Source organism: Lactuca serriola, chromosome 4 (assembly GCF_051521515.1).
Source record: "Lactuca serriola cultivar US96UC23 chromosome 4, Lser_US96UC23_V15, whole genome shotgun sequence".
In the NCBI taxonomy this organism is placed as follows: domain Eukaryota; kingdom Viridiplantae; phylum Streptophyta; class Magnoliopsida; order Asterales; family Asteraceae; genus Lactuca; species Lactuca serriola.
This window is the reverse complement of record NC_136411.1, coordinates 271,088,509-271,160,597: the sequence shown is the minus strand read 5'-3', so window position 1 is coordinate 271,160,597 and position 72,089 is coordinate 271,088,509. Positions and strand designations below refer to the sequence as shown.

The 72,089-nt window shown below is 38.5% G+C and overlaps 1 protein-coding gene and 1 pseudogene across 1 annotated transcript; both read right to left on the bottom strand.

The window, feature by feature from the left end:
* Positions 1-18,337: 18,337 nt before the first annotated feature.
* Positions 18,338-19,812, bottom strand: LOC145099351 (uncharacterized). Its single transcript, XM_079036936.1, has 3 exons — positions 19,614-19,812; positions 18,803-19,463; positions 18,338-18,695 (listed from the first exon to the last, which is right to left on the bottom strand). The coding sequence occupies exons 1-3, from the start codon at positions 19,810-19,812 to the stop codon at positions 18,338-18,340; spliced, it is 1,218 nt and encodes a 405-aa protein (XP_078893062.1).
* A 20,137-nt stretch (positions 19,813-39,949) lies between these two features.
* On the bottom strand, positions 39,950-53,194 carry LOC145099350 (uncharacterized; annotated as a pseudogene).
* Between the last annotated feature and the right edge of the window lie 18,895 nt (positions 53,195-72,089).

Here is a 72,089-nt window from a genome sequence, read left to right as displayed (position 1 = left end):
TCTTCACTCCTAGAAAAGCCAAATTCCTTGACCTTTTCATCAAAGCAAAGATTCCATCTGTGAGGTGCTTGCTTCAATCCATAAATGGATTTCTCAAGCTTACACACTCTATTAGGGTACTCGTTGCTGACAAAACCCTCTGGCTGACTCATGTAAACATCTTCAGCCAACTTTCCATTAAGGAAAGCGGTTTTGACATCCATCTGCCATATTTCATAGTCATGAAATGCAGCTATGGCTAACAGAACCCGAATAGACTTAATCTTGGCTACCGGGGAAAAGGTCTCATCATAATCCACTCCAGGAATTTGAGAGAAGCCCTTTGCAACCAGTCTAGCCTTATAAGTGTGTACTTTACCATCCATGTCGGTCTTCTTCTTGAAGACCCATTTGCACCCTACTGTCTTACGACCTGGTACATTTTCAACCAAGTTCCAAACTTGATTGTCATACATGGATTGTATCTCGCTATCCATAGCCTCCTTCCATTTAGCAGACTCGGGGCCTGCCATGGCTTCCTCGTAGCTGTTAGGGTCATCTTGACTTACTAGTGTTTCATCACTAATAAGTGTCTCACCTTCTGCAGTAATATGAAATCCATAGTAATGCTCAGGTGCACTCCTAACTCTCGTGGAACGTCTCAGAGGTACAGATTTGTCAAATGGCTCAACAGGAGTTTCCTCCTCAGGTTGAGGGCTAGAGTTTGAAGTTCCTTCACCGCTTGATTCTTGAATTTCTTCAAGATCAATTTGCCTCCCACTGTCTCCTTGGCTTATAAATTCTCTCTCTCGAAAGACTCCTCTTCTTGCTACAAAGACCACATTGTCACTAGGTCTGTAGAAGAGGTAACCAAAGGATTGCTGCGGGTAACCGATGAAAATACACCTCTCGCTTCGAGGTTCGAGCTTATCATGAGTCTCGCGTCTCACGAAAGCCTCGCAACCCCAAATCTTGATGTGGTCTAGTTTAGGTACTTTACCAGTCCACATCTCGTGAGGAATTTTGGCAACTTTCTTTGTAGGGACTAGATTAAGAATATGGGCGGCAGTCTCTAAGGCATACCCCCAAAATGAGATTGGTAGCGTAGCTCGACTCATCATGGAACGAACCATATCTAACAAGGTTCGATTACGCCTCTCAGCCACACCATTCAACTGTGGTGTCCTGGGAGGTGTCAATTGTGAGACTATCCCACATTCCCTTAGATAGTCGAGGAACTCTGAACTAAGATACTCACCACCACGATCGGATCGAAGCATCTTAATGTTCCTGCCCAATTGATTCTCGACTTCCTGTTTAAATTCCTTAAACCTCTCGAAAGTCTCTGACTTATGCTTGATCAAGTAGACATATCCATATCTACTATAATCATCAGTAAAAGTCAAATAATAACGATTAGCATCCCTTGTGGCATGTTTGAATGGCCCACACACATCCGTGTGTATAAGGTCCAACAAACCTTCACCCCTCTCACACGAACCTGTGAAGGGTGACTTTGTCATTTTTCCAAGTAAGCATGATTCGCAACTATCATCTGACTTTAGGTCAAACGACACCAAGACTCCATTCTTTTGGAGTTGGCCTATGCGCTTCTTGCTTATATGTCCAAGACGACAATGCCATAATGATGCTTTATCCAAGTTATTATTAGTAGAATCAATACACAAAACATTATTTCCTAAGTTATCAACAACAGATACAGCTTCATACACACCATCACAAGGTAATGCTTTAAAATAAAGAATATTATTAAAGAAAGCATCAATAGAACCAACTTCATTATTAAATGAAAAGGTAAACCCTTGTTTGTACAAAGCATGGAAGGAAATAATATTTCTTGCCATTCCTGGCGAATAACAACACTTATTCAGATCTAAACTAAACCCACTACTTAGCGATAAAGTATAAACTCCAATCTTGGTAACAGGTATAGCTTTCCTATTCCCCATGATCAAGTTTATCCTTCCTTGCTCCACATCCTCACTTCTTCTTAGTCCCTGCAAGTCACAACAAATGTGAATACCACACCCGGTATCAAGGACCCAAGAATTAGAATGGGGTGAGTTATTAGAAATGATAGTGTAAATACCTGCATGGTTGGGTTTAACTTTCCCATCCTTCACATCTTGCTGGTATTTTGGGCAGTTCCGCTTCCAATGAGCTTTTTCATGGCAATAGAAGCATTCAGCCTCTTTTGGGTCAGAAGAAGGAGTAATGAAACCTTTCTTGGTTCCACTTGAAGAAGAGCCATCAAGGGTCCGAGCCTTGGTACCCTTAGAAGAGCTCTTTCTCTTCCTCCCTCGACTTTTCCCGATTGCCAAAACCGGAGTAGAGTTTTGAGTAGGAGTGATAGCAACCGACTTCCCCTTAAGACCTGATTCTGCGGTCTTGAGAAGTCCATGAAGTTTGCTGAGGGTGACTTCTTCCTTGTTCATGTGATATGTCATGCGGAATGGATCATAGCACGATGGTAAGGAATGCAAAATAATATCTATTGCAAGATCCTCCGGGAAGTTCACATTAAGCTTCAGCAAACGATCCACATACCTTTGCATTTTCTGCATGTGGCTCGTGACGGATTCCCCGTCCTTCATCATGGTTGTTATCATGGAGCAGATGATTTCATACCTCTCTTGTCGTTCACTTTGATGGTATCTTTCCATCAAATCTTGGTGCATGTCATAAGGGTAGAAATCCTCATAAGACTTTTGGAGTTCCGCTGTCATCGTGGCCATCATGATGCAAGCCACTTTCGTAGCATCCCTTTCATGTGCCCGAAATTCAGCGATCTCCTGAGGAGTTGCAGTGGACTCATCAATCTCCTTAAGCTCCTTGTCAAGGACATATTCTTTGTCCTCGTAGCGGGTAATCATCCTGATGTTTCTGATCCACTCATTGAAGTTGGACCCATCAAAGGTGACTTTCCCACACAAGTTCATAAGGGTAAAGGAGCCATTAGGATTAGAGCCAGAAGCATTGTTGAAAGACATCTGAAGGAAAGAGGACAAGATTAGTTTAGATATAAGAGAGTCCTTAATAAAACACCCAAATGTAATATTAAGGCTAGGATCCAATCACAATATAATATAACTTAGAAGAGGTATGCCGTAATCTAAGCTATATCATATTTGAAAGGTAGGTGAATGACGATTCACCAATTTCCACCACGAAAACCGCAATATTTTAGTATTAGGTTTTGAATGGTTCTTAGAAATTCCTAGATTCTTTGAGATTCAATGAACTTTTCAAAGGCATGTTTCAATCTCGAGTGTGCCCTCCAAGTTTTGTGACTGGGATACCGAGGATCACAAAACGAGGTGTGAAGTAACCATGCAAATCACTTGGTACCCTTAAAGTTTATCACTCAATCGATGTGCCGGTTAACCACACACGCTCCATCGATACTATAATAAACCCTAAGTCACCCTTTACCTACCTTGTTAAGTCCAAGTTAGTGTGCCGGTTAACCACACACGCTCCACCAACGACTTAATCAAAGTGTAAAGTGTAATTTCATGGAATAGCACCTTATTCACATTTTTCCTAAAGTAACTAAGATTGGGAATTTAATAAAACATTTAGTTACTTTATAATATTCATCATACTTTGAATGAGAATTAATAAGTCCTTGTCTTACCCGTTCGGCTAACGACCCTCCACCGGTCAAGCAAGCGGTGGGTGAGAGTGGACACCCATTAAGTCACCATTTTATAGGCAACAACCTTATACCCACCTTATAGACCGGCTTCGTGAATGAGGCGTACTAGCGGTAAGACGACTTTGTTCTTATACATATATATAATTATTAAATCATAATAATATAAGTATAAGGGTTGAATTTTAACTTTTAAAATTCTAGGGGTTGGAACTAAAGTTTTAACTTAACTTTACTTGTTCGAAAACTTGAGGGCAAGTTTTGTAAACTTTCAAAACTTTTCATTTCTTGTAACTTATGAGTTTAATAGAGTAATAAAATGAGGACTTTTCATTTTTCCTAACTCTTGTGTTCTTTTAATGGTTTTTAATCCAAGAGACTTTTGGTTTTCCATAACTTGAGGACAAGTTATGGACTCCATTAAAACACATTATGATCATGAATTAATCTACCACATAGGTTACAAATAATTCCTATGATCATCTAAACATCATAAGAACAAGAATATGAATATGAACACTTTCAAGAATCAAAATCACATTTAATCTTTGTAATTTTGATAACTAGTTGTTGTAAATGAGTTAGAAAAGACATTACACCTTCTAAAACAAGTTTTCAAGTACCAAAACATTTTAGGGTAATGATTCTAATCCATTTCCAGCAACTCAAGTCGAAATTCTGCACTCTGTCGACCCTACTCGCCGAGTGCATAAACCTACTCGCCGAGTAGGTTGAAGATACACATGAACTCGACGAGTCCTCCCCATGGACTCGCCGAGTCCATCAGTCAGACAGCAGAATTCTTGACTTTCCGCTAAAACATCCAGCGAGAGCCCGAGTACAAAAAGGAGAGAATCACATGTGTATACCTTCGACAAGTAATCCGTTTTCATGGGATACCTGTACTCATTGCCTCCGACTGGGTTAGTAAGTTTACATCGAGCGCTTAGCAACATACTGATGGGTTTTGAGCATTCTAACACTTCCTAAGTGTACATGCAACCCTAATAACCTTGGATCTATGTTTGTCTAATTATCATGCAAAGTTGAATTCCAAGGTTATATTCCTATCTAGTATACATGGGGAACAATTTTAACTTGAATCATAGATAGAATAACTTACCTTGTTGTTGCTTGTGTTCCTTGAAACCTTGTGAGCCTAGCACCCCAAGTGTGATGCCTCAAATGCTTCACACAGCACCAAATGCTCTTGGAAAGACTCTTGAGATAACACACACTTCTCAAAATCGGCCAAGCCCTCTTGTTTCTTATTCCTTAGCCAATTTTGGTGGAGAATGGGATCCTTATATAGTGTTGGCACATCCATGGTTACACCATGTAAACCCTAATGTGTCATGACTCTTCATTTCCATGACCCATGGGTTTGTAACTCCCATGGAGCATCCATGGAGCATCCTATGGGTAGAACCCAACTTGATAATCCATGGAGCCTTTTAGCCCACTATACAAGATATGGATGATTTACTTAATCAACCCATATATTTAATTAGTTATCCTTTGATCACTTAATTAATTCCAAATTAATTCTTTGATCAACTAATTAAATAATATTATTAATATATTAGAACTTATAATATATTAATAATCTCCAAGTGTTATTTCTCTCATTTAGTCTATCCAATTGCATGGTGCCATGCAACCCAAATGGACCATGCCGGGTCGGGTCAAGTACAAGCCCGAAATAGTTATGGACTTAGACACCTTATCCAACACATACATCTCGTCTTTCACATGTCAAACCTAAATAAGTGCCTGTCCGAAGAGACACTTGCGATTCCCTCGACAATATCGAGTTAAACGAGAGTCTACACTGCATGTAGGAATCATTTGAACTCATGGACTAGGAGATCCAGCGCACGAGACGAACGTTGTATTAAGACAATGAAGGTTCACTAAGATACCAAATGAGAACTTGAATTCACTCGGGAGCACGAGAATCCAAGGAAACAAAAGTACCCCACCTTTTCCAAGTCCACGAGTTACAACTTTATTCTTGAATTTAGGGACGAAATTCCCTCTAACGGGGGGATGATGTGACAACCCGAAACTTTTATCTTGTACACTTAGCCAATTCTATGAATGCTAAACTCGTTTCAGCCCTATTTTAGCATTGTTTTGAGCCGGTTTGGATGATCTAGAGCCTTGTACAACCAAAGTTTGAATTAGGGATGGGTTGGTTTAAGATTTAGGGTTGCATATAGGAGTGTGTGGGCGCACACCTGAGTGTATGGCCGCACACCAGGGTGTATGGCCGCACACATGAGGGTGGGGCCGCACACCCGCGTGTATGGCCACACACATGAGTGTGTGGCCGCACGTGGCCGCACAACCGAGTGTATGGCCGCACACACGAGTGTTTCGCCACACACCCATCCTCTAGCCGCACACTCATTTACTTTTAAAGGGGGAGGGGATGATCCATGCATGGATCATGAAAGCCCAAAAGGTGATGGATTAGTGATTACTAGTAGGCTAGAAGGTGGTTTGGACACAATGGTTGGGTTGTGCATGGTAACCAACGTATTGAATTAGGGTCGCATGAAGGCTAGGGCAACATTTTAAAGGCTTCATAAGTGCTCAAAACCGTTACTTTTTGCTTCATTTGAGCCGTCTTTGGTGGATTAGGTTTACAGTTTAATGCTTCTTGTGGCTCCGTAATGGAGCATGGAAGCGTTTTTCACTTGTTAGTGTCTTAGATGTTTTTTTGTGTGGTTTCATGAGTTTCTTTAATTTTCATTATTGCTTTTACTGAGTAGTTGGTTGGGTGGCTTGTAACCACCAACTTTGTAATAAAGGCTTCATATAAGCCATGTATGCTTGGAAAAAAGATATAGATGAAATTTTAATCAAAAGAACCTTTGTTCACTTTGAATTATAGTTATAGTTCATTACTTGTCATAGTCGAGACTTGTTCTTGACTTGATACGCATTCAATCAAATATTATGTCTTGGATAGTTTTCACGGGTATACAACTTAGTAAGTCTTGACTTTTTACGAATCTATCCATTTCATCCCATACACCTATCATTTGTGGTTGTTAATGCAACTTAATTTACCAAAACACAACCCTACTCACTTAATCCAGCCTATAAAGGCATCAAAAGGCAATCACCTTTGTGTCCTTAAACATCCAATACGGGAGTTGCTGATTCGTGAAGCTCATGGTGGTGGTTTGGCGGGTCATTTTTCCATTACCAAAACTTCGGACGTGCTTTAAGAACATTTTTTCAGGCCTAAAGATGTTGGGGAGGTAACCAACATAATGGGCAGGTGTGTTACATGTCGGATGACGAAAAAAACTTTCAAGCATGGTGTTTATACTGCTTTAACGGTTCCTATTCATCCTTGGCAACATGTGTCAACGGAATTAAATATTGCTTTGCCTAGAACTCAAAGGGGGAAGGATTTCATTATAGTGGTGGTGGATAGGTTTTCAAAAATGGCTCAATTTGTGTCATGTCATCAAACCAATGATGCGTCTAATGTGTCTGATTTGTACTTTAAAGAGGTGGTTCGCTTGCATAATATTCCTAAAACTATTGTTTTTGATAGGGATTCCACGTTTTTGGGTTACTTTTGGAACACTTTGTGGAGGAAAGTTGGTACTAAGTTAATTTTTAGTACGTCCCATCATCCACAAACTGATGTGCAAACGAAGGTGACTAATAGAACATTAGGTACGTTGTTGAGGGGGTTGGTTAGCAAAACTCAAAAACAGTTGTATATCAAACTTGTACATGTTGAGTTTGCGTGTAATCATTCCCCTACTTATGCTACAGGTTACTCTCCTTTATAAGTGGTGTATTGTGTGAATCCTTACATGCCTTTGTATTTGATTCCATTTCCAAAGGATGAATTGGTTCACAAGGATACTAATGACAAGTTGAAGGCCATGATGAAACTACACCAACACGTTCGTGTGAAGATTGAAGCCGTGAATGACGTGTACAAACAGAATTCTAACATGCATAGGAAACCACGTATCTTTCAAGATGGTGACTTGGTTTAGGTGCATATGAAGAAAGAACGTTTTCCTAACAAACGGAAGAACAGAAGTTGATGCCAAAAGCTGAAGGTCCTTACAAAGTGGTGTCACATGTCAATGATAATGCTTATAAGGTGGATCTGGGAGGAGACTATGGGGTGCATGCTACCTTTAGTGTGGGAGACCTTTCACTGTATCTTGTTGATGATTGCCTAGATGAATTGAGGTCATTTCCTTTCAAAGGGGGAGGGGATGATCCATGCATGGATCATGAAAGCCGAAAAAGTGATGGATTCGTGATTACTAATAGGCTAGAAGGTGGTTTGGACTCAATGGTTGGGTTGTGCATGGTAACCTACGAATTGAATTACGGGCGCATGAAGGCTACGGCAACATTTTAAAGGCTTCATAATTGCTCAAAACCATTACTTTTTGCTTCATCAAGCCTTCTAGCCATTTTTGATACTCTTTGGTGGATTAGGGTTACATTTTAATGCTTCTTGTAGCTCCTTAATGGAGTATGGATGCTTTTTTCATTCATCAATATCTCAGACGTTTTTTTGTGTGGTTTCATGAGTTTCTTTAATTTTCATTATTAGTTTTCCTGAGTAGTTGGTTAGGTGGCTTGTAACCACCAACTTTTTTTTAAAAGTGCCAAAGATCAGCAAACTTCATTAAAAAGAATAAAAGAATACAAATACAAATAAAAATAAAATAGTCATCCCAAAAATCCTAAAAATATCCAACCTATCCATAACCAACTTCCTAACCATTTTTAAACACCTTAACAATCCTCCAAATACCCCAAAATGTAACAGCCCGGAATTCCAGGTATTTTTATTGATTTGATTATTTTGTGTTTTGAGAGGGGACTCGGCGAGTTGGAGCTCAGACTCGCCGAGTAGGGTCGCGATTCTGGACGCGGGATTCGGTTGGACTCGGCGAGTCCAGGATATGGACTCGGCGAGTCTGCGCTGTTTAATGAAACCCTAATTTCTCGGGTTTGGGACCTATTTAAAGGGCCTTATGGTCCTCATTTGTGCTCACCAGTCCCTTGAGTGAAACCCTAATCGAGTGTGAGCGTTTGGAGCATAGAAGGAGGCTATTATTGATCTTGGAGGTGTCATTTTGCAAGGAAAGAGGAAATCAGCCAAGGGGAAAGCAAGAGGAGCCATCTTCTGAGGATTTGGAGTCCAGAGCATCTCTATCGGGGTAATATTTTGAGCTATTCTCTTCTATGTTGGTGTTTTCATTGATTTAGGGTTTATTGAACCCTTTTGTGGCTAGATCTTGTGCTCCCTTGGACCCCTAAGAGATTTAGACTATAGATCTGGACCCCTAAAGGTCCAGAGTGTCCCTTTGCCCAAGCTTTTTGGGAATCAATGGAAGTTTTGGGTTGGAACCCTTATGCTTTAGATCAAAATGTTCATTATAAGCCATGGGGTGTGTTATGGACACCAAGATAGGGACTTTACGTGGTGAATCAGTCTTGAAAGGCTAGATCTATGAATTGATGGAACAGATCTAACCTTAGAAGCGAGTTTGAGTAATTGCATGGCATGGACTCGCCGAGTTCGATGAGCAGACTCGGCGAGTAGCTTGAAGATTGCCTTGGATCAGCTGGTGACTATACGAGACCCTAGTGGGGGAGTTCTTTCGGTGTACGGCGAGGGTACCCGTTCAGGATCAGCTTTTTGTTTGGCCGCTAGGGCGAGGCAGTGTTGGCGTGCGGGTGGACCGTAAGGTTGGCGTGGGTAGGACCGGAAGGTTTACCCAGCAGGGACGGAAGTCCCCTGAGACACATGGACCGGAAGGTCAGGGCCTGGAAAGGCGTATGTGCGTAAGTTGTATTTTGGGGAACTCACTAAGCATTTATGCTTACAGTTGTTGTGTATGTGTTTCAGGTACTAGCGAGGACCGTGGGAAGGCGTCGGCGTGATCTGTACACACTGATAGATGTTTTGTGATCTTGGGATTCATATGATTTGTATTCTGACATGACACTTGGAATGTTTATGCCTTGTTTTGAATGAAAATACTTTATTTTGAAATGAAAAATTTGTTTGAAAATTTACGCTGTTACAAGTATGACAATTTACTTACATATACTTAATCTCGGTTCAGTTGAGACTATAACAAACCTTTTTGAAAATATTGGATTTTCTGGTAACAAACTCGTAACAAACTTAAAGGAACTAAATTCATTCTTCACTCATAAATTGCTTATGAACTCACCAGCTGCCTCGACGCATAAGCTATCACATGACCCCTCTGCATCAACACTGCACCCAGCCCCAAAAACGATGCATCGCAATATACTACAAAATCCTCCATCCCTTCTGGGAGAGCTAATATCGGGGCTGGAAGGTTTACCCCGCAGGGACGGAAGTCCCCTGAGACACATAGGACCGGAAGGTCAGGGCCTGGAAAGGCGTATGTGCGTAAGTTGTATTTTGGGGAACTCACTAAGCAATTATGCTTACAGTTGTTGTGTATGTGTTTCAGGTACTAGCGAGGACCGTGGGAAGGCGCCGGCGTGATCTGTACACACTGATAGATGTTTGTGATCTTGGGATTCATATGATTTGTATTCTGACATGACACTTGGAATGTTTATGCCTTGTTTTGAATGAAAATACTTTATTTTGAAATGAAAATTTTGTTTGAAAATTTACGTTGTTACAAGTATGACAATTTACTTACATATACTTAATCTCGGTTCAGTTGAGACTATAACAAACCTTTTTGAAAATATTGGATTTTCTGGTAACAAACTCGTAACAAACTTAAAGGAACTACATTCATTCTTCACTCATAAATTGCTTATGAACTCACCGGCTTTATGCTGATACTCTTTTTTCAAAACAACTTGTATTCTCAGGTAATCAGTAATACAGGTAACCACAAGATTTTTGAAGTAAAGACGCTAAGGCATAGATTCTCTTGCTATATTTTGAACATCATATGTAATTTATTTGGAAACATGTATTTTGGAAACAATGTAACCTTTTAAATTATATCTATGACGGTTGTGTTTTACTTTCTACACTATGGTTATGATACTGAGCATGACGTCCTCCGCCCCCGAACATTTCTGCCGTTTAGGTTTGGGGTGTGACAGATTGGTATCAGAGCTTTGTTTATAGTGAACTAAGTATATCGAACCACGTAAGATATACAAACTATAAATGCAACAAGACAAAACTCCTCTGACGTAACTTTTCAAAAAAATACTTTAAAAATAAACTTTGTATTTTTATAAAAGTATTCGTACAATCGACTCACTAGTTCAATATCACAATGGCAATGACATAAAAGTATATTTAGTCAAAGTATGACCAACATATGCCGAAGAAGAATCATGATGAACAACAAGTCTTCAACTTACCACCAAACTTGAGAATCAAACATAAAAATACTATATGAGTATTTTAGCACAAATAATCACATTATATATTTGCCATAACTAATTTCTTATACCAAAATTCCACGCGATATCCTTCTTATCCCTATTCTCGTACAAGCGCGATGGCAGGATTTCACTTGCTGGGTGATCCCTACTTTCCCAACCAAGGGAATGCCTGTTGGATTGTGGAAGACCCAGAGGAAGATTCTAAAGAGGAACCCATGGAAGAGGAAAAATCCGTAGACGGTGAAGAGGAAGAAGACTTAGATGGAACCGACTCAAAACCCAAGGTTTAGAACCCATACCCTGCCCCTATCCCTACACAACGCTTCCAAGACCCGACGCCCCAATGGGCCGAAACTATACATCGATGGAGCCGAGAGCAAGTTCAACGACCTCCATATGGCATGGAACGAAGTTTCTACGATCTCAGCAGAGGAGGGTCAGCCGACCGAGCCCTTCACGTCATTGTTCACCGTGTCACACGCCACGAGGAGCAAACAAGAGTTAAAACTCGCCGCCTCATGGAAGTTGGAGCAACCAGCCAAGTCAGCTCCGTTCGCATTCGTCGGTTGGATGGTGACCACGATCGAACTCGAGACCGCATCGAGCTGCTTCGACGGGAAATGGCCGCAACCCGAGCTGAAGTGCAAGAACTCCAAAAACACCGAGCCACTCTAGAAGGACGTCTGACAGACTCAGAATGCCAAGCGGTTGATTCTCCACTTTCTCTCTCTAAAAACATCTTCTAAGAACGCTCCTAAGGCTTCAAAAACGTGAGCGATTGTCCCTTAGTTTGTTATACTTGAGGAACCACTTCATCCAGGGGCCTTGCTTCGTCAAATTTCATCATGTTCTTCATCTCTTGAAGGAGTGCGACCGCACACCTTCATAAGGTTGGCCGCACACTCCTAAAAGACCCACCAAAGTGGGAGTTGGACTTCCATATTCGAGTTGGACATGAACCAAGCCTTGATACACCCTAGATTTGACATTTTGGACATGTTTGTGTGGGGTGTACGACCGCACACACCTGTGTACAGCCACACACACATCCTGCCCGTGCACCCTGGTCGCACACACACCCTAATGAGCATACACCTCATTTGTTTGATCACATAAGGTCCCGACAAGCATTTCCAAGTCTTTAGGGTGGTTTCCCGTCATGTTTTGTCATGGAATACCTAAATATAATACATATATGTGCTACTATACGTTACGAGGATCCACTTGAGTGCGAAACCTGAATTGGCACTCAACACTCGTAACTGATCATCCGCTCGAATCATTCGTTAAATGGTGAGTTCATACCCGTACGTTTTTCCGAGTTTTCAAGTTTTCAGGGGGCGGATACAAGCAAAAGTACAAGGAAACTTGTGCTCATTATATATTATTTTGTTTAAGATAATTATATTTTCAGTATGCTTTTAACACGGAAAACAGTTTTACCAAACGATTAGCAAATCAACTCGTAGAAAGAGTGTTCTACACTAGAGCAATGAACTTTTGAATCTTGTAGCAAAATGTATCGTTTTATAAAAGATTCATGTTAATCACAAAAGGATTTTCTATATTATTACTTGTAAATTTGTTAGTCTAAGTTGGAGACACGTCCTTGGTAACACTCACCACAAGAAACAGAGAGTAAGACTAGCACTTGTGACCAGAATCTCTTGTAGGGAGAGCGTGACTGTTGTGTATAGATCTATACGGGACTGACAACCCCGCACCTCGCTGTTAGTTACAGCCGGACCGGGAGGTCTACGGGTGACAAAGTCATTAATGTTACATGCCGTTGCGGGCTATATCCAGTCAGTTATGGTTATGAAACTCACAACATAGATAGCAGAGATTTACTTTTGTAATAATGAATCAAGTGAACTAACCTCAAAGTAATAACCGATTTAATTAATGGAGGTTATTAATATATCCAGAGGCAACCATCGTTGCTCACAAGCTTCTTTTCTTGACATGTAGTAAACCATGCCTCTGAAGAAATGTAACCAACCCACCGGTAAGACGCCAATCCTCCAGATGGACTCAGCTACGTTCCAAGCTACTGTCACAGCAGCCGTAGCAGCGCTATTCTTAATGCCAATAATACAAATGTGAGTGGAAGTGTTAATGGCGATCCAAATCTTGGTGTTAACCAATCTCAACAACAAGCGCCTACTAGAAAGGACACACCTGATCTCCAACCTAGCATCCTAAGTGAAATGGAGATAAACTGAATCAGACATAGTTTATCTAATAACTTTATAAATATCAACATGCGATGAAACAAGAACTAAAGAACCCCAAATTATTCCCATAATAATTTGATTAGTTTGGTTATTTCCTTAACTGAAATTCATATAGTTGTGGTTGATAAATCATCCCTTATGCTCAGCATAATACATAAGGGGTAAAAATATTTATAATTTGCCAGATATTTATTGAAATTCATCAATGTTATGTTTTGAAAACATTTGTAATTTGCTTGTATTCCCCCCCCCCCTGAAAACATTGAAAACCCATTTAAAAAGGGTAGGGGTATGAACTCACCGGACGAGGAACGCGTCTGATTGGATCCTAAACGTCAGTCTTGGGTTTGCAAACGTACGAGGTTCCTATGAATTATGAAAAGATACATATTTGTATCTAATTAGGACTTAGATTATTTATTTGGTAGAGACAAACACTTCTCGTTGCGGAAACACTCCCTTACAAGTGTTTGGAAGGACCCGGGTGGCGTTTGAAGTCACATAAGGCTTGGATATGGAGTTTACTCTTCAAGAGTAAACTAATAGAGGAAATTTCGGCCCTAATGACCCCCTCCCCATGAGTTTACGGCCGTAAACTCATGGTGGGGTGTTTTATGATGCAAAATGGTCTTATACTACTTGGGCAAATTTGCTAGGATCAATTCTAGGGCCTTGGAATGGATTAAACATAATTATGGACCATTTATTGGAGTTTACGGCCGTAAACTCCCCCCTCATACCAAATCTTTAATGTTTTGGTCCTTAATCAATCACATGTGATTCCAATCAATTTTTCCAAGCCTTGTATGAATTTTTAGGGGTCTTTGGACATGGATTTAGGAGTTTACGGTCCATGAACCCCCTCATGGCTGTGAACTCCTTAGATGGGGGATTTAATATGTTTTAAGGTCCAAATCTTGTTTGTGGTCACTTCTAGAATTTATCCCAAGGCTTATGGTGTGTGTAAATGGCATTTTAACACACTAAAAGGAGTTTACTCCCCATGATAATGAGTTTAAAGCCCAAGCATGTTCTTGGGCAGTAAACTCATGTTTACTCCTCTAAATTAATGTTCAAGGTGTTCCAAGGCCAATTCCATAATTCTATAAGTCGTATCTAAGCCTTATTGGTGTTTTGGAAGGGTTTAAGGGCATAAAAACCCCATTTATATGAGTTTACGGCCCAAGTATGTTCTTGGGAAGTAAACTCATGTTTAATCTTCAAATTCCATGTTTAAGGCATCCTAAGTCCATTCCATTAAGCCATTAATCCATATCTAAGCTCCAAAGGTCGATTGGAAGGGTTTTTGGGCTCCAAAACCCATTTTATGTGAGTTCACGGCCTAGGACTGTTCTAGGGCCGTAAACTCATGAATATGGTCCTATTCCATGATTTGAACTCGAATTTGAAGGCCTAAGATGTTATACTAGGAGTTAGGGTAGTTACCTTGGTGATTTGGAGCTTAAATTTGATGATTTTGGACCCTTAAACTTGGTTGAGGAGAGAGATTAGAGAGAGAGTAGAGAGATGAAGCAAAAGCTTCAAATGAAAGCTTGAACACGATTAAATAGGTCCTAAAACTTGGACACGGTGGAATTCTACCCGATACCGGCATTAAACGGGGCTTTTGGTCGCACCGGATTAAGTTTTCGTAACCCGGTGGGGAGGTTTCTATAATTTTTGATATAAACATTTTGGGCTAATTTCATGAGTTCCTAAGGGGTTTGGACACTCATTAGATTATAATAAACATATAAGTTTAAATAATTTAACCCAAAACGAAATCGGAACGAATGGATAAACGATGAATTTTTACGGGTAGAACAGGTTTTCGGCGATAAACAACATTATCCCCCCGTTAGAGGGAATTTCGTCCCGAAATTCAAAGATTAAGATATAGATCATGAATTGGAATGAGATACGAATGGATTTGTTGCCTCGGATCTTCACGCTCTTAAGTGGAATCGGGTCTCCGCTTGGCGTTCCAGCGAACCCTCAATATCGGGACGCGACTTTGTTTCGTACATTGACTCTCTCTCAATCTATGATCTCAATTGATTCTCCCATGGGGGTTCCAACCCTTGATGACTTCGGTCTCCTCAAAGGAATCACTAGGGTTTTGTTGGGTAGATACTTCTAAGGATTCGAGACGTGAAGTACCGGATGGATGTTACTAAGTTCTAAGGGCGGCCGAGGTTTGAAGGTTACGAAATCGATTCTACGAGGATCACGAAGGGTCTAATGTATCACGAGGGAAGTATTTTACACTTCTCAAAGCATATCATGCTTTTCTGGGATAAAACCTTCAATAGGACACACGCTCCAACAGGATGGCACATCTTCGTGGAGTCGAATAGCTAAGGGTCTGATGGTTCTAGAAGAAATTTCTGGGTATGTATGCGATAATAGTCGATGGGATCTCAGAATCGACAGGTTTCTATGGGTATCTTTGGTGCCGACTAATTCCCTATCGCCTTAATTGTTGAAAAGGTTCATGAGTATGACTGCTTTGCTTAGCTACATGATCAAGGAAAAATGATTTGACCGAAGGGTACCACTACTAACTCGTAGTGATCATATCAATTCTTGGTCACTGACTTGGACATGTAATTCTCACCGAGGTTTGGTCACGAGGTAGTTCCAGAGATTAGGCTGGTGCGAGACTAGACTAGACGTTCGGAAGGAATTCTCGGGAATCCTTCGAGAAAGAAATTTAGGGAAAAGAGGAGCAGACTTCCCGTTTCCCGATGATCACAGGAACGAGGAATGCATGGCAATTCTTATCGGGAAAACTTCTTGAGCTTTGGTGTACGAAATGATGCGAAGGTTTGATGCCGAAGATCACGAGAGTCGGGTCAGGGGAAAGATCTATAGGTACGAAGATAGCGTTCTCTTATTTCATTAGACAACTGTCTCGACGGTACACAATTTCGATTACAAACGAAGGATTAAGTTTAGAAAGGTGTTCGAATAGATAGATAACAGGTTTCCCTTCTGGTACTAGAATCAAAAAGAGTTGCAGGTAAAAGACTTGTCAAAGAGGAGTATACCTGCGGCGACAGTAGGATCAGCGGTTGTCTCCTCTCGTCCTATTGCTAGGACTCTTCCGGTGTTGCCAGTTGTTGCTACTTTGGGGCAATTTCTTTTGAAGTGCCCTACTTCGCCACAGCTGTAGCAGGCTGGACTGATTCCCGTTTCGGATGATTGGTTTGTTGATTTGGCTGGTTTTCTGCAGGTTCGAGCAAGGTGGCCCTTCTTGCCACAATTGTCACAGATTCTTTCGCTACATGGACCAGGAATACGGTGATGGTAGTTGCACTTACCGGACCAAGGAAGGGTACCAGTGTATCCACTGGTAGGAGTTTGGGCCGTGGACCCGACAGCTGAAACAGCAACAGAGGTAGTAGCAACATGGACTGCTACTATTTGCTGTTTCTTAGAGGAACCTTGCGTACTTTGGGCCTTCCGCTTGTTCCAGAATTTCTTTTTACTCCCACCTCCACTTGTGACTAGCTCGGGAGTGGTAGCCTCCTCATCAGAGTTGTCTTCGTGATCGATTAGGGTTTGCGCAAGACATTTCGCGCTATCATAGGTGTCTGGCTTCGCAGCCAAGACATTCCCTTTTGTTGGCTGGGTCAACCCCCAGATGAATCTCTCAATCTTTTTACTCTCCGGGGTAACCATTCCCGGGCAGAGTAATGCCAGGTCATCGAATCTTGAAGTATAAGCAGCTATATTGGAACCCTTCATCTTAAGGTTCCAGAGTTCGTGTTCTAGCTTTTGTATTTCTCCTCGAGGTCAATACTCTGCGAGCAGAAGCTCCTTCATAGCTTCCCAACCCATAGCATTTGCTACAGATAGAGTTAAGGATTTGACTCGGCCGTTCCACCAAGTCAGGGCTTTGTCAAGGAAGGTGCAAGCGGCGAACTTTACTTTGTCAGACTCCGAACAGGCGCATATTTCAAAGATTGATTCGATTTTATGGAACCATCGGGTGAGGGAAATGACACCTCCTGCGCCATCAAAGGATGTGGGTTTTGCGTTCATGAAGTCTTTATAGGAACCCACTTTTCGGTGTCCCTGACTGTTCTCTGGGTTTTGGGTTTGAGTATCACCTCCCGAACCACCGGAACCACCGGTGTTCAATTGCGACATAGCAGCTGCCACCGCGGCGGTAATAGCTGCCTGAAATACCACGGGGTCGATTTCAGGTAGAGGTGGTGGCGGAGGGTTGTTGGTGTTCTTTGAGCTGGGTCTCTTTCTTGGAGGCATTGTGATCTAAAAAGATCAGGAAATAGAGGATCATAAGTCCTCTGAATTGAATCAAGAGATATGGAACAAGGGATATCTCATCAAGACAGATATAGCATCATATTAAGCGATAAAGCAGGAAAGAGTTATCAAGGCAGAAAATTTTATCGCTAGAGGAATGATCAAGGAACAACGCGTATACGAGGATTTTCTACAAAGGATTGACTCGAGAAATACTCCCATAGTATTTCATGATTCACTGCAATGACGACTCGTTGTTTGGGGTATTGGGTAAGTTTTAGGTATGCCGCATACCACAGTCACTCCTAAGCACATGTTGGCCGTGTCTCAAATGAATATAGTTGGCCAAGCTATATTGACCCTAGACACGACTACATAACTGCCCAGGTTTAACCGCAGCGTACAACACCCATTTACTTATGTTTTGATCTACTTGTTGTTACGGATCTCGACAGCTCGGTATACTTGTATACTTTTGAAAATACTTATATTTTGAAGGATACTTTTAGTTCAGAGCGCTTAGGCCCTTTAGTGTTTATAGTTTTATACCATGTAAGGTTTGGTATACTCCGTTCACTATAAACAAGAGCTCTAATACCAATCTGTCACACCCCGAAAACCTAAGTTGTTCCTTATTTTGTTAACTATTATCTTGCTGATACACTTATATAAAGTGTTGCAACAAGCAATAGGCCTAAATACAGTGACTTTCCTCGGATTTTCCACTTTAGGAACCAATACAATCCTTATGGCATTAATACCCTTCAATAATTTGCATGTCCAAAAGAATTCCTCGGATTTCAGGCCCAACAATACTCCAAGCACTCTTAAAGAACTTAGAGGAAAAACCATCAGGTCCAGGGGCATTGTTGTCAGCAATATCAAACATAGCCACTTTAACTTCTTCATCTGTGACCACCCTTATCATATTCATTGCCACTTTTTTATCCAACTTATTATGAAAAAAATCATCATTAAGTATAGACAAATAAGTGACATCTTCACAACCCAAGAAATTCTTAAAATGGTTAATAAATTTCTCCTTCATAGCATTCCCCTTAATCCATCTTCCATCCTCATCAAGAACCATCAAAATTCGATTTCTGTTATTCCTGATTTTCAAACAACTGTGAAAAAACTTTGTATTATTATCCCCATCAGTTAACCATTTGATCTTAGATCTTTGAGATAGCAGCTTTTCTTCATCATTACAAGCAACATTATATTCGAAAAGAATATTAGCATGCTATATGTGGCATTAAAAGGCTCCTGATCAATTTTCATCTGAATATTTCCCAACTCCTTTCTTAGCTCTTTAATTTTCATTCCCGAACCTCTGAAATTATTACACAATTGTCTACAATGCTTTTTCAACACTTTCAACTTTTGGGTAACTTTGAACATAAAAAATCCATCAATAGTTGTAGACCGAATATCCTTTACCATAGGCAAAAATTCTTCTTTATCCACAATGAAATTAGCAAATCTGAATGAAGATTTCCATCTCATTTTATAATTTGGAATGTTTAGAATAGCAGGACAGTGATCAAAGGTTCTGTTAGGCTTAAAAGTTGCATGAGCTAAAGGATGATCAGACATGAATTTCGTATTAACCATAATCCTATCCAACTTCTTCAGAATGCCCTTATTACCAGCAGGGGATTTATTCCAAGTGAATTGAAAACCAGTGCTATTCAAATCTTCAACTTCAATAAAATTGATGCATTCACAAAATTCATCAACTTCTTTCGGGATTTTAGAACATCCTTCTGAATAATCTGAGTCTTTTAAAGCAACGCTGAAGTCACCCAAAATACACCAAGCTTCCTTTTTCACTGTTAAGCTAAATTTTTTCAAATCTTCCCATAACACCCTTCTTTCTATATATTTGGAAGCAGCATAGATAAATGAAAATTACATGCTATAATTTGAACCAGAGAATTTTACATAGCAATGTATCACCTGTTTAGATTGAGAAATAACCATAACATCAAATAATTTTGGATCCCATCCAACAATTATTCTAGTACCAACTTCACAGTACCTGTTATTAGAAACCCAATCCCAATTACCAAATGTTTTGCTACAAACATTCTTTAAGTTTAAAATTTTGACATGGGATACAACCACGGCACACATTCCCAGATTATTATCCCTTATAACATCAATAACCTCCTTTTGCTTAACAACTTTATTTAACCCCCTAATATTCCAAACACCAATCGACATCATTGGATAACAATTGTATTTTTGGCATTTACCACCTCAAATGCCTAAGAAGAACCACTGATACTACTGCTATCATCTTTCCTCTTGTTATCCATCTTCTTTTCAGCATTACCCATCTCTAAATCATCTTTTCTAATGCCCATAGAATGAATCAAATCATGATTCAAACTACTGTCATCAATAGCAGAGTGAGCATTAATCTGATCATCTAATTGAGCACCAATTTTATCTCCTTTATCATCCTCTTCCATTCCAATTATAACTTCCTCATCAATCAATCCCAATACTTCAAAGCTATTTTTGTTGTTGCTGTCTGTTTTCTTTACATTCTTCATAATCTCAGCCTTATCACTGACATTCTTTTTTATTTCCCCCTGCTTATTGTCTCCATTATTCCTCTGTTCATTATTATTATACTGCCCAGAAACAAACTTCTCATATCTTTTGTTCTTCTCCAAATTCCAATGACCCACTCCTTTGTTATTCTAATTCCCATTTTGCCCCCGACCATTTCCACCTCTATTCCCATTTTGTCCCCTGAAATTGTTTCCCATTCTTGAAAAATTATTCTTCCCATTGCTTTTTTGATTAACTATATTAGCTGAGTTCCTCATTGAACTACTTGTGCCTTCTCCATCTTTGAGGTTTCTATTTTTCTTATTAACAACTTCAGTATACCCTTCATCATAGATCATAGTTTTCCCTTTAGCCTCCTTACTAATTCCACTATCCCCATTTTGCATTAAATTATTAACTGTCATACTAGCCATACAGACCTTATCCATGTGCCCATACACCTTACAATTACTGCATCTAGAAGGCATCCAAGCATACTCCACATCAAAGCTTTGAATCACAGCAGAGTTAGTTACAAAATCCCAAGTTGAAATATCAATTTTCCTCTTCCATTCTTTTTCAGCTGACATTTCAATTAGGATTCTGGCATATGCACTTCTTCTCTTATGTTCCAAACACATCTCTTCAGTAAAGGAATCAAAAGCAAGAGGAATTCCCAATTTACTTGCAATAATACACAAATTATCCCCACTCCAAACCTCCAGAGGTAAATCATATATTTTGACCCAAACAGGAATCTTATCATGGCTATTCTTAGTTAAAGTCAAACCAGGTCTCCATCTCTGTAAGAATAATGCCATATTGTTGAACATCAACCATGGGCTACCCTCCAAAACAGATAACATACCTTGTTCATCGCTGAATTTGAAAAAGAAAAAACCCTTGCTATTCATAAAGATCTCTTCAATCCCCATATTTTTCCATAACCTTTTGACCTCCTTTTGGATCACTGGAAATGCATGCTTTTTGTCAATCATGTATCCATATAAAGTGTTAGAATATGGAATACTAGCATTCTTCAAATTCTCAATTGGAATGATAACAGGTCCATCATCCATTCCCTTTTCGCCTGGTAGAAACTTTACATCAATTTTACCTTTATGCATATTTCCCTTCAGAACTCCAGCATAAGAATTTTTCAATTTCTCTTGATCATTCCCTGTCTTCTTATTCATATTATTGGCATTACCCAATAATGAAGGAAGAAAATTGATGCTATTGATAACTGTACCAGAACTCACCTTAGCATTCACCTCACTGTTCAACTTAGAATTATCTCGTTCTTCCATAACAATTTCCCCTTCCTCACTGGATTCATCTTCACTGGATTCCTTTTCATTATCTTCCTCAGCAGAACCAAAAATAGCCACTCCATCCTCCTTCCAATTAACGTGTTTATTTATATACGATAGATCCATCTCCATATTTTGATTCTGATTATTCTCAGTCCCTATCTTCTCAATTGTTTCTTCTCTAGTTTCATTGAGGAACGAAAATCCTACTCCTGGAATAAATTCTTCAATGATCTTGTTACCTTTGATTATATCCTTCTTTTCATTCTTATCAATACCAACAACCCTAGATTTCTCAACATAATAATCATCAATCTCAGGGTTAACAGAATTAGTATCTTCATTCACAGAAATGTTAGGATTAGCCCTAATCATATGATTTGTAGCCATTTTTAATTCCAAATTCGGATTCATCAATTCCTCATTCACCTTAGATCCTCCCTAATTTTTAAGAAGATTAGTTGTATTACCTGAGGGAATCGAGACAACTTGAATTTCATCTTCCTTTGATTTTACGATATCACCATCCTCCAAACCCTTCCTCGTAGTGTCATTTCCCAGAACTGAACCACTAGCATCAGATTCCCAAGCAGTTACAACTTTCGATTCTTCATCAGCTTCATCTTCAGCATCGTCTTCATCATAACATTCCACAGCTTCCATAGGAGACATCCCTTCTACAACTTTCCGAGCTCGATTTTTCACTCTTAAAGCTTTCCCTTCCATTTTCCATTCTGCTTTCCCAATTCCAGAAGCTACAGATCCCGAAACACTAGGCTTACGACGAGCTTTGTAAATCATAGCAGAGGACTTAACGATTACTCCTAGAGGAACCAGCTCGTTCACATCCTCCTCAGTTCTAACATATCTCACAGCTACAGACTTATCCGAAGGCTTAACCTTCACTTCCTTATTTCGATCTCCTTTGGAAGAAGCATCCATGACACAACGAATTCAATGAATTCAGAAGAGAAATTGGAATTCGAAGAAGAAGAAATCAATCGAACAGCAGCAACGATGAATAAAAAACTAGATTGCAAACACCGAAGGATGGAACAGGGGAAGAGAGAGAAAGAGTTGTAACCACCAACTTTGTAATAAAAGCTTCATATAAGCCAAGTATACATGGCAAAAAGAGATATATGAAATTTTAATCAAAAGAACCTTTGTTCACTTTGAATTATAGTTATAGTTTACTACTTTTCATAGTCGAGACGTGTTCTTGACTTGATACGCATTCAATCAAATATTATGTCTTGGATAGTTATCACGGGTATACAACTTAGTAGGTCTATATTTATTACTAATCTATCTATTTCTTCCCATACACCTATCATTTGTGGTTGTTATTCTAGCTTAATTTACCAAAACACAACCCTACTCACTTAATCAAGCCCATAAAGGCATCAAAAGGCAATCACCTTTGTGTCCCTAAACATGCAATACGGGAGTTGCTGATTCGTGAAGCTCATGGTGGTGGTTTAGCGGGTCATTTTTCCATTACCAAAACTTCAGACGTGCTTTAAGAACATTTTCCAGGCCTAAAGTTGTTGGGGACGTAACCAACATAGTGAGCAAGTGTGTTACATGTCGAATGATGAAAAAAACTTTCAAGCATGGTGTTTGCACTCCTTTGCCGGTTCCTATTCGTCCTTGGCTTGCCTAGAACTCAAAGGGGGAAGGATTCCATTATAGTGGTGGTGGATAGGTTTTCGAAAATGGTTCACTTTTTGCCATATCATAAAACCAATGATGCATCTAATGTGTCTGATTTGTACTTTAAAGAGGTGGTTCGCTTGCATAATATTCCTAAAACTATCGTTCCTCATAGGGATTCCATGTTTTTAAGTTAGTTTTGGAAAACTTTGTGAGGGAAAGTTGGTAATAAGTTACTTTTTAGTACGTCTCATCATCCACAAACTGATGTGCAAACGAAGGTGACTGTCACCCCCCGAAAACCAAAGGCGGAAACATTTCCGGGGTTGACTCCACGTTGAGTATCAAATCCAATGCACATAGTAATCAAAGTAAACAACCATTACATTACATTACATATATATAAAAGCTTACATTTGTTTCAAAAGTAAATTGTACAAGTGTGATACATATTATATGAACAAAACGAGACGAGTCTTCTAGACGCTCCGTCTACAAAAAAAAAAAAATCATTGGGTACCTGTCTAACGCGGACCTGAGAATACAAGCAGTTTGAAAATCAGCATAAACTGGTGAGTTCATAAGATGTTTGTTTTTCTGAAAATGTACGAGTTTCCTTTAGTTTTCCGAAAAGGTTTGTTATCCAATAAAATCCCATATTTTCTTATGTAAAGTTAGTTTAGTTAACCCTTGTTACCAATTCGATTATGAGTTGTATTTTTCCCCAGGAAAATCCCATATTTTCCTAATTGCAAGACCGATTGTATATCACGGAGTATAGTTTAATACATAAAACTATATATCGAGAATCATGGGATTACTATCCCGAATTAGATATAGATTACTTTGATATACGTGACTGTAGATGGAAAGTAGTTTGAAAACCATGGGACTAACATCCCGTACGTGACACAAAATAGTTTGATATACTTGAAAATATAGATTGAAATCCATGGGACTACCATCCCGGACTAGATACAAGATAGTTTGATATACATATAAACATAGATTGAAAACCATGGGACTATCATCCCAAACTAGATATAGATTCCTAACCATGGGTCTATCACCCCGTATTAGATATAGTTTCAAAACCATGGGATTAGCATCCCGTATAAGATATAGTTGAAAACCATGGGATTAGCATCCCGTATAAGATATATGTTGAAATCATGGGATTAGCATCCCGTACTAGATACAAGTTAGAAACCATGGGATTATCATCCCGAACTAGATATAGAAACTATAACGGAAAGTAGATATGAAATGGAATCAAATTCAAAACCAAACCCAAACCCAAACCGTGAATAATCATATATCAATGACAAAACTGCAAAAATGGTCCCTGTGGTATGCATTTTTTTGGGGTTTTAGTCCAAACCCCGACTTTTTTGGATTGGTGGTCCTTTTGAGCTAGTTTCGTTGCGGATTTGGTCCCTCGATAAATTAAAATGACATTAATGCCCTTGGGGATTTATTTTGTATTTTTAAAATCATTTTTTTTAATTTTTAATAATTATTTATTCATTTTAATAATTAAAAAAATGTGAGGACTCACCTCTCTCTCTCTCTCTCTCTCTAGAAAAAGAAATACACCCAATTCCCCTAACCCACATCTTTTTCCATCTTCCATCTTCTTCCTTCTTCCACCTTCGTTCTTTTTTGTTTTTCTTTTAACAGACCTTGTTTCAACAAAACGAAAATCAAGAGAGAAAAAACCATCATCTCTCCTCTATAAACTATCATTCTCTGCCTCACAACCCTACATCTGTATGTTTTTATACCTACATCAGTGTATTTGGTCTCTGATTTGGCCCTTTTATCCCCGATTTCGTTCCAGTTACATTGGATGGACTTTAACTTGTTGGTTTGAAGTTGTTTTTGTATATAATGTTGTTTATTGGAAAATCTTGGTAGTGATTCCAACAAGTGTCAACTGGTGGAGCTTGTGAAAGACCTAAGATCCGACACAAATGAAGGAGGTGGCGGCTAGTGTGATTTACCTCGGTGGAAATAAGGAGGGCGGTCGAAGCAGTGGGTCACGACAAGGAGAGGGTAAAGTGGGCTGAGAAAGACGGTGGCAGTCGGTGGTGCTCGCTCCGACGACTCCTCCTACTTCTCTTTATTTATTCCAGCGAGGTCGACACATGAGAGACGAGGGGAGAATGAGTAAGGGTCGGGGATGTTTGGAGGATGTTTGGGGATGTTGTACTCGACAAAATAAACACGGTGGTGGTTGGTTTTTACCATGACAGCGGGGAGTGGCGGAGGGATATGCTTTGGTGGCCGGCATCGGTGGTTCTCGCTTGTAAGTGAAGAAGAAGGAAGGGGAAGGATGGTCCGGTGAGAGAGATAGAGAGAGAGAGAGAGAGGGAGAGAAAGGGCCCCTTTTATTATTAAAATAATTATTAAAATAAATAAATAGATATTATATTAAGAAAAATGAAAAATAAATACCCCAAGGGTATTACAGTCATTTCAGTTTACTGAGGGACCAAATCCGCAATGAAACTAGCTCAAAAGGACTACTAATCCAAAAAAGTCGGGGTTTGGACTAAAACCCCAAAAAAATGTATACCACAGGGACCATTTTTGCAATTTTGTCTATATTAATACGTATTGTGAGTCTGGTAACCATGCTGATACGACAACGAGACCTCCTTGACGCTTGTCAGACGTTGGACGATATCCAGAATTTGTCACCCCAGGCGTGCCCGCCTAACTGTAGCTAGCAGTTAAGGTGTGGGATTGTCAGTCCCGAATAGATCTATTCACAAATTCCTCGCTCTCCCTCCAGGAGACTCTGGTTACACTTCCGGGGAGGATTTACTGATCATCCAAAAAGGGTAGTGACGAACTCACAAGCTAGTACTAAACTATTCACATGGTTCTCATACGATATCAAACATACAAAAGAATATGAAGCATAATACAGTGAATACAGATACATACAATGAAACTATCTGGCAATACATCCAAATGATACGGAGATAAACTGAATCAGACATAGTTTATCTAATAATTTTTATATACATATCAGTACGTGATTTAACGAGAACTAAAGAACCCCAAATTATTCCCATAATAATTTGATTAGTTAGCTTATTTACTTAACTGAAATTCATATAGTTGTAGTTGGTTAATCATCCCTTATGCTCAGCATAATACATAAGGGGTAATAATATTTATAAGTTTGCCAGATAATTATTGAAATACATCAATGTTATGATTTGAAAACATTTATAGTTTGCTTGTATTCCCCCCTGAAAACATTGAAAAACCATTGAAAAAGGGTAGGGGTATGAACTCACAGTTTAACGTAGGGTTCGAGTGTTAACGGATGCCCTGAACGCCACTGGTCCCTATTAATCATGTAATGACACATAGTCAAGTTAGAACTAAGGTGTTTCATGCTTAAACATGATAGGGAAAACACCCTTAGGGTTTGGAACTACTAAAAATAAGTGTCACAAGATCCAAGATAATGATCTATGCATGTTTAGGGCCAAATATGGGCATATGAGTGAGTGTATGGCCTTGGAAGTGAGTGTGCAGCCAGAAAGGTGTGTGAGGCTGCACACATGTGTGTGCAGCCGTACAGAGTGTGTGTGCGACCGTACACAGGAGTGTGTGGTCGTACACTCCTCTTGTGAGTCCATATGAAGTGTTTGCTCTTCACACTAAGGAGATTTGAATGTGTGCTGCCCCCTCATGAAGGTGTGCGGCCGTACACCTTCAAGGGACCATTAATGTGATGAACATGATGAGTTTTAAGGCTTGGGATTCAAGTGTTTACCACTAATTAGCTTGAAGATGAACTAGATCACAAATATGAGGCCTTCAAGGTGTTCTTGGTTGAAGATTTTAGAGAGAGAAAGTAGAGAGAGGGTAAGATCATCCAAATGAATGAATGAAGAGGGTATCCATCCATATATAGGTTTGGATGTGAGGCTAGAGGGTGTGCGGTTGGGTGTGCGGCCACACACATGGGTGTGTGGTCGTACACACAAGAGTGTGGCCGCACACACCTCTTTTGCTGTGTTTGATCTGAATTTCATGATGCAAAAAACTTTCCAACTCCTCCAAAGACCCATATCTAGACTATATTATGTCCAAAACACACATATGGAACCACAAGATTTACAAAGGATGATGAATTCAAGATTTAAAGCCAATACGCGGACCAATTACATAGGATGAAAGTTTCGGGTTGTCACAGTGACTAATAGAACTTTGGGTACGTTGTTGAGGGGGTTGGTTAGCAAAACTCAAAAACAGTTGGACATCAAACTTGTATGTGACCACCCGAAGTTGTTCCATCGTCGTAACCCGTTCCGCCCGTAAGACCCGTCTTTAGCAATTCGTTCCGATTTTGTTTTTGGGCTAAGTTATTTAAATTTATATGTTTATTATAATCTCATGCGTGTCCAAACTCCTTAGAAACATATGTAAATGGTCCAAATTATTAATTTGAAAATTTTTAGAATCGGTCCCACCAGGTTACGACAACTTAATCGGGTGCGACCAAAAGCCCCGTTTAACGTCGGTATCGGGTAGAATTCCTCCGTGTCCTAAACCCGAACCATATATAAAGTTGATTAAGCCTCATTTGAAGCTTTTTCACTCTCTCTCTCTCTAACCTCTCTCCTCAAATCCCAATCTAAGGGTTCAAAATCACCAAATTAAGGCTCCAAATCATCAAGGTAACTACCCTAACTCCTAGTATAACATCTTTAGCCTTCAATTTCGAGTTCAAATCATGATTTAGGACCATAAACATGTGTTTATAGCCCTGGAACATTCTTGGGCCGTGAACACATATAATTGGGGTTTTTGAGCCTTAAAACCCTTCCAAACCACCATTGGAGCTTAGATATGGCTTATAGACTTATGGGATTGGACTTAGAACACCTTAAACTCATCATTAGAGGAGTAAACATGAGTTTACTGCCCAAGAACATGCTTGGGCCATAAACACCCATTCATGGGTAGTAAACTCCTTCTAAGGTGTTAAATTGCCACTTACACACCTCCTAAGCCTTGAACTAAAATCTAGAAGCAACCACAAACGAATTAGAAGCCTTAAACTTGATGAAAACAACTCCCTAAGGAGTTCACAGCCGTAAACCCTCCAAATATGGGTTCTTGGGCCGTAAACTCCTAAAACATGGTCAAATGGTGCCCAAACTTCACCCCCTGGCTTGTAAAAGGGCTTGAAAACACATGTGATTGACTAAGGACCACCAAAACACATTTTGAATATGTATACAAGAGCTTACAGCCGTAAACACATAGTTTACTGCCGTAAACTCATCAGATGGTCCCTAAGATGCCCAAACTACTTTCCCATGTCTTGAAACCAAACCTAGAATTACCCCTCAATTGATTCAAGGCCATTTAGCACTCTAGAGCACCCCACCATGATTTTACGGCCGTAAACTCATGGGGAGTGGGTCATTAGGGCCGCAAAATCTTGTGTTACTCTTGAAGAGTAAACTCCATATCCAAGCTTTATGTGTCCATAGATGTCACCCGGGTCCCTCCAAACACTTGTAATGAAGTTTTTTCGCAACTAAAAGTGTATGTCCTCAACTAATTAGTGGTTCAAATCCTAATTAGATACAAATGTGTATCTTTTCATATTACATAGGAATCTTGTGCGTTTGCAAACCCCGAACTGACGTTTAGGATCCAAACCGACGCGTTCCTCAACCGGTGAGTTCATACCCCTACCCTTTTTCGATGTTTTTCAAATGTTTTCAGGGGGAATAGAAGCAAAAGTACAAGGAAATATTATACTTAAACTTATTATTTTCAGTTCAAATGTTTCATTTTATGTATGCTTTTAATATCGAAAATCGTATTAACAAATGGTTCGAATTGCAGAGTAAACTGTTAGACTAAATGCAGATTTCTTTAAAAAGTGTTATAAACTATGTTACATTTTGCAAAGAAATCATACTAATCATAAAAATAAGATTAATACTAATAAAATACGCCCTAGAATAGTAACAGAACGAATACAAAAGTACAACTAGGAACAGAACGAATACGAAATGAATAGGACAGAACAAATACGAATTGAATAGGATAGAACGAATACGAATACGAAAGTACCGTTAGGATAAGAACGAATACGAATACGAAAGTACCATTAGGATAGAAAGAATACGAATACGAAAGTACCATTAGGATAGAACGAATACGAATACGAAAGTACCATTAGGATATAACGAATACGAATACGTAAGAACCATTAGGATAGAATGAATACGAATACGAAATAATGCCTTTGGATGACGCCAAGACTTCGGAAATACAGTTAGTGTATGCCTTGAGTGTCACCAGAGTTTCGAAAATAATTTGAAAGTACGCCTCTGGACATCGACTGAGTTTCGAAAATACACGCCTTTGGATGTCGACAGAGTTTCGGAGATACGTCTAATGTATTCTTTTGGAAATCACCAGAACATCGAATATACAGTAAATGTACGTTTCTGAGTGTATCCAAATATTCGAAAATACAACTAAGTAAAGTAGATAATCGACATTCGAGTGTAAGGATAACTAAGATAACATAATACCTAACTAATACTATAAGTATGGTAGATAGTATTACATCGAAATCCGAATTAAGAACTAACCGCAACATTCAGAAAATATAGGATTTTCCTGGAATAACATAAGAACTCGTTATCGAATTGGTAACAAAAGATAACTAAACTGTTTTCATAAGAAAATATGGGATTTTCTTGGATAACAACTTTTTCAGAAAAACCAAAGGAAACTCATTCTTTTCAAAACTAAACCGCTTATGAACTCACCAGCTTTATGCTGATTTTCAAACTGCTTGTATTCTCAGGTTAGCATTAGACAGGTACACCGCCATCTTTTGGAAAATACAGAGCGTTAGAAGACTCGTCTTTGCTTTTGTTCATATGATGTATGTGTATAAAACTTGTATATCTTTACTTTCAAACAAATGTAAATGATTCTATGTAATGTAATGTTTTGTGTTTACTTTGTTACTATGTACATTGGTTATGATATTCAACATGAAGTCACCTCCATCCCGGAACATTTCCGCCCTGGGTTTCGGGGTGTGACATTGTACATGTTAAGTTTGCGTGTAATCATTCTCCTACTTATGCTACGGGGCACTCTCCTTTGTAAGTGGTGTATGGTGTGAATCCTTACATGCCCTTGTATTTGATTCCATTTCCAAAAGGATGAATTGGTTCACAAGGATACTAATGACAAGTTGAAGGCCATGATGAAACTACACCAACACGTTCGTGTGAAGATTGAAGCCATGAATGACGTGTACAAACAGAATTCCAACATGCATAGGAAACCACGTGTATTTCAAGATCGTGACTTGGTTTAGGTGCATATAAGGAGAGAATATTTTCCTAACAAACAGAAGAACAAAAGTTGATACCAAGAGCTGAAGGTCCTTACAAAGTGGTGTCACATGTCAATGATAATGCTTATAAGGTGGATCTGGGAAGAGGCTATAGAGTGCATGCTACCTTTAGTGTGGAAGACCTTTCACCATATCTTGTTGAGGATGGCCTTGATGAATTGAGGTCATTTCCTTTCAAATGGGGAGGGGATGATCCATGCATGGATCATGAAAGCCCAAAAGGTGATGGATTAGTGATTACTAGTAGGCTAGAAGGTGGTTTGGACTCTATGGTTGGGTTGTGCATGGTAACCTACGAATTGATTTAGGGTCGCATGAAGGCTACAACAACATTTTAAAGGCTTCATAAGTGCTCAAAATCGTTACTTTTTGCTTCATCAAGCCTTCTAGCCATTTTTTATACTCTTTGGTGGATTAGGGTTACATTTTAATGCTTCTTGTGGCACCTTAATGGAGCATGGATGCTTTTTTCGTTCATTAGTATCTCAGACGTTTTTTTGGTGTGGTTTCATAAGTTTCTTTAATTTTCATTATTAGTTTTACTGAGTAGTTGGTTAGGTGGCATGTGACCACCAACTTTGTAACAAAGGCTTCATATAAGCCAAGTATGCATGGCAAAAAGAGATAGATGAAATTTTTAATCAAAAGAACCCTTGTTCACTTTGAATTATAGTTATAGTTCACTACTTTTCATAGTCGAGACGTGTTCTTGACTTGATATGCATTCAATCAAATATTATGTCTTAGATAGTTATCAAGGGTATACAACTTAGTAGGTCTTGATTTATTACTAATCTATCTATTTCTTCCCATACACCTATCATTTGTGGTTGTTATTCTAGCTTAATTTACCAAAACGCAACCCTACTCACTTAATCAAGCCCATAAAGGCATCAAAAGGCAATCACCTTTGTGTCCCTAAACATGTAATACGGGAGTTGCTGATTCGTGAAGCTCATGGTGGTGGTTTAGCGGGTCATTTTTCCATTACCAAAACTTTGGACATGCTTTAAGAACATTTTTTCAGGCCTAAAGTGTTGGATTAATGTCTAAGTCCATAACTATAATTGGTAAGACTTGACCCGACCCGGCATGGTCCATTTGGGTTGCATGGCATCATGCACTTGGATAGACTAAAATGAGAGAAATAACACTTAAGGTTTATTAATATATTATAAGTTCTAATATATTAATAGAGATTATTTAATTAGTATTGGTCAAGAATTAATCTAGAATTAATTAAGTGATCAAAAGAAGACTAATTAAATATATGGGTTGATTGTGTAAATCATCCATACTTATATAGTGGGCTAATGGTCCATGGATTATCAAGTTGGGCTAAAACCCATTGGATGCTCCATGGATGCTCCATGGTGTATTTGAACCCATGGATCCAAGGAAATGGAAAGCCATGACAATTAGGGTTTACCCTAATTGTAACAACTATATAAGCATCTTATTGATGTGAGAAATCGGACACTAGATATGCATAGAGGGCAAGCCGATTCTTGAAGTGTTCTAATTTCTCTCTAAGTTATTCCAAGTGCTTATGGTGTTGTGTGAACCATTTGAGGTGTCACACTTGGGGCACTAGGCACTCAAGCTTCATGAAGACAAGCGCCAACAAAAGGTATGTTATTCTAACTTGTGTTATTCAAAGTTTTGTATGCTAGAATAGAACAATACCTTGGAAAGTTGATATTTGCATGTATAATAGAGAAAACATAGATCCAAGGTATTTAGGGTTGCATGTACACTTAGGAGTGTTAGATTGCTCAAAACCCAACAGTGGTATCAGAGTCAGGTTTGTTTTCCTATTATACTTGCTTAAACTGCTTAAAAATCGACTTTTGGTGCTGTCTGCCCAACAGACTCGCCGAGTCCATGAAGGGACTCGACGAGCCCAAGGAAAAATGCATCCAACTCGCCGAGTCTGTTCATGCACTCGACGAGTTGGACCCTCAGACAACATATTTTCGAGTTTTGGTGCCGGAATTGGTCTAGAATCATTACCTTTGACTGTTTTGGGCTTATAAAACTTGTTTTGAATGTGGTAATGATTGTGTTAAACCAATTTCAATGCTATAATAAAAGTTTCAAGTTTATATGTGTTCATGTTATTCTTGAAAATTGTTGATTATGGATGATCATGCTTATGAGTTTTGCTAGATCATAGGAATTGTGTGCAAATTGTTTGTTGATATAATTCATGATCTTGTTGAAAATTGTATGAAGTTCATAACTTGTCCTCAAGTTATGAATTTTCATGAATTTTATGTTTCCTTAATTTATGAGTTAGTTTAGATTGATAATGAAAAAAATTATGTTTTAGTTGTTTTCAATCCATATTAGTCTAAAAGAAGTTCATAAAATATGTTTTTGTAACTTGTCTTCAAGTTATGTGAAAAGTCATATTTATGAATCTTAAAAACTCATAAAAGTTTTGTAGGTTACATAAAATGTAAGAGTTTTTTCCATTAAATAGTTTAATGACTCCATAACTTGTCCTCAAGTTATGGATGTTGAAGAGACACTTCTTTAAAGTGTTTTTTAAAGAATAAGGGGTTACATTAAAATGAAGAGTCTTCATTTTAATGAACCATTAAACTCATAATTTATGATTTAAAGAGTCTTGAAATAGTTTCAAAACTTGCCCTCAAGTTTTGGAATTTGAAAAGTTACTCCTCATGTATACTTTAATTCCAAATTGAACATTGAAATTTTAAAAAGTTTAAAATTCAACCCTTATACTATTATTATAATTTTAATTATATAGATATGTATAAGAGGAAGTCAATCTTACCGTTAGTAGGCCTCATTCACGAAGCCGGTCTATAAGGGGGGGTATAAGGTTACTGCCTATAAAATGGCAGTTTAATGGGTGTCCACTCTCACCCACCGCTTCCTTGACTGGTGGAGGGTCGTTAGCCGAACGGGTAGGAATGGACTATAATTCTCCCTTCATTAAAAGTATAATGAAAAATACTAAGTAACTAAACACTTATAAATTCCCAATCTTAGTTACTTAGGAAAATGTGAAAAGGTGCTAGCCCATAAAATTACACTTTGTACCTTACCAAGTCGTTAATGGAGCGTGTGTGGTTAACCGGCACACTAACATGGACTAGTAAGAGTGGCAAAGGGTGACTTGACTTTATTATAGATCGGTGGAGCGTGTGTGGCTAACCGGCACATCGATTAGGTAATATTGTTAAGGGTACCAAGTCAATTTGTATGGTTATTCACACCTTGTTTGTGATCCTCGGCATCCCAGTCACAAATTTGAGAGGGCACGATCGAGATTCAAACATGCCATTGAAAAGTTCAATGTATCTCAAAAGATCTAGGAGTTTCAAAACCAATAAAACCTAATAATAAAATATTTCGTTTTCATGGTGGAAATTGGTAAATCGTCATTTACCTACCTTCAATTATTTTATAATTTGGATTACGGCATCCCTCTTCCAGTTATAAATAGGTTGTTGGGTCCTAGCCTTAATATTTCATATTGGGTGTTATATTAAGGACTTTAAATCAACTAACTTGAATTTCTCCCATTATAGATGTCTAGTTTAGACAGCTATGGTCTTCCCAAATCTTTAGGAACAAGCTTCCTAATGAAGATGATATCCAAAATGGTAATCAAGGTGAAAGATCAATCCCTTTGTTGGGCATTTGTGGAACTAGAAATCATACTTCACTTCATCCACCTCCTCCAATAAATCTCCCTATCCCACAAGTTTTAAGATTTGATAAGTTCTAAGTCACTCAATCCCTATTGGCAAGCAAAGTCTATATGTGCTTAGATCTTGGGGATTAAGCCACATATTGACGAGTCGAGAGAGTCGGGTGTCGAAGTCTCGAGGTAGCTGGCTGCTGACTTGGTTCTTCAGTCACTCCCTGATGACAGGTCGCGACAAGACCCTTAATGATCTTACCTATTTGCTTGATGATGCTAAATCAGCAATGATTTGGAGCATTAGTAAAGCAAATTGGATTGGAAGATCTACTTTCCAAACCTATTTGGACATTGAAAATGGTGACATTGGAGGTCCAGAAAAAACCTTCTCTTCCCAATGGAAAGGGATCGGCCATAGTCAACTCGGTTGACCAAATGGTAAAGAGAAAGGTTAAGTCTGTGATAGTCCCATGTACCGTTTCCAAAGAGTCCATAAGATTTTGTTGCCAAAGGAAAGACATTGGTTGTGAAGCTGCTAAATTTACCTGAAACATCTTAAGGATGGTAAAGTCAATAGGTTTGACTCTACTTCAGGTAAAGTCCATTATCTAACTCTATTAAGTTTCTATTCTGAGATTCTTATTGCATAATGTGACGAGGTCACATGTTGATGTTTTAAGAATCAAAGAAAAGGTGAAGAAACTTAAAGGAAGTATATACTGATTCTGATCGCGAAGATGGATTTCGATCGCATGGTTTGGTGATCAGAATTTTGAGTTGTTACTTAAGCGTTATGATATATTGCTTAGGAATAGATAACAACAAGTTTTCCATATGGATTGTAAGGATAATTTTTCCGCAAAGTTTTAAAATAAAAGGAAAAATGGTTTTGATTTTATTTATTTTAAGTATCCTTACAATGACATTTGTGAAAAATTGTTGATTATATGTTTCCATTGATAAGCAATATGGGTAAATGGATTTGATTCTTTCATTAGTGGAAGTGTCATAATTTACCAAATAAGGAAAGATTCTCATCAACCAAGTTTCAGTTGGATAGAAACTTGGAATTATGCAACTTGTATTGTATGATCATGAGAATTTTTGTATATATTTGGAAAATTAAATCTAATTCCTTGTTTACATGTATATGTGAATCAAGTGAAGGACAAAGGGATCGGATACACTTGGATGTGCGTTGATCAGGTCCACCACAAAGTTGATAAGATTATTCATTATGATTTACTAAAGTTTAGTAAATATGGTTATACTTACAAGTTTAAGTATAGTTCTGGATCATTGGAGAAGTTTCAATGATAGACATAATGAGTAAGAAGAATCAAATAAGGCAGAAAGATAAAAGTTTCTCTAATCTGAAGAGATGGGAGAGTTCTTGAGTATCTTGCTTTATGATTATCTTAGTGATTATGAAACCATGTCACAATTGATCCTCTAAGGACACCTTAGTTCATTTTGTTTGGCTAAGGAGAGGAATCGTGAATTGTTGAAATGGTTAGATCAAAAGATAAATTATACTTCGCTCCAAAATTAAATCTTGGAGTCATACTCCAAGACTAAGCCTTGAGTGACATAATCTTAAGAAAGGTTTAAAACACTTGTTAAATGTAGAGTAAAATGTGTTCTTACTCTTGTACATTTGAAATTGGTAAGTTGTGATGTTTTGGATAAAACAAAGACCAACTAAGACCAATTGTGAGAAGTGTTTAACTTGATAAAAATCTACACTAACTCTTGAATATTCGTTTTTGTCAAGGAATGGTTCTTGACAAAGAGAATCTTATATGTCAAGAGGTCAGTGGGAGTCTTAAAAGGATCTTAAAATAGATTCAAGAACTAATCAAGAGTTTTGTTAATCACTAGACCACGACTTGAGGTTTGTAACCTATCGTGTTGACATATTCTGCTCCCATTCCAGTTAAAGTTGGTTTTGCATTGGAGTTCTAAGAGTTCTCAACTGGTTGCATAACAACTTGGAAGCAATGGCAGGCCCTTGAGCTGCCAGGTGGCAAGAAATTAGATTGAGTTCAGTCCATATGAGTTTGGATTTGTCATTAACCTTGTCGTGTGATTATGGTTATGTCAAATTCACATGGATAGGAACACATACACCATCAAAATCTAAGTGTCATAAGTTTTCTCTCCGATTAATGAAAATGATAGTGAGGAAACTCTTTCACTAAGTAGATTTAAGTGGATAGCAAGTGTGAAGTTTGCATTCTCATGTCGTTCGTGGAGCGTGCGTGGTTAACCGGCACACTAACTAATGAGAATGGCAAAGGTTTAGACTCACATGTGAGCTATCTAAGGAAAGGTTTAGACTCCAGGTGTATGATTTGATAAAGTCTTATCAAGGCAATCTAGTATCAGAAATCTGACTGATTTCTAGGTACATGTCAAAGGTAGTGGGAGCATAAAGTGTTATGCTAGTTAGATAATAATCATTATGCAAGTGGGAGCATGATGATTATGTTGGAAGTTAGCAATGTTAATTTATAGAAAACAAAAGTTTCAACTCGTTTTGAAAAAAGTTGTTTTACTATAATTAAGGGAGAGAAATTTATACTTCATTCCAATTCTACAAGCTTAGATTGAGATTTTAATCATCTTTAGTCAAGAATATATATGAATGTTATGTTGGAATGGTTCAACATAAGGAATTTCTATATATGTTGCTTTCTCAAAATTCGATTATGATTACGACATCCCTCTTCATAGTTCGAATTATGAGAACATGGCAAATAAAAATTTTATAGCATGAATCGTATCCCATATGCTTCGGATATAGGATCGATTGCATGTGTTATAATACTCATCCATTCTAAATTTTCCTAATGCTTAGGGCGTTAAGAAGGGAAAAGGGATTAGAACTGGATATGACTAAGATGATTAAGCAATTGTCCAGAACAATTTGGGGTTTTCTAGAGTTTAGTTAATCATGGACAATTGGAAGTATAGAGTAAGGATCATATTGACATATTTTGGAAAGAGGCAACTCTTGTTCAAAAGTGATGGTCAAGATGGGAATATGGAATTGTTTCCATAGGTGGAAATTATCCTTTGAATCTGTGTAAGATTAAAGAACTTAATGCAAAGAAGGATGTTCAAAGAAATATACTTTGAATTTGAGACTTCATCTCCATGGAATTGCTTTCCATTGGAATACTTTGTAATGTTTGTTGCCAAGTCTTTGTGACTTGTGTGAATATCATTACAAGAGGATGATTGCATAGATTACGGTAAATGACAAGAACTTGGTATTCTTACATTTACAATAAGGATTGGGATTGTGAAATGAGAATCATTGAAGTCATGTTCAATTGATATACATTTCAAAAAGAGATGACAATATGTAAACATAGTGTGCATACTTGGAGTATGGCATAGCTATTGTTTAGAGAAACATAGTATGCATGCTTGGAGCATGGCATCACTACTGTTTCAATTCAAGTATTAAGTTGATTAATCGAAACATGAATAATGAGTGATCAATATGGTGCTTAGATAAAAGGTGTTTTATTTATGCTCAAAGTGTTGAGGCCATATAGGACTAGTATTATTTTGTGTTTCACTTTGCATGTTTTGACTTCCAGAATAACCAGGCCATTCTCCCGAATGACCAAGTTATTCAAACCATCCACAGTCGGTCATATGTTGGAAGTAGATATGAATCAAGACTGTCGTGAATTTGGCTTGTATGATTTGTCTAAAGTGCTTTAGACAATGCAATGGTTGCTACAACGTTCATGAGTACTCATAAGGGCTGAGTATTGGATTCAACCCACGCTCATTTGGATTCACTTCATGGATTTTATCACGAGTGAATCATGAGACGATAATATCTTATATTCTTCAAACCTAGAGATATGAGTTGTTGCCTATGAGTTGGTTATACATTGATTGTACGAAAACGCATTGGTAACTCGATGCTATAAAACGTGCCTTTGTGTATGATTCAACAAGTAGTCAGTACAAGCATATGAGTCGAAGTTTATCCATTCCTTTTACCCTCAGAGGGATAAAAGCGATATATGTGGGCCCCTCGATGATTTAGTGATGACAAAAGTAAGTGCTCGGCCGGGCCTGGACTGATTTGATTTGTTCAATTAGTCAGTCGTCATAAATCAGAAATCGGGAAACAACAAATGGACAGAGAGAATGATTATAATCCATGTCTCAGTCCATATGATATCTAGAATGGAGGAATATATGATCACTTATCTAATGGACAAGTCATTGACAGAGGTCAGAGTTCATCTACAAGGTCAGAGTTCGACAGAAGCTTTTGAGAGCTACGATTGCTAGTCGGGTTCTGAAGTCATACTTGCAATAATAGTTTTAGACTTATCCAAGTGGGAGACTGTTGGATTAATGTCTAAGTCCATAACTATAATTGGTAAGACTTGACCCGACCCGGCATAGTCCATTTGGGTTGCATGGCATCATGCACTTGGATAGACTAAAATGAGAGAAATAACACTTAAGGTTTATTAATATATTATAAGTTCTAATATATTAATAGAGATTATTTAATTAGTATTGATCAAGAATTAATTAATTGATCAAAAGAAGACTAATTAAATATATGGGTTGATTGTGTAAATCATCCATACTTATATAGTGGGCTAATGCTCCATGGATTATCAAGTTGGGTTAAAACCCATTGGATGCTCCATGGTGTATTTGAACCCATGGATCCAAGGAAATGGAAAGCCATGACAATTAGGGTTTACCCTAATTATAACAACTATATAAGCATCTTATTGATGTGAGAAATCGGACACTAGATATGCATAGAGGGCAAGCCGATTCTTGAAGTGTTCTAATTTCTCTCTAAGTTATTCCAAGTGCTTATGGTGTTGTGTGAACCATTTGAGGTGTCACACTTGGGGCACTAGGCACTCAAGCTTCATGAAGACAAGCGCCAACAAAAGGTATGTTATTCTAACTTGTGTTATTCAAAGTTTTATATGCTAGAATAGAACAATACCTTGGAAAGTTGATATTTGCATGTATAATAGAGAAAACATAGATCCAATGTATTTAGGGTTGCATGTACACTTAGGAGTGTTAGATTGCTCAAAACCCAACATAAAGTTGTTGGGGACGTAACCAACATAGTGGGCAAGTGTGTTACATGTCGAATGATGAAAAAAACTTTCAAGGATGGTGTTTGCACTCCTTTACCGGTTCCTATTCGTACTTGGCAAGATGTGTCAACGGAATTAAGTATTGCTTTGCCTAGAACTCAAAGGGGGAAGGATTCCATTATAGTGGTGGTGGATAGGTTTTAAAAAATGGTTCACTTTTTGCCATGTTATAAAACCAATGATGCATCTAATGTGTCTGATTTGCACCTTAAATAGGTAGTTCGCTTGCATAATATTCTTAAAACTATCATTCCTCATAGGGATTCCATGTTTTAAAGTTACTTTTGGAACACTTTGTGAAGGAAAGTTGGTACTAAGTTACTTTTTAGTACTTCTCATCATCCACAAACTGATGTGCAAACGAAGGTGACTAATAGAACTTTGGGTACGTTGTTCAGGGGGTTGGTTAGCAAAACTCAAAACAGTTGGACTTCAAACTTGTACATGTTGAGTTTACGTGTAATCATTCCCCTACTTATGCTACAGGCCACTCTCCTTTATACTTACATGTCTTTGTATTTGATTCCATTTCAAAAGGATGAATTGGTTCACTAGGATACTAATGAGAAGTTGAAAGCCATGATGAAACTACACCAACACATTCGCGTGAAGATTGTAGCTGTGAATGACGTGTACAAACAGAATTCCAACATGCATAGGAAACCACGTGTCTTTCAAGATGGTGACTTGGTTTAGGTACATATGAGAAAAGAACATTTTCCTAACAAACAGAAGAACAAAAGTTGATGCCAAGAGCCGAAGGTCCTTATAAAGTGGTGTCACATGTCAATGATAATGTTTATAAGGTGGATCTGGGAGGAGACTATCGAGTGCATGCTACCTTTTGGTGTGGGAGACTTTTCATCGTATCTTGTTGAGGATGGCCTTGATGAATTGAGGTCATTTCCTTTCAAAGGGGGAGGGGATGATCCATCCATGGATCAAGAAAGCCCAAAAGGTGATGGATTAGTGATTACTAGTAGGCTAGAAGGTGGTTTGGACTCAATGGTTGTGTTGTGCATGGTAACCTACGAATTAATTTAGGGTCGCATGAAGGCTACAACAACATTTTAAAGGCTTCATAAGTGCTCAAAACAGTTACTTTTTGCTTCATCAACCCTTCTAGCTATTTTTTATACTCTTTGGTGGACTAGGGTTACAAATTAATGCTTCTTGTCACTCCTTAATGGAGCGTGGACGCTTTTTACATTCATTAGTATCTCAGACTTTTTTTATGTGGTTTCATGAGTTTCTTTAATTTTCATTATTAGTTTTACTGAGTAGTTGGTCGGGTGGCATGTAACCACCAACTTTGTAAAGATAAGCCAAGTATACCATGGCAAAAAGAGATAGATGAAACTTTTAATCAAAAGAACCTTTGTTCACTTAGAATTATAGTTATAGTTCACTACTTTTCATAGTCGAGACGTGTTCTTGACTTGATACGCATTCAATCAAATATTATGTCTTGGATAGTTATCACGGGTATACAACCTAGTAGGTCTTGATTTATTACTAATCTATCTATTTCTTCCCATACACCTATCATTTGTTGTTGTTATTCTAGCTTAATTTACCAAAACACAACCCTACTCACTTAATCAAGCCCATAAAGGCATCAAAAGGCGATCACCTTTGTGTCCCTAAACATGCAATATGGGAGTTGCTGATTCGTGAAGCTCATGGTGGTGGTTTAGCGGTTCATTTTTCCATTACCAAAACTTTGGACGTGCTTTTAGAACATTTTTTCAGGCCTAAAGTTGTTGGGGACGTAACCAACATAGAGGGCAAGTGTGTTACATGTCGAATGATGTATAAAACTTTCAAGCATGGTGTTTGCACTCCTTTGCCGGTTCCTATTCGTCCTTGGCAAGATGTGTCAATGGAATTAAGTATTGATTTGCCTAGAACTCAAAGGGGGAAGGATTCCATTATAGTGGTGGTGGATAGGTTTTCAAAAATGGTTCACTTTTTGCCATGTCATAAAACCAATGATGCATCTAATGTGTCTGATTTGTACTTTAAAGAGGTGGTTCGCTTTCTTAATATTCCTAAAACTATCGTTCCTCATAGGGATTCCATGTTTTTAAGTTACTTTTGGAAAACTTTGTGAAGGAAAGTTGGTACTAAGTTACTTTTTAGTACGTCTCATCATCCACAAACTGTTGTGCAAACGAAGGTGACTAATAGAACTTTGGGTACATTGTTGAGGGGGTTGGTTAGCAAAACTCAAAAACAGTTCGACATCAAACTTGTACATGTTAAGTTTGCATGTAATCATTCTCCTACTTATGCTACGGAGCACTCTAATTTGTAAGTGGTGTATGGTGTGAATCCTTACATGCCTTTGTATTTGATTCCATTTCCAAAGTATGAATTGGTTCACAAGGATACTAATGAGAAGTTGAAGGCCATGATGAAACTACACCAACACGTTCGTGTGAAGATTGAAGCCGTGAATGACGTGTACAAACAGAATTCCAGCATTCATACGAAACCACGTGTATTTCAAGATGGTGACTGGGTTTAGGTGCATATAAGGAAAGAACGTTTTCCTAACAAACAGAAGAACAAAAGTTGATGCCCAAGAGCTGAAGCTGCTTACAAAGTGGTGTCACATGTCAATGATAATGCTTATAAGGTCGATCTGGGAGGAGACTATGGAGTGCATGCTACCTTTAGTGTGGGAGACCTTTCACCATATCTTGTTGAGGATGGCCTTGATGAATTGAGGTCATTTCCTTTCAAAGGGGGAGGGGATGATCCATGCATGGATCATGAAAGCCCAAAAGGTGATGGACTGGTGATTACTAGTAGGATAGAAGGTGGTTTGGACTCTATGGTTGGGTTGTGCATGGTAACCTACGAATTGATTTAGGGTCGCATAAAGGCTACAACAACATTTTAAAGGCTTCATAAGTGCTCAAAACCGTTACTTTTTGCTTCATCAAGGCTTGTAGCCATTTTTTATACTCTTTGGTGGATTAGGATTACAATTTAATGCTTCTTGTGGCACCCTAATGGAGCATGAATGCTTTTTTCATTCATTAGTATCTCAGACGTTTTGTTATGTGGTTTCATAAGTTCCTTTAATTTTCATTATTAGTTTTACTGAGTAGTTGGTTAGGTGGCATGTGACCACCAACTTTGTAACAAAGGCTTCATATAAGCCAAGTATGCATGGCAAAAAGAGATAGATGAAATTTTTAATCAAAATAACCTTTGTTCACTTTGAATTATAGTTATAGTTCACAACTTTTCATAGTCGAGACGTGTTCTTGACTTGATACGCATTCAATTAAATATTATGTCTTGGATAGTTATCACGGGTATACAACTTAGTAGGTCTTGATTTATTACTAATCTATCTATTTCTTCCCATACACCTATCATCTGTGGTTGTTATTCTAGCTTAATTTACCAAAACACAACCCTACTCACTGAATAGAGCCCATAAAGGCATAAAAAGGCAATCACATTTGTGTCCCTAAACATGCAATATGGGAGTTGCTGATTCGTGAAGCTCATGGTGGTGGTTTAGTGGGTCATTTTTCCATTACCAAAACTTTGGACGTGCTTTAAGAACATTTTTTCAGGCCTAAAGTTGTTGGGGATGTAACCAACATAGTGGGCAAGTGTGTTACATGTCGAATGATGAAAAAACTTTCAAGCATGGTGTTTGCACTCCTTTACCGGTTCCTATTCGTCCTTGGCAAGATGTGTCAAAGGAATTAAGTATTGCTTTGCCTAGAACTCAAAGGGGGAAGGATTCCATTATAGTGGTGGTGGATAGGTTTTCAAAAATGGTACACTTTGTGCCATGTCATAAAACCAATGATGCATCTAACGTGTCTGATTTGTACCTTAAAGAGGTAGTTCGCTTGCATAATGGAATAAAACTATCGTTCCTCATAGGGATTCCATGTTTTTAAGTTACTTTTGGGACACTTTGTGAAGGAAAGTTGGTACTAAGTTACTTTTTAGTACTTCTCATCATCCACAAACTGATGTGCAAAGGAAGGTGACTAATAGAACTTTGGGTACGTTGTTGAGGGGGTTGTTAGCAAAACTCAAAAACAGTTGGACATGAAACTTATACATGTTGAGTTTGCGTGTAATCATTCCCCTACTTATGCTATAGGTCACTCTCCTTTATAAGTGGTGTATGGTGTGAATCCTTACATGCCTTTGTATTTGATTCCATTTCCAAATGATGAATTGGTTCATAAGGATACTAATAAGAAGTTGAAGGCCATGATGAAACTACACCAACACATTTGTGTGAAGATTGTAGCCGTGAATGACGTGTACAAACAGAATTCCAACATGCATAAGAAACCACGTGTCTTTCAAGATGGTGACTTAGTTTAGGTGCATATGAGGAAAGAACATTTTCCTAACAAACGGAAGAACAAAAGTTGATGCCAAGAGCTGAAGCTCCTTACTAAGTGGTGTCACATGTCAATGCTAATGTTTTTAAGGTGGATCTGGGAGGAGACTATGGAGTGCATGCTACGTTTAGTGTGGGAGACCTTTCGCCGTATCTTGTTGAGGATGGCCTTGATGAATTGAGGTCATTTCCTTTCAAAGGGGGAGTGGATGATCCATGCATGGATCATGAAAGCCCAAAAGGTGATGGATTAGTGATTACTAGTAGGCTAGAAGGTGGTTTGGACTCAATGGTTGGCTTGTGCATGGTAACCTACGAATTGATTTAAGGTCGCATGAAGGCTACAACAAGATTTTAAAGGCTTCATAAGTGCTCAAAACAGTTACTTTTTGCTTCATCAACCCTTCTAGCTATTTATTATACTCTTTGGCGGATTAGGGTTACAATTTAATGCTTCTTGTTGCTCCTTAATGGAGCGTGGACGCTTTTTACATTCATTAGTATCTCAGACGTTTTTTCATGTGGTTTCATGAGTTTCTTTAATTTTCATTATTAGTTTTACTGAGTAGTTGGTTAGGTGGCATGTAACCACCAAATTTGTAACAAAGGCGTCATATAAGCCAAGTATACATGGCAAAAAGAGATAGATGAAGTTTTTAATCAAAAGAACCTTTGTTCACTTTGAATTATAGTTATAGTTCACTACTTTTCATAGTCGAGACGTGTTCTTGACTTGATACGCATTCAAACAAATATTATGTCTTGGATAGTTATCACGGGTATACAACCTAGTAGGTCTTGATTTATTACTAGTCTATCTATTTCTTTCCATACACCTATCATTTGTGGTTGTTATTCTAGCTTAATTTACCAAAACACAACCCTACTCACTTAATCAAGCCCATAAAGGCATCAAAAGGAAATCACCTTTGTGTCCCTAAACATGCAATACGGGAGTTGCTGATTCGTGTAGCTCATGGTGGTGGTTTAGCGAGTCATTTTTCCATTACCAAAACTTCGGACGTGCTTTAAGAACATTTTTTCAGGCCTAATGTTGTTGGGGACGTAACCAACATAGTGGGCAAGTGTGTTACAAGTCGAATGATGAAAAAAACTTTCAAGCATGGTGTTTGCACTCCTTTGTCGGTTCCTATTCATCCTTAGCAAGATGTGTCAATGGAATTAAGTATTGCTTTGCCTAGAACTCAAAGGGGGAAGGATTCCATTATAGTGGTGGTGGATAGGTTTTCAAAAATGACTCGCTTTGTGCCATGTCATAAAACCAATGATGCATCTAATGTGTCTGATTTGTACTTTAAAGAGGTGGTTCACTTGCATAATATTCCTAAAACTATCGTAGCTCATAGGGATTCCATGTTTTTAAGTTAGTTTTGGAACACTTTGTGAAGGAAAGTTGGTACTAAGTTACTTTGTAGTACGTCTCATCAACCACAAACTGATGTGCAAACGAAGGTGACTAATAGAACTTTGGGTACGTTGTTGAGGGGGTTGGTTAGCAAAATTCAAAAACAGTTGGACATTAAACTTGTACATGTTGAGTTTGTGTGTAATCATTCTCCTACTTATGCTACAGGGCACTCTCCTTTATAATTGGTGTATGGTGTGAATCCTTACATGCCTTTGTATTTGATTCCATTTCCAAAGGATGAATTGGCTCACAAGGATACTAATGAGAAGTTGAAGGCCATGATGAAACTTCACCAATGTCACACCCCAAAACCAAGAACGGCGGAAACGTTCTGGGGCGGAGGACGTCATGTAATGTATCACATCAATGCAAAGTAGTAAATAAGCAACATCATCCATTGCATTAATAGTATAATTTTAATTACATTTGAGTTCTTTCATAGTATAATTCTACCAAATGAATATTCAAAATAAAAGACGAGTCTTGACCGCTCCGTCTTCACCGAACCTGGTATTCGTACCTGCCTATCGGTGTCCTGGGAATACAAGTTATTTTGAAAGCGAGTATCAACAATAATGCTGGTGAATTCATAAGTATTTATGTGACTTTGATTTGTAAAGCTGTAAAGAAAAACCTGTAACTGTTTGAAGGAAAGTTTGTACCAATGAACATATTTCTAAGTAATTGTAAACATTTGAAAACTATAGAAAATCCCATATTTTCTACTAGTACAAAAAGTAGCCTTCTACCAAGACACTACTGTTTTGACGGTTTGCTTTTAGAAATCCAATATTTGCTTATAAGTGGATAGTAGTTTAAAAGTCCCAAAAATGAATTATCATGGTGTATTTCATGTTCAAAATAGTAGATTTGTATACGTATATAATCGCTAAGGTATTTGATAACCCCGTAAATCAACGAGTTTTTAATACTCCATGTGAGTTTTATAACCATGCTAATGACCCAGACTGCCTGTAACAACGTTCTTCAGGCGTTGGAATGTTATGACATTTGTCACCCCAGGCCTGCCGGCCTAGCTGTAGCTAACAACTTAGGTGTGGGATTGTCAATCCCGTATAGATCTATACACAAGTATCACGCTCCCCCTACAAGGAATTATGGTATATAATATAGGACTTAATAATGCATACTCGAAAGTACATGAAGCGTATCACAAAACCTAGTATAAAACAGATTTACGTATGAAATTGTCTATTTGTTCTTGTATATGAAAATATCTCTTTGATATGGTACTTGTAATATGTAAAATTTCATGAATATCAAGTACACTATCTTATGTAATCGTATTTCTTTCAATTGTATATTCTTGAAATTGTATGCCTTGTAATTGTATGTAATCGTATCTCTTCATATAGTATGTAATGTATTAGTATAGACTCATAAATAAACAGACTCTTATGTGATTTGCTTTGTACTTGGAATGGTAAGTAGTATCTCCTAACTATACCTATTATAGTTACTAGTATTGTACGTGTATAAGCGAAGTGTGTCTTTGTTACCCAAAGGTATTGAATCAACGGATGGAAACTTTTATGTCTATATATGTATACATGCTATATATACTTATATATATATATATATATATATATATATATATACTCATATATTGGCGTGCATTTGACAATAAAAATATAAAAAGAAGTTTTGTAAAACCTTTGAAAAGTTTAATAAATAAAAATTGATGACTTGATGTCAGTTTTTAAGACGATTTGAAAGTAGTTTGTTTGATAAAAACAATTTTTAAGTATAAGAAGACCTTTGTTTGAAACACGATTCTAACAGCGTTTGAAAGGAAATATAAACTATGTAAGGCAGTTGGATAAAGAGTTTTTAACATGTAAAAATGTTTGTCGTGAACTATTATAGTTTTTCCAAAAGTTTGTTTCGTTTGTATAATAAACCCTAGTGAAATGCTCACTTGTTATGTAAAGTGTAACCTTTGTAGTGACATAAATGAACTCATTTACTCAAAGTATTGATAAAGTGTTTGATTTGTATGTATTTATCCACACATTTAATTTAAAAAGACAAGATGTTATCGTGATATATTTTGTGTACTAAACTTTCCATGTAGTAGTTATGAATCACATATGGTTTGCTTGAATAAGAGAGTATATAATGAAACTTTAGGTTACACACGATAATAATCGTGTGTTTACTTGTATTCCCCCCCCCCCCCCCCCTTGAAAGCGTATAAAAAGCATTGATAACATATTTGAAAAGGTAGTTTATAGGGGTATGAACTCACTTGTTCGGTTTGAAGAGAGTGGGACTGGAGTCGAGCAGATCTTCAACCGCGGAAAGCTGCGTCTTCGAGCTTCTCGGGGGTCTCGGTAGCGTAGAACCTTCGTCGGGGGCTCGGGTGTGGAAATCGAGGGTGTCGGGATGGTCTCTGGTATGTAAGAGTGATGCGTGTATGGGCTTGATTTGGTGAGTAGGGTAGTGTTTAGGTAAATTAAAAGAGAATAGTAACCACAAATGATATATGAATGGAAAGAAATGGATAGATTAGTAACAACTCAAGACCTATTAAGTTGTATACCGGTGAAAACAATCCAAGACCTATTGGATTGAATTCGTATCAAGTCAAGAACACGTCCTAACAAGATAATTTGTGAATTATAACAATAATTCAAAGTGAACAAAAGGGTTCTTTGATTAAAAATTCGTCTATTACTTTTTCCATGCATAATTTGGCTTTATATGAAGCCTTTATTACAAATTTGGTGGTTACAAGCCAACCAACCAATTATTCATTAAAACTAGTAAATAGAAATTAAGGTAACTCTTGAAAGAACACAAAAAAAACGTCCATGAGACTTGTGAATGAAAAAAAAACGGCTATGCTTCATTAAGGAGCCATAAGAAGCATTAAGGAGTCATCATAAGCATTAAAGTGTAACCCTAATCCACCAAAGAGTGTCAAAAACGGCTAGGAGGCTTTATGAAGCAAATAGTAACGTTTTTAGCACTTATGAAGCCTTAAAAATGTTGCCCTAGTCTTCATGCAACCCTAATTCAATTTGTGGGTTACCATGCACAACCCAACCATTGAGCCCAAACCACCTTCTAGCCCACTAGTAATCACTAATCCATCACATTTTGGGCTTTCATGATCCATGCATGGATCATCCCCTCCCCCTTTGAAAGGAATTGACCTCAATTCATCAAGTCCATCATCATCAAGATAAGGTGAAAGATCTCCCACATTAAAGGTAGCATGCACTCCATGGTCTCCTCCCAAATCTACCTTATAAGCATTATCATTGACACGTGACACCACTCTGTAAGGACCTTCAGCTCTTGGCATCAACTTGTTTTTCCTTTTGTTAGGAAAACGTTCTTTCCTCATATACACCCACACCAAGTCACCATCTTGAAAGACACGTGGTTTCCTATGCTTGTTGGACTTCTGTTTGTACAACTCATTCACGGCTTCAATCTTCTCACGAACTTGTTGGTGTAGTTTCATCATAGCCTTCAACTTGTCATTAGCATCCTTGTGAACCAATTCATCCTTTGGCAATGGAATCAAATCCAAAGGCATGTAAGGATTCACACCATACACCACCTCAAAAGGAGAGTGACCTGTAGCATAAGTAGGAGAACGATTATAGGCAAATTCAGCATGTGCAAGTTTGATGTCCCAATCTTTTTGAGTTTTGCTAACCAACCCTCTCAACAAAGCACCCAAAGTTCTATTAGTCACCTCCGTTTGCCCATCCGTTTGTGGATGATGGGATGTACTAAAAAGTAACTTAGTACCGACTTTCCTCCACAAAGTGTTCCAAAAGTAACTTTTTTTTTTTTTTTTTTTTTTTTTTTGAAATAGCCAAAGCTCAGCAAACTTTATTAAAAAGAATAAAAGAATACAAACACCAAGATTCAATCAAATAACAAAAATAACCAGCCTATCCATAACCAACTACCAAACCACTTCCTAATAATAAGAACTAACCACTCACAACCCCAATAATCCCTAAAATCCTTAAAGTTAGCCCAAGGACTTATTGAATGAGGGAAAAAAGGTAACTTCACCCCCTTGCACCTCCAAAAACTCCGAGAACCATAAAAAAAATAGCAAGGGGTAAGGCCCTTAAAAAAACCCTCAGTCCAAAGACTAAACTTTAAAGAAAATCCAACTAAGACCAAAATTCTCAACCAACAAATCACAAATAGAATCCAAACATAATTAAGACTGTTAACCAAAATAACAATGCAATCCCAATTAATCTCCAATAGCTGATCAAATTCACTTCTTCTGTCTCTTTTCCAATTCTTCATTCTCCTCTTGAATTTCAGCATGAAACTCTCTTCCTTCTTTTCACTAATGTCCATCTTCATCCACTGCAAAAGATTCCTGCAAAGAATACAAATCCCAACGAACCAAAGTTCCAAAAGTAACTTAGAAACTTGGAATCCCTATCAGAAACAATTGTTTTAGGAATACCATGCAAACGAACCACCTCTTTAAAGTACAAATCAGCCACGTTAGAGGCATCATTTGTTTTATGACATGGCACAAAGTGAGCCATTTTTGAAAACCTATCCACCACCACCATAATGGAATCCTTCCCCCTTTGAGTTCTAGGCAAAGCCATAATGAAATCCATGGACACATCTTCCCAAGGACGAATAGGAACCGGCAAAGGAGTGTAAACACCATGCTTGAAAGTTGTTTTTGCCATATGACATGTAACACACTTGCCCACTATGTTGGTTACATCCCCCAACATCTTTGGCCAAAAGAAATGTTCTTTAAGCACCTGCAAAGTTTTGGTAATGCCAAAATGACCAGCCAAACCACCGCCATGAGCTTCACGAATCAACAACTCCCGTATTGCATGTTTTGGGACACAAAGGCGATTGCCTTTGAATAGAAAGCCATCTTGAATCACAAATTCACCATTAGGACCACCTGCACATTTCAAAAACATATCTCCAAAGTCCATATCAGATTGATAATGGTCCTTTAGAGTTTCAAATCCCAAGAAACGAACATCCAAAGTCACCAACAACGAGTAACGCCTCGAGAGTGCATCAGCCACCACATTGCTTCTACCATCCTTGTATTTGCATGAGAAATGAAAGGATTGCAAGAACTCCACCCACTTTGCATGTCTTGTGCTCAACTTTTGTTGCCTATTGATGTACTTTAAGGATTCATGATCAGAATGCAAAATAAAATGATTTGCACGCAAATAATGACTCCAATGATCTAAAGCACGGACAATAGCATAAAACTCCTTATCATAAGTGCAATAATTCAAACGAGCACCACCCAACTTTTCAGAAAAATAAGCAATAGGACGTTTGGATTGGATCAAAACAGCCCCAATACCAACTCCACTTGCATCACACTCCACTTCAAATGGTTGAGAAAAATCAGGAAGAGCCAAAATAGGAGCATCACACAACAATGCCTTGAGTTTCTCAAATGCCTTTTGAGCTTCTTCTCCCCATGCAAAGACTCCTTTCTTCAAACAACCTGTTATGGGACTTGCAATGGTGCTAAAATCACGAACAAATCTTCTATAGAAAGAAGCAAGACCATGAAATGATCTAACTTCAGAAATATTAGTAGGAATAGGCCATGACTTGATTGCTTCAGTCTTGGATGGGTCCACGGACACGCCATTTCTTGACACCACAAAACCCAAAAATGCCACTTCTTCCACCAAAAACGAACATTTTTCTTGCTTCCCATAGAGTTTTTGAGCTCTAAGCGTCTCGAAAACCTGTTTTAAGTGCACCAAATGATCCTCCAAGCTCTTGCTATATACCAAGATATCATCAAGGTACACAACCACAAACCTGCCCAAAAAAGATTTTAGCACTTCATTCATTAGTCGCATGAAAGTGCTAGGTGCATTAGTTAGACCGAAAGGCATCACGGTCCATTCATACAAGCCATGTTTAGTTTTAAAGGCTGTTTTCCATTCATCCCCTTCACGCATACGAATTTGATGGTAACCACTTCTCAAATCAATTTTTGAGAACACAATAGAACCATGCAACTCGTCCAACAAATCATCAATTCTAGGAATAGGAAATCGGTATTTTATGGTGATGTTATTAACGGCCCTACTATCAACACACATCCTCCAAGAACCATCTTTTTTTGGAACCAACAAAACTGGAACAGCACAAGGACTTAGGCTTTCACGAACATAACCCATTTTCATGAGTTCATCAATTTGTTTTTGCAACTCTTTTGTCACCTCCGGATTACATCTATAGGCGGCTTTATTGGGCAAAGGAGCACCCGGAATAAGGTCAATTTGGTGTTCGATACCACGGATTGGAGGCAAACCCGGTGGTAATTCGCTTGGAAACACATCTTGAAACTCCAAAAGCAAATCAGCAATAGCGTTTTCTCCATGCACCATCTTCTCCACCTTTGCATGCTCTTTGGCCACAAGCATGTAGATAACATCACCTTTGTCAAGAACTTGCTCCACCTCCCTTTCACTAGCAAACATAGAAAGATTAGGTTTTTTTACTTGTTTAGAATTCATGGACCTTATGGCCGTTGGGGACATGGGTTTTAACACAATTTTTTTATTATTGTGTTTCAACTCATATTCATTGCTCCTCCCTCTATGTAACACGTCCCTATCAAATTGCCAAGGACGCCCCAACAAAATATGACATGCATCCATAGGAATAACATCACACAACACTTCATCTTCATAAGACCCCATAATTAGACCAACTCTAACCTGTTTTGTCACCTTTATTTTGCTTCCATCATCCAACCAATGAAGAACATATGGTTTTGGGTGGTTTGTAGTAGACAAACCCAATTTGATCACCATTTCATTAGAAGCAACATTAGTACAACTTCCACCATCAATAATCAAACTACACCACTTGTTTCTAACCAAACATTAGGTGTGAAACAATTGGTCTCGTTGATCCATATCAGCCACGGTTTGAACCCCTTGAGTTTTAAGGGTTCTAAGCACCAAAACTGTATCATACACCGGTGCTTCATACTCTACCTCCTCCTCTTCTTCCTCTTCTTGTTGTGTATCATAAAAAATACCCGCCAACCTCTCTTCTTCCTCCAACTCTTCACGACATTCAATGGCCTCCCTTAAAGTCACCACCCTTTTGTTTGGACAAGCATTTTGGTAATGACCAAAACCTTGACACTTGAAACATCTAATTTTCGCCAAACTAGTTTCTTTGGTACCACTAGTAAGTTTAGGAGCAACGGGAACACTACTAGAACCAGAAGGAGTAGAAACAGAATTTTGTCTATTGCTAGACTCGGGCTTGGACCACGACTTTGACTTGGGACTTTCGAGACTTGAACTTGAACTCCCACCATAACGTGCTTTGGCCTGCCCCTCCAACTTCAAACACAAACCACAAAGAGTTCCAAAATCAGCATAAGGATATAACTCCACAACATTGGCAATGTTGTAGTTCAACCCTTTTAGAAAACGAGTCATTTTTTGTTCTTCAATTTCTTCAATATCCCCCATCAAGGACAACTTCTCAAATTCATCAATGTATTCTCCAACACTCATTTTTCCTTGCCTCAAATCAGCAATCTTCTTGTAAGTGGCAATTCTATGAGTAGAAGGAACATATCTCTTTCTTAGCTTTCGTTTTAGAGAAAGCCAAGAACAAATTTTTTCTTTGCCTTCACGGGTTCTCTTGGCCTTAAGCCCTTCAAACCACAATGAAGCACCACCACTTAGCTTGAGAATGGCATACTTGCAGCTTTTTTCATCATCCACTTCTTTGAACTCGAACATTCTTTCAATCTTCCTTTCCCACTCCAAGTAGCGTTCAGGATCAGTTCCACCAACAAATTCAGGCAATTCAGACACCTTGAATTCTTCCACAACCCTATGTTCACCACGGCGGGGTTGCCTTCGATTTCCACCTTCTTGGATGTTTCTTAATGCTTCACGAAGATTTTGTAGGAACTTCGGATCATCAAAGTCCATTATGCGCTCTGATACCACTTATGATGCGTGTATGGGCTTGATTTGGTGAGTAGGGTAGTGTTTAGGTAAATTAAAAGAGAATAGTAACCACAAATGATATATGAATGGAAAGAAATGGATAGATTAGTAACAACTCAAGACCTATTAAGTTGTATACTGGTGAAAACAATCCAAGACCTATTGGATTTAATTCGTATCAAGTCAAGAACACGTCCTAACAAGATAATTTGTGAATTATAACAATAATTCAAAGTGAACAAAAGGGTTCTTTGATTAAAAATTCGTCTATTACTTTTTCCATGCATAATTTGGCTTTATATGAAGCCTTTATTACAAATTTGGTGGTTACAAGCCAACCAACCAATTATTCATTAAAACTAGTAAATAGAAATTAAGGTAACTCTTGAAAGAACACAAAAAAAACGTCCATGAGACTTGTGAATAAAAAAAAACGGCTATGCTTCATTAAGGAGCCATAAGAAGCATTAAGGAGTCATCATAAGCATTAAAGTGTAACCCTAATCCACCAAAGAGTGTCAAAAACGGCTAGGAGGCTTTATGAAGCAAATAGTAACGTTTTTAGCACTTATGAAGCCTTAAAAATGTTGCCCTAGTCTTCATGCAACCCTAATTCAATTTGTGGGTTACCATGCACAACCCAACCATTGAGCCCAAACCACCTTCTAGCCCACTAGTAATCACTAATCCATCACATTTTGGGCTTTCATGATCCATGCATGGATCAAAGAGTGTGTGAGAGTGAGTGAAATTTAGAGAGAGGTGTCCTAAAATCCGGAGCTTATGTCTTCTATTTATAGGGCTGAGGGCGCGAGTACGCTGGGCGTACCACCGGAGTACGATGGGCGTACGCGTTACGCTGGGTGTACTTCGGTTACGCTGGGCGTAACTTTGCGTCATGGCTTACGACTCTAGTCTAGCTAGACGTAGAGCTGCAGCCGATGGGACTCGACCCTGCACCTGAGTACGCTGGGCGTACTCCTGAATTACGCTGGTGTAATTCTGGCTTCCATCTTCTAAATTCCGTAACTTTCGCGTACGGGCTCCGTTTTTGACGTTCTTTATATCCACGCGAAGGTGAGAAAATACTCTACAACTTTCATTTAGACTCCGTCGGCTAATTTTGACTTTATTTTTAATTATATTTTAATTAATAGGCCGGGACACGATAACTTCGTTAAAAATCCATAACTTCTTTATCCGACGTCTGTTTTCGTTTGTCTTTTTACCATCAAACTATTATTGTCGAGACCTTCAACTCTCGTTTATGTTGTTTTGGCCAAAAGTCTCTCGATCTCTATTTCGAGTTTTTAGCTGTCTACTGCTATATCCGGATCTTGGAAAAATCATAACTTCCTCATACGAAGTCAGATTTGGACGTTCTTTTTATGTACGCTCGCGGTTTAATGATATCTACGACTTTCGTTTAGATACCTAAGGCTAAAAATTATTGTATCGAAACTTTGCGTTTAACGCCTATCAGCGTTGCCGGTTTTTGCCGCGAATCTTAGATTGGTCATAACTTCTTCGTTATAACTCGGATTTTAGTGTTTTTTATATGTACAAAACCTTGATACGATTTCTACTACTTTATTTAACCCAAATAAGATTTTTAGGAAAGTTATATTTTGACCTATATTTAACTGGTGATACATTTTATTGTTTCAAAATATCGGGTTGTCACATCATCCCCCTGTTAGAGGGAATTTCGTCCCGAAATTCGAGTGTAAGCAGTATTAATAATCATACTACGGACAGAAGTTTTTATTCGCTACTCATGTTCTTAAGTGAACCTTGGTCTTCGCCTGGCATTCCAGCGAACCTTTCACTATCGGGATACGACATTGCTTCTTTCGTTTGACTTCATTGGTATGACAACTTTTCTTTGTCGAATGTGCATTGAGTGTTTTTGTGGTCTGTGAGAGTATTACACCTTGTACCCTACAAGTAGTGTCTCCAGATCTTTAGAGTAATTACCGTTGCTCATGATTCAAGATCACGTGTTGAATAGTTAACTTCCTGTGTCTTAGGCTGTCTTGAGGTATGGGTAGTGACTTTTCCTCTTGCTTAAGAACACAACCAAGCCCTTGGTTGGATGTATCGCATTACACCACGAAATTTTCTATCCCCTTTTGGGAGGGATAATGTTGGTGCGATGCATCAGACTTACTTTAACGTTTGGAACGCTCTTTCTTGTTTATAGACAATTCCGGTGCTCTTCCAAGTGAGAAACTTGTCATAAAGAATCCCCTTCTGAGGAGTTTGTTAAGCTTGCTAGGAAGTTCTCGCATCTCGGTTGGAGCTAGAAAATAAGGTGATCCGGCTATTGGGGTAGCCCCTGGAACGAAGTCGATTCTGAATTCTACTTGTCGCTGTGTTGGTAGTCTCGGTAGTCCTTCTGGAAAGGTGTCGGGAAAACCGCGTACTTCTTGGATGTTTCTAAATGTCCTTCACTTCTCGACACTTCTCGGCAATGTGTACAAAGAATGCATGATATTCCTTTCATAAGCATTTCTGAGCTTGCATACACGAAATGATGAGAGGGTTTGTACTTGGTTCGTGGCTGTAAATAACTAGGGCTTCGTTGTTTAGGGAGGTTAGGACGAACTGCTTTATCAAAGCACCTGATGTTGGCTCGATGTAGACTTATCCAACTCCTACTGATTATGATGTCAAAACCTTGGGGTGGATTAGCTGTCGTGAAGATCTAAAAGAAAGTATGACTACTCATGAATTAGGGAAAAGGATAGGTATTTCTAAGTTTCTTCTTACGGAAGCACGATCACTCGTAGCCCTGGGGCAGTCTCCGTCTTAAGGTTCATAGTAGAACTCATACCTGGTTCATCACAGTCTCGGGTATACGAGTCGTATATAATTAAGATTGAAAGGGTGGGTCCTTGGTTTGAACTTTGACGTACTACACGAGTGGTACTTCGGGGAGTTTTGCTGAGGTTTCTTTGGAAAGGATAAGAACTATGAGGTACTCTATACATGGGTACTTCGGTGTTCTGGAATGACGGCTTCGCTGGAAAGGCGATTTCGAAGAAAGGGATGTACGTATGAAGCTGCTTTTGTGAGGATCAAATTGAATCAAGTCGTATGATAATGTCGGAATCATAAAGAAACTTAAAGACATTAGATTTGAATATAAGACATTTACGGACAAAACACAACCGTGCAACCATGAACAGAGTTACAGTACTTTAGACTACTACAAGACTATTGTTACGAATAAGGTAGTATAAAAGGCAAGTATATGCAGCACAAGCATCCCTATGCCGACGGGATCCCGCAAAAGATAAGACTCTGATTGCACTAGTTTTGGATGGTTTATAAGTCTATTACAACGAAATGCCTAAATTACATTAACGTGGGTTCGGAGTAGGTTCTCCTGCAGCTGTGATCCTGAGAATCCTACCGTCTGCGCCAGAGTTCTTTGTTATAGGGCAATCCTTCTTGAGGTACCCTATCTCCCCACATTGGTGACATGACTGGCTAGTACTAGCCTTGGTGGCGGGAGTGAGGTGTTTAGCCAGTGTTATGTGGACACGAGTGCCTTCCTCAAGACACCACCATGGAAATTGCTTCCTAAAGCGTTCTGCAGGAGTTGCCCCTTGTTGTTGTGGCATGGCAAGTCTTTGGGATTTCTTGCGCTCCTTTAGGGCTTGACGATATCGTCTCTTCCTTTCGGTCTTACGACTTCGCAAGTCTAGGACTGTTGTCATTTGTTGGTTTCCCGGTTTGGTACTACCATCGAAACTCTCGGCTCCTTTGTTGGTCTTGCTTGTGTTGCCTGAGTTGATGTGTGTAAGGAAAGTTGTCACTGTAGCTGCTACTGCAGCTTGTAATGTAGCGGCGTCGATATGAAGGATAGGGGTTTCGTTGTTCGGCTGATCGTTTCCGGGTGACGACATGATTCAGTAACATGAAAGATAAAGATTTTTGTGAGTGATTCTGGTTGACTCTAGATGTACTTCGATTGCTTTAAGTAAAGAGTAAGAGTATGTTCTCGAAAGTTTGACCTACATCCCTATGATGCAGTCTTAGTACGGATTGGAAGTATGTTCATGATGGTTTGACCTACATCCCTATGAGGCAGTCCTAGTACAGTGTAGAAGTATGTTTGTAGAATGGTCTTAAGACGTTTGTCGTTCAACCCAAGGTATCGTCGGTTGGTGAATAACATGATCTTACCACTAAAAGAGACTTGGAAATGTCTCCGGGGTTAAATTACTATAGTCCAATGACTTGACTAAAGCATGTTTCGGATAGACTCCAACGAAGGTGTGATGAGGGTTTTTGAACAAAGAGCGACACGGAAGTTAGCCGACTGTCAATATCATCGATGTTTAAGATGTAATAAGTTTAGGAAAATTTTATCTTGAAGAAGGTCTTACATCATATCATGAGTAGAAAGGTTTTGGCCGTATAAAGGCCTAACTAACAGTACTTACAGTACAAGATAGTTACATAGAAAAATGCTACATAGGACATACACAGGAAAACGATTCCTTTAAACAAGGAAGGGAAATAAAGCATTTCTTACTGGCGGCGGTCATCCTTCTGGTGAACTCTTAGTTCAGCCAATTGACGTTCCATTATCAAGAAGGTGTCCTTCGTACATTCTCTGGCGTACTTGTATCTCTATGACTTCAGCTCGTGTTTTAGCTAATGCTTGCAGCAGGGTCTCATGGTCTCTCTCAGATCTCTCACGAGTGTTTTCAAGATGATTGGTGTAGATGATGTGCATTCTTGTATTGGAATTTAACCTCTTCGGTATATTGGAGAGTCGTCCTGCCCTGAATTTCGTTTCAAGCAACTCTACGGATCAGGATTGGTAGAACATCGTCTGTTGAGCTTCCTTCGCTTAAGTTGTAGCAGCTTCGGTCTCCTTTAGACGGCATAGGTTGATCTTGCTCTTCGCTCCATGTTTCCAAACATTCTACCCAAGGAAGTGTCGAGCCATGAAGAGCTGGACGAGGGTTAGGGTTTGAATCGGGAGTAACCGGGGGTAGATTCTCATTCTCGAGTTCGGAGTTATCATCATCCGAAAGGTCTTTAGCATGGTGATCATTCAAAAGGGATTGGATGATCATTCTTTGGTTCTTCTCTGAACCATCCAGCATTGCCTTTGTTCGGGTAGTACGGGTCGTCGTGGGGATGGGGTCCAACTATGTTATCTATGCGGTAATTGGGGTATAAGAATCTAACACATAAGTAGTTTATAGTAATACACAAATTACTCCTATAGTGTTTTAGGTTTATGTTCTACTGTTCTCATTGTGGTATTGTGGGTATGTTTTTAGGCTTGTTGCAACTCACAACCACACTTAGGCACATGCTAGTCAACCCTCGGATAATATAGTTGATCAGGCTTTATCATCCTAGTTTTGACTATATCTCTCTAAGTCTACTTGTGCTGCCCAACAATCATAATACTTTTGTTCTGTCCTAGTGACACTGATTTTTGTATGAATGTAGGCATGTATACTTACTTAAATATTTTATTATTTAAAGGTATAGACTCTTTATCAGAGTATTTTTAATCCCTATTGTATTTATAGTTTGTATATCTTTTATGGGTTGATATACTCAATTCACTATAAACAATGCTCTGATACCAATCTGTCACACCCCAAAACCAAGAACGGCGGAAACGTTTTGGGGCGGAGGATGTCATGTAATGTATCACAACAATGGAAGGTAGTAAACAAGCAACAACATCATCCATTGCATTAATAGTATAATTTTAATTACATTTGAGTTCTTTCATAGTATAATTCTACAAAATGAATATTCAAAATAAAAGACGAGTCTTGACCGCTCCGTCTTCATCGAACCTGGTATTTGTACCTGCCTATCGGTGTCCTGGGAATACAAGTTATTTTGAAAGCGAGTATCAGCAATAATGCTGGTGAATTCATAAGTATTTATGTGACTTTGATTTGTAAAGCTGTAAAGAAAAACCTGTAACTGTTTGAAGGAAAGTTTGTACCAATGAACATATTTGTAAGTACTTGTAAACGTTTGAAAACTCTAGAAAATCCCATATTTTCTACTAGTACAAAAAGTAGCCTCCTACCAAGACCCGACTGTTTTGAAGGTTTGCTATTAGAGATCCAATATTTGCTTATAAGTGGATAGTAGTTTAAAAGTCCCAAAAATGAATTATCATGGTGTATTTCATGTTTAAAATAGTAGATTTGTATACGTATATAATCGCTAAGGTATTTGATAACCCCGTAAATCAACGTGTTTTTAATACTCCATGTGAGTTTTATAACCATGCTAATGACCCAGACTGCCTGTACCAACGTTCCTCAGGTGTTGGAATGTTATGACATTTGTCACCCCAGGCCTGCCGGCCTAGCTGTAGCTAACAGCTTAGGTGTTGGATTGTCAATCCTGTATAGATCTATACACAAGTATCACGCTCCCCCTATAATGGATTATGGTATATAATACAAGACTTAATAATGCATACTCGAAAGTACGTGAAGCGTCTCACAAAACCTAGTATAAAACAGATTTACGTATGAAATTGTCTATTTGTTCTTGTATATGAAAATATCTCTTTGATATGGTACTTATAATATGTAAAATTTCATGAATATCAAGTACACTATCTTATGTAATCGTATTTCTTTCAATTGTATATTCTTGAAATTGTATGCCTTGTAATTGTATGTAATCGTATCTCTTCATATAGTATGTAATGTATTAGTATAGACTCATAAATAAACCAACTCTTGTGTGATTTGCTTGTACTTGGAATGGTAAGTAGTATCTCCTAACTATACCTATTATAGTTACTAGTATTGTACGTGTATAAGCGAAGTGTGTCTTTGTTACCCAAAGGTATTGAATCAACGGATGGAAACTTTTATGTCTATATATGTATACATGCTATATATACTTATATATATATATATATATATATATATATACATATATTGGCGTGCATTTGACAATAAAATATAAAAAGAAGTTTTGTAAAACCTTTGAAAAGTTTAATAAATAAAAATTGATGACTTGATGTCAGTTTTTAAGACGATTTGAAAGTAGTTTGTTTGATAAAAACAATTTTTAAGTATAAGAAGACCTTTGTTTGAAACACGATTCTAATAGCGTTTGAAAGGAAATATAAAATATGTAAGGCAGTTGGATAAAGAGTTTTTAACATGTAAAAATGTTTGTCGTGAACTATTATAGTTTTTCCAAAAGTTTGTTTCGTTTGTATAATAAACCCTAGTGAAATGCTCACTTGTTATGTAAAGTGTAACCTTTGTAGTGACATAAATGAACTCATTTACTCAAAGTATTGATAAAGTGTTTGATTTGTATGTATTTATCCACACATTTAATTTAAAAAGACAAGATGTTATCGTGATATATTTTGTGTACTAAACTTTCCATGTAGTAGTTATGAATCACATATGGTTTGCTTGAATAAGAGAGTATATAATGAAACTTTAGGTTACACACGATAATAATCGTGTGTTTACTTGTATTCCCCCCCCCCTTGAAAGCGTATAAAAAGCATTGATAACATATTTGAAAAGGTAGTTTATAGGGGTATCAACTCACTTGTTCGGTTTGAAGAGAGTGGGACTAGAGTCGAGTAGAACTTCAACCGCGGAAAGTTGCGTCTTCGAGCTTCTCGGGGGTCTCGGTAGCGTAGAACCTTCGTCGGGAGCTCGGGTGTGGAAATCGAGAGTGTCGGGATGGTCTCTGGTACGTAAGAGTGTGTGAAAGTGAGTGAAATTTAGAGAGAGGTGTCCTAAAATCCGGAGCTTATGCCTTCTATTTATAGGGCTGAGGGCGCAAGTATGCTGGGCGTACCACCGGAGTACGCTGGGCGTACGCGTTACACTGGGCGTACTTCGGTTACGCTGGGCGTAACTTTGCGTCATGGCTTACGACTCGAGTCTAGATAGACGTAGAACTGCAGCCGATGGGACTCGACCCTGCACCTGAGTACGCTGGGCGTACTCCTGAATTACACTGGGCTTAATTCTGGCTTCCATCTTCTAAATTCCGTAACTTTCGCGTACGGGCTCCGTTTTTGACATTCTTTATATCCACACGAAGGTCAGAAAATACTCTACAACTTTCATTTAGACTCCGTCGGCTAATTTTGACTTTATTTTTAATTATATTTTAATTAATAGGCCGGGACACAATAACTTCGTTAAAAATCCATAACTTCTTTATCCGACGTCCGTTTTCGTTTGTCTTTTTACCATCAAACTATTATTGTCGAGACCATCAACTCTTGTTTAAGTTGTTTTGGCCAAAAGTATCTCGATCTCTATTTCGAGTTTTTAGCTGTCTATTGCTATATCCGGATCTTGGAAAAATCATAACTTCCTCATACGAAGTCAGATTTGGACGTTCTTTTTATGTACGCTCGCAGTTTAATGATATCTACGACTTCCGTTCATATACCTAAGGCTAAAAATTATTGTATCGAAACTTTGCGTTTAACGTCTATCAGTGTTGCCGGTTTTTGCCGCGGATCTTAGATTGGTCATAACTTCTTCGTTATAACTCGAATTTTAGTGTTCTTTATATGTACGAAAATCTTGATACGGTTTCTACTACTTTATTTAACCCAAATAAGATTTTTAGGAAAGTTATAGTTTGACCTATATTTGACTTGTGATACATTTTATTGTTTCAAAATATCGGGTTGTCACAACCAACACGTTCGTGTGCAGATTGAAGCCGTGAATGACGTGTACAAACATAATTCCAACATGCATAGGCAACCACGTCTCTTTAAAAATGGTGAATTGGTTTAGGTGCATATGAGGAAAGAATGTTCTCCTAACAAACGGAAGAACAAAAGATGATGCCAAGAGCTGAAGGTCCTTACAAAGTGGGGTCGCATGTAAATGATAATGCTTATAAGGTGGATTTGGGAGGAGACTATGGAGTGCATGCTAGCTTTAGTGTGGGAGACCTTTCACTATATCTTGTTGAGGATGGCCTTGATGAATTGAGGCCATTTCCTTTCAAAGGGGGAGGGGATGATCCATGCATGGATCATGAAAGCCCAAAAGGTGGTGGATTAGTGATTACTAGTATGCTAGAAGGTGGTTTCAACTCAATGGTTGGGTTGTGCATGGTAACCTACGAATTGATTTAAGGTCGCATGAAGGCTACAACAACATTTTAAAGGCTTCATATTAGCTCAAAACCGTTACTTTTTGCTTCATCAAGCCTTCTAGCCATAGTTTATACTCTTTGCTGGATTAGGGTTACAGTTTAATGCTTCTTGTGGCTCCTTAATGGAGTATGGACGCTTTTTTCATTCATTAGTATCTCAGACGTTTTTTTGTGTGGTTTCATGAGTTTCTTTAATTTTCATTATTGGTTTTACTGAGTAGTTGGTTAGGTGGCTTGTAACCACCAACTTTGTAATAAAAGCTTCATATAAGCAGCCAAGTATGCATGGCAAAAAGAGATAGATGAAATTTTAATCAAAAGAACCTTTGTTCACTTTGAATTATAGTTATAGTTCACTACTTTTCATAGTCGAGACGTGTTCTTGACTTGATACGCATTCTATCAAATATTATGTCTTGGATACTTATCACGGGTATACAACTTAGTAGGTCTTGATTTATTACTAATCTATCTATTTCTTCCCATACACGTATCATTTGTGGTTGTTATTCTAGCTTAATTTACCAAAACACAACCCTACTCACTTAATCAAAAGAACCTTTGTTCACTTTGAATTATGGTTATAGTTCACTACTTATCATAGTCGAGACGTGTTCTTGACTTGATACGCATTCAAACAAATATTAGGTCTTGGATAGTTTTGACAGGTATACAACTTAGTAGGTCTTGATTTGTTACTAATCTATCCATTTCTTCCCATACACCTATCATTTGTCGTTGTTATTCTAGCTTAATTTACCTAAACACAGCCCTACTCACTTAATCAAGCCCATAAAGGCATCAAAAGGCAATCACCTTTGTGTGCCTCAACATGAAATACGGGAGTTGCTGATTCGTGCAGCTCATGGTGGAGGTTTGGCGGGTCATTTTTCCATTACCAAAACTTTGAAGGTGCTTTAAGAACATTTCTTCTGGCCTAAAGATGTTAGCGATGTAACCAACATAGTGGGCAAGTGTGTTACATGTCGGATGAAGAAAAAAACCATCAAGCATGGTGTTTACACTCCTTTGTCGGTTCCTATTCATCCTTGGCATGACGTGTCAATGGAATTCAGTATGGCTTTGCCTAGAATTCAAAAGGGGAAAGGAATCCATTACAGTGGTGGTGGATAGGTTTTTAAAAATGGCTCACTTTATGACATGTCATAAAACCAATGATTCATCTAATGTGCAAGCGAAGGTAACTAATAGAACTTTGGGTACGTTGTTGAGGGGGTTGGTTAGCAAAACTCAAAAACAGTTGGACATCAAACTTGCACATGCTGAGTTTGCCTGTAATCATTCTCCTACTTATGCTATAGGTCGCTCCTTTATAAGTGGTGTATGGTGTGAATCCGTACAAGCCTTTGTATTTGATTCCATTTCCAAACGATGAATTGGTTCACAAGGATACTAATGACAAGTTGAAGGCCATGATGAAACTATACCAACAAGTTCGTGTGAAGATTGAAGCCGTGAATGACGTGTACAAATAGAATTCCAACATACATAGGAAACAACGTGTCTTTCAAAATGGTGACTTGGTTTAGGGGCACATGAGGAAAGAACGTTTTCCTAACAAAAGGAAGAACAAAAGTTGATGCCAAGAGCTGAAGGTTCTTACAAGCCTTTGTAAGTGGTGTATGGTGTGAATCCTTACAAGCCTTTGTATTTGATTCTATTTCCAAACGATAAATTGGTTCACAAGGATGCTAATGACAAGTTGAAGGCAATGATGAAACTACGCCAACAAGTTTGTGTGAAGATTGAAGCCGTGAATGACGTCTACTAACAGAATTCCAACATGCATAGGACACCATGTGTCTTTCAAGATAGTGACTTGGTTTAGGTGCATATGAGGAAAGAACGTTTTCCTAACAAAAGGAAGAACAAAAGTTGATGCCAAGAGCTGAAGGTCCTTACAAAGTGGTGACACATGTAAATGATAATGCTTATAAGGTGGATCTGGGAGGAGACCATGGAGTGCATGCTACCTTTAATGTGGGAGACCTTTCACCGTATCTTGTTGAGTATGGACTTGATGAATTAAGGTCATTTCCTTTCAAAGGGGGAGGGGAGGATCCATGCATGGATCATGAAAAGCCGAAAAAGGTGATGGATTAGTGATTATTAGTAGGCTAGAAGGTGGTTTCTACTCAATGGTTGTGTTGTGCATGGTAACCTACGTATTGAATTAGGGTCGCGTGAAGGCTAGGGCAACATTTTAATGGCTTCATAAGTGCTCAAAACTGTTACTTTTTTTTCATCAATCCTTCTATCCCTTATTGATACTCTTTGGTGGATTTGGGTTACACTTTAATGCTTCTTTTTTCTCTTTAATGGAGCATGGATGCTTTTTTCATTTATTAGTGTGTCAGACGTTTTTTTGTGTGGTTTCATGAGTTTCTTTAATTTTCATTATTAGTTTAACTGAGTAGTTGGTTGGGTGGCTTGTAACCACCAACTTTGTAATAAAGCCTTCATATAAGCCAAATTATGCATGGAAAAAAGAGATAGATGAAATTTTAATCAAAAGAACCTTTGTTCAGTTTGAATTATAGTTATAGTTCACTACTTGTCATAGTCGAGACGTGTTCTTGACTTGATACGCATTCAAACAAACATTATGTCTTGGATAGTTTTCACGAGTATACAACTTAGTTTGTCTTCATTTGTTACTAATCTATCCATTTCTTCCCATACACCTATCATTGTGGTTGTTATTGTAGCTTAATTTACCTAAACACAGCCCTACTCACTTAATCAAGCCCATAAAGGCATCAAAAAGCAATCACCTTTGTGTCCCTAAACATGCAATACGGGAGTTACTGATTCGTGAAGCTCATGGTGGTGGTTTGGCGGGTCAGTTTTCCATTACCAAAACTTTGAAGGTGCTTTAAGAACATTTCTTCTGGCCTAAAGATGTTAGGGATGTAGCCAACGTAGTGGGCAAGTGTGTTACATGTCGGATGACGAAAAAAACCATCAAGCATGGTGTTTACACTCCTTTGTCGATTCTTATTCGTCCTTGGCATGATGTGTCAATGGAATTCAGTATGGCTTTTCCTAGAATTCAAAGGGGGAAAGGAATCCATTATAGTGGTGGTGGATAGGTTTTCAAAAATGGCTCACTTTATGCCATGTCATAAAACCAATGATTGCTCTAATGTGTCTGATTTGTACTTTAAAGAAGTGGTTCGCTTGCATATTATTCCTAAAACTTTTGTTTCTGATAGGGATTCCTTGTTTTTGAGTTACATTTGGAACACTTTGTGGAGGAAAGTTGGTACTAAGTTACTGTTTAGTACGTCCCATCATCCACAAAGTGATGGGAAAACGAAGGTGACTAATAGAAATTTGGGTACGTTGTTGTGGGGGTTGGTTAGAAAAACTCAAAAATAGTTGGAAATCAAACTTGCACATGCTGAGTTTGCCTGTAATCGTTCTCCTACTTATGCTACAGGTCACTCTCCTTTATAAGTGGTGTATGTTTTGAATGCTTACAAGCCTTCGTATTTGAATCCATTTCCAAACGATGAATTGGTTCACAAGGATGCTAATGACATGTTGAAGGCCATGATTAAACTACATTAACAAGTTCGTGTGAAGATTGAAGCCGTGAATGACATGTACAAATAGAATTCCAACATGCATAAGAAACCACGTGTCTTTCAAGATGGTGACTTGGTTTAGGTGCATATGAGGAAAGAACATTTTCCTAACGAAAGGAAGAACAAAAGTTGATGCCAAGAGCTGAAGGTCCTTACAAGCCATTGTAAGTGGTGTATGGTGTGAATCCTTACAAGCCTTTGTATTTGATTCCATTTCCAAACGATGAATTGGTTCACTAGGATGCTAATGACAAGTTGAAGGCAATGATGAAACTACAACAACAATTTTGTTTGAAGATTGAAGTCGTGAATGAGGTGTACAAACAGAATTCCAACATGCATAGGAAAGCACGTGTCTTTCAAGATGGTGACTTGGTTTAGGTGCATATGAGGAAAGAACGTTTTCCTAGCAAAAGGAAGAACAAAAGTTGATGCCAATAGTTGAAGGTCCTTACAAAGTGGTGACACATGTCAATGATAATGCTTATAAGGTGGATCTGGGAGGAGACCATGGAGTACATGCTACCTTTAATGTGGGAGACCTTTCACCGTATCTTGTTGAGGATGGCCTTGATGAATTAAGATCATTTCCTTTTAAAGGGGGAGGGGAGGATCCATGCATGGATCATGAAAAGCCGAAAAAGGTGATGGATTAGTGATTACTAGTAGGCTAGAAGGTGGTTTGTACTCAATGGTTGGGTTGTGCATGGTAACCTACGTATTGAATTAGGGCCGCATGAAGGCTAGTGCAACATTTTAAAGGCTTCATAAGTGCTCAAACCCGTTACTTTTTTCTTCATCAAGCCTTCTTTCCATTGTTGATACTGTTTGGTGAATTTGGGTTACACTTTAATGCTTCTTTTGCTCCTTAATGGAGCATGGACGCTTTTTTCACTCATTAGTGTGTCAGACGTTTTTTGTGTGGTTTCATGAGTTTCTTTAATTTTCTTTATTCGTTTTACTGAGTAGTTGGTTGGGTGGCTTGTAACCACCAACTTTGTAATAAAGGCTTCATATAAGCCAATTATGCATGGAAAAAAGAGATAGATGAAATTTTAATCAAAAGAACCTTTGCTCGCTTTGAATTATAGTTATAGTTCACTACTTGTCATAGTCGAGATGTGTTCTTGACTTGATACGCATTCAAACAAATATTATGTCTTGGATAGTTTTCACGGGTATACAACTTTGTAGGTCTTGATTTGTTACTAATCTATCCATTTCTTCCCAAACACCTATCGTTTGTGGTTGTTATTCTAGCTAATTTACCTAAACACATCCCTACTCACTTAATCAAGCTCATAAAGGCATCAAAAGGCAATCACCTTTGTGTCCCTAAACATCCAATACGGGAGTTGCTGATTCGTGAAGCTTATGGTGGTGGTTTGGCGGGTCATTTTTCCTTTACCAAGACTTTGAAGGTGCTTTAAGAACATTTCTTCTGGCCTAAAGATGTTAGGGATGTAACCAACATAGTGGGCAAGTGTGTTACATGTCGGATGACGAAAAAAACTTGCAAGCATGGTGTTTACATTCCTTTGTCGGTTCCTATTCGTCCTTGGCAAGTTGTGTCAATGGAATTCAGTATAGCTTTGCCTAGAACTCAAAGGGGGAAGGAATCCATTATAGTGGTGGTGGATAGGTTTTCAAAAATGGCACACTTTATGCCATGTCATAAAACCAATGATTCATCTAATGTGTCTGATTTGTACTTTAAAGAAATGGTTTGCTTGCATATTATTCCTAAAACTATTGTTTCTGATTGGGATTCCTTGTTTTTGAGTTACATTTGGAACACTTACAGAAGGAACTCAATATGAGGCAACGACGGTGGGTCGAGCTACTCAATGACTACGAATGCGACATTCTTTATCATCCGGGTAAAGCCAATGTAGTAGCAGACGCCCTAAGTCGGAAAGAATATTCTGGTCGATGAGTCAGATCACTAACTATGACTATCCATTCGCATCTTTCCACACAAATTAAGGAGGCTCAGCTAGAAGCTTTGAAACCTGAAAATGTGGCGGGTGAATCCTTGCGAGGGATGGAGAAGAATCTTGAAGTCAAGGGTGGCGGAGCCTTATTTCTCATGGACCGGATCTGGACACCGAAACACGGTGGCTTTAGAGACTTGGTCATGACCGAGGCGCACAACACTCGATATTCTGTCCACCCGGGTTCAGATAAGATGTATCTGGACCTTAAAAAGCAATGCAGGTGGCCTAACATGAAAGTAGAGATTGCTACCTTCGTGAGTAAATGTCTTACTGGCGCCAAGGTTAAGGTCGAATACCAGAAACCATCCGGTTTACTTCAACAACCGGAGATACCGGAGTGGAAATGGGAACAAATTATTATGGACTTCATAACCAAGTTGCCCAAGACAACGAGTGGACTTGATACCAATTGGGTCATCGTCGATAGATTGACCGAATCCGCGCATTTCCTACCAATCAAAGAGACTGACAAAATGGAGAAGCTTACAAGAACTTACATTAGGGAAATCGTACAACTTCATTGTGTCCCTATATCCATTATCTTCGATAGAGATAGTAGGTTCACTTCAAGGTTTTGGCAGTCGCTACAAAGTTCCCTAGGGACGAGGCTGGACATGAGTACAACCTACCACCCACAGACCGACGGACAAAGTGAGAGAACGATACAAACACTAGAATATATGCTAAGAGCATGTGTGATTGACTTGGGAAGGCATGGGATAATCACTTACCCTTTGTCGAATTTTCCTATAACAATAGTTATCACACGAGCATAGAGGCTGCTGCATTTGAAGACCTCTATGGCCGAAAGTGCAAATCCCCTCTGTGTTGGGCTGCGTTGGATGACACTCAGTTAGCTAAAGGGAAAGTTCCTGACAACACTCTCACAGGTCTGGAGATCATTCGGGAAACGACAGTGAAGATCGTTCAGATTCGTGAATGATTAAAATCCTCTAGAGACCGACAGAAAAGCTACATAGACAAACGAAGGAAACGTTTGGAATTCCAGGTGGGAGACCGTGTTCTTTTGAAAGTCTCACCATGGAAGGGCTTAATACGCTTCAGAAAGCGTGGGAAGCTAAATCCAAGATACATAGGGCCTTTCAAGATTCTTGCCCGAATCTGCCCTGTAGCTTACAAACTCAATCTACCGCGCGAACTCAGTAACGTACATTCTACATTCCACGTCTCCATCTTGAAAAAGTGTATGTCCGACGAGACTCTTGTAATCCCACTCGACAAGATCGAGATCAACGAGAACCTCAACTTCGTGGAAGAACCTGTAGAGATCATTGACCGTGAGGTTAAGCAAACAAAGCAAAGCCGCATCCCGATAGTGAAGGTTCGCTGGAACGCCAAGCGAGGACCGGAATTCACATGGGAGCGCGAGGATCAAATGAAATTGAAATATCCTCATCTATTCGTTTAGTTATTGTAACTACTTTATTTGCTTAAACTCTAATTTTGGGACGAAATTCTGTCACACCCCGGCCGTCGGCGGAAACACCGGGCAGTGTAACGTCATTTCTCGTATCATAGTTATCAACTTCCTGAAAAAGCATGCAATTTAAAATACGTCAACATAAAGTTGGTGAGTCCACAGGTTTTGACTCCATATAAAAATAATACATTTTCCAAGTTCAAAAGTATAGTTTTGAAAGTATAGTTTTGAAAGTATCATTTTGACTCTTCGACGTTTAGTATATATATCCTAGGTATAAAATTTTACTTACCAAATAAGTATATACCTATAAGTATTATATATTAAAAATATAAATGTTTGTAATTCCATACAAACTAAGTTGCTACATATAAATCTTATTTCAATTCTATACGAGTAAAACTGATACGTATAAATCTATTTCAATTCTATACGAGTATGAAGGATAGGTATAGTGGTCTAGTTAATATATAAGTAATATACCTACTAGATTCTTATACTTAGAGTATAAGTCTTTGGGAAACTTATACTTAACATTCATACTTGTATATCGACAAAGTATAATGCTTCTAAAGTTGCGCAACCATGAGTCTGTAGCTGCAACTGTATGACTTAGTCATATACCTCCTATTATTATTACAAGGATCACACATTGCGATAGTACAAGGATTAAACCTTGCGGTAGTACAAGGATCACACTTTGCGGTAGTACAAGGATCACACCTTGCGGTAGCACAAGGATCACACCTTGCGGTAGTTTCCGCATGTTTCATCGACGCCAGAACAATAACAAATAAAAGGATAGTTCATCACTCGCTTTTGGTTGACTGTAGCTAATAGTCACAAGTGGGGTGGTCAACCCGTATACTAATTATACACGAATTCCTCGCTCACACGGGATTAACGAATACAGGTCAGAGGACTTTCACTAAGATCCCCAATCTTAGATGATGAATACAGTAGCTCAGGTAGACTTTAACGACGTTCTATATTTCTAACAACAAAAGCATTTTCATGTCTAAAACCCTAAGTTACTAGACTATGCTTTTAAACATTAGTCCTAATTTCATAATATTTAGGCAGTATAACAGCTATAACTTGAAGTAAAACTAGGTTTTATCTTGACATAAAACCAATAATAACAACAAACTTTATAAATTAACATATAGAACTTCCGAATATAACTTCGGAACTATATCGCACACAACATATATATAGAATCCTAAGTATAACTCAAGATCTACATTAGTATAATAACATGCTAACAAGATGATAATAGTTGTATATATTCAAAATATTATATTTAGAATAACTATATCCCGGTTAAATAACTATCTACATTGATACTAATATAGACATAATAGTAACGTATATACAATATTTAGCATGTGTTTTCCCCCGAAAATATTAGAAAGTGGGGCCGTGTGTAACAACGCAAATTTTCAAAACAATTTTTTGAAATTTTAAAATAAGTATTTCCATCCAAAACAAGGCATAAATAGTTTAAGTATTATGTCAATACAAATAGTCTAAATCCCAAGATCATAAAAACATTCTTCAGTGTGTATCGATCACGCCGGCGCCTTCCCACGGTCCTCGCTAGTACCTGAAATACATGTACAACAACTATAAGCATAAATGCTTAGTGAGTTCCCCAATATACAATTTACGCACATACGCCTTTCCAGGCCCGACCTTCCGGTCCATGTGTCTCAGGGGACTTCCGTCCCTGCTGGGTAAACCTTCCGGTCCTACCCACGCCGACCTTCCGGTCCATCACACAACATATCGCCTTCCGGCCCATAACATATTGCCTTCCGTCCCATAATATAATCGCCTTCCGGCCCATAACATACATAGCACATATAACAAATAACTTACCACATATAGCATACATATCACATATCATATCCGACCTTCCGGTCACACAGTCAAACCCTTCCGGGTACAGTATAGTGAGAAGACTCACCTCGTAAAGGCTGAACGCTAGCAAATCCCGAAATGACTCGTGCACAACTGACGAGCTACAACCTCCCTATAACATCACATATCTCATTAATACTTATATCTTCTAAGTGTGACTATCCCTAAGAAGTCAGACTTAGGTCAACTCTGGTCAACGGTCAAAGGTCAACTCGACCGGACTCGGCGAGTACCATGGCGACTCGGCGAGTCTAGACGTCCTCCAACTTTCTGAGATTCCTTATCTACTCGTCGAGTATCCTCCTCGACCCGACGAGTTACTCCTGGAAGAATCGCGGGGCCACCCTGACTCCACTCGCCGAGTCTGAAGAACAACTCAGCGAGTCCCAGTAAATCTTCAAGCTACTCGCCGAGTCTGAAGAACAACTCGGCGAGTCCATGCCATGCAGACGATCAACTGCTTCCTGAATTACGTATGGTCCCGAGATATACAATCATGGGACTTTCTGGACTTCTAAACACCTTATTACTGGGGTATAAACGTCTGGGTAATAACATAATAACCCATCTAATCACTAAATGGGTTTCATAAACCCTAGATTCGTATACACATCAAAATAACATAAAGGAATCCGAAATATTACCTGGAATATGCCCTCTCTGTGTCTCCAAACCGCAGAACTCGAATCCCTTGTTGTTCCTTTAGCCAAAACCCTTCTCCTCCTTGCCCAACA

What these genes read in the sequence shown, in the direction of transcription:
- LOC145099351 (XM_079036936.1), bottom strand. Translation starts at nt 19,812, where the DNA reads ATGTCGATTGGTGTTTGGAATATTAGGGGGTTAAATAAAGTTGTTAAG. An exon ending in TAACAGGTACTGTGAAGTTG is followed by an intron (nt 19,464 to 19,613) that starts GTACTAGAATAA and finishes CCAAATATATAG; the next exon opens with AAAGAAGGGTGTTATGGGAA. An exon ending in ATATTCTTTTCGAATATAAT is followed by an intron (nt 18,696 to 18,802) that starts GTTGCTTGTAAT and finishes TTTGAAAATCAG; the next exon opens with GAATAACAGAAATCGAATTT.